The 72,089-nt window shown below is 40.0% G+C and overlaps 1 protein-coding gene and 3 pseudogenes across 1 annotated transcript; 3 read left to right on the plus strand and 1 right to left on the minus strand.

Moving 5' to 3' along the window:
• Positions 1-24,746: 24,746 nt before the first annotated feature.
• LOC123457509 (vomeronasal type-2 receptor 116-like) lies at positions 24,747-36,891 on the plus strand. Its single transcript, XM_045141387.1, has 7 exons — positions 24,747-24,787; positions 25,370-25,494; positions 29,527-29,807; positions 30,195-30,998; positions 31,963-32,190; positions 32,572-32,695; positions 35,981-36,891. Exons 1-7 carry the CDS (start codon positions 24,747-24,749, stop codon positions 36,889-36,891), a joined length of 2,514 nt encoding a protein of 837 aa, XP_044997322.1.
• Positions 36,892-37,446: 555 nt separating this feature from the next.
• On the plus strand, positions 37,447-38,070 carry LOC123457552 (annotated as a pseudogene).
• Positions 38,071-41,728: 3,658 nt separating this feature from the next.
• LOC123457553 lies at positions 41,729-42,021 on the minus strand (annotated as a pseudogene).
• A 22,084-nt stretch (positions 42,022-64,105) lies between these two features.
• Positions 64,106-65,626, plus strand: LOC123457537 (annotated as a pseudogene).
• Positions 65,627-72,089: the final 6,463 nt, after the last annotated feature.

Genomic DNA, 72,089 nt, shown 5'->3' on the forward strand with positions numbered 1-72,089 from the left:
TTTTACTTCCAACAGTCTATGGTTTTAAGGCAAGTCTTTGTCTACGCTCTCTCCCTCTTTTGAAGAGTTGCATCTTTAATATTCTAAGTAGAGATGGTTTTCTTTGGGACTGCCTCATACAATTATTTGTTTTGCATTCCTTCCTCCCTCCCTTCTTTCCTTCCTCTCCCCTGTTTCCCCAAGTCCTTTCCACTGTTGTAGTCAGACTCTCTACTTACAAGTAGAGTATCCTGTCTTCTCTCCTCAAGTGTGTTGGTTTGAATAGAATAAATGGCCCCAATATGTTCAGTTGTTTGTTTGTAGATGGCATCTGCAGTCCCCTGGCTAGAGCCAATGTCACTGGGGGACTCTTAAGGTGTGGATTGTGGGTTTCACCTTTCAATCTAAAGATATGCAAAGTGTGATTGGTGGAGTTCCTGAAGTGTGCTATTTGGATTTTGACTTTTAGGCTTGCACTACTCTCTCTGCTTGATCCTGTGAAGACAGGAGAGCTTCTTCTGTCATTTATGGAACTCCCCCTGGATCTGTAGGCTTCAATAAATATCCCTTCCTCCATAACTGTGCCTGGTCTGGAAGTTCATCTCAGTGAACCTGAAGCTGTCTGCTACAGAACTTGGTACCGGGAGTTAGGTCAGATGAATATAACCATGTGGATGTTGAGGTTTTGGAACCTTTGTTTTGCAGGAATAGGCATGGACTTGGTGCTTGCAACTGAAGATGTCTTCTGGATTGGTAAGCCAAGTTTTATGGACTATACTGATGAGAGTCTGAGAATGCTAAGTGCAGACAGCATTGAACTTCGAGGCTTGGCTTATGAGATTTCTAAGGGGAGGCTGGGGAGATATCTTAGTCATTAAGACACTTGCCTGCAAAGCCAAAGGACCCTGGTTCAATTTTCCAGGACCCACATTAGCCAGATGCACAAAGGGGTGCATGCGTCTGGAGTTTGTTTGCAGTGGATGGAGGCCCTGGCATACCCATTCTCTCTGTGTGTCAAATAAATAAAAATGAAATATGAGATTTCTAAGGGGAAGGAAAGACTGCAGAGGACTTTGTTGGACCTGGGATACTGGCATAAGGGCTGGCTGCTTCATGTTGCCTAGGGCCAGAGAGTTTGATCAAGGTTAAATTTGAAATGGACTGATGTGCTTGGCTAGAGATATTGGACTGAGAGATTTAAGATTTTAAGCTGTAAAACCTCAAGCAAGTTAAAATTACAAGTACTGAGAGTGGTTTCAGGTTACTGAATCTGATATTGTCAAACACATTAGCAATCTTAAAGGAAGATGGTCCAGTTGCTTTACCATGGAAAGGATGCCTGAGGAAAGACTATCATAGAAAGGCAAACACTTTTGGAAAGAGTTGACTGGAGAAGGAACCTGCTTTTCAAGGTTATGATTTATTTTGCCTCTGAATTAAGAATATGGCTGTGTTCTGCACACCTGGTATTGGTTTCAGAAGCATGAAAAATGCGAGGAGTAGTCGTGAATTGCACATGCTTCCAGGAGCTGCCACTGAGATGCGGCATGAGGTAGGTCCTGATGCCATGATAGGCTGAAAAAGCCCTTGTAAAATGTGAGGAGTGGTCATGAATTGCACATGATTCCAGGAACTGCTGCTGAGGTGCAGCATGAAGCAGGGTATGATGCCCTGATAGGGTGAAAGAGCCTTTGGAAGATGGACCATGGTTTGTATGAAGACCTCAAGATGTTTTGGATATACCAGGACTATGCAGGGGCTACCATAGAGTGCACTACTAGCCTGGGATGGAAGTGTTCCCTGGCTACTCTGCCCAGCTGGAAGGGCAGAATTGGAAAGTCTGGAGACTGTTAGTCTCTGGTTATATTGAACTTGAACTGCAGAAGTTTGATGTTTGTTTGATGGTGGTTGAGTTTGCATTGTTTTAGTCTCTCCTTGCTATGACTTATACCAGTTGATAATGTTTACTCTGTGCCTTTATATGTTAGAATTGTTTAACTTGTTTGATTTTACAGGTCTTAATATCTTAAATTGGTCAAGACTGTGGGAACCTTTGAAATTGAACTGAATACAATTTACAATGTGTGATCATTATAAATCTATTGGGGGCCAGGGGAAGAATGTGGTGGTTTGAATAGAATACATGGCCCCAATATATTCAGTTGTTTATTTGTTTGTAGATTGAATCTGCAGTCACCTGGCTAGAGACAATGTCACTGGGTGGCTCTTAAGGTGTGGTGGTGGGTTTCATATTTCTATTTAAAGATATGCAAAGTGTGATTGGTGGAGTTCTTAAAGTGTGATATTTGACTTTTTACTTTTAGGCTTGTGCTTTTCTCCCTGCTTGGTCTTGTGAAGGCAGGCCAGCTTCTTCACCATTTATGGAACTCCCCCTGGATCTGTAGCCTTCAATAAATATCCCTTCCTCCATAACTGTGCCTGGTCTAGAAGTTCATCTCAGTGAGCTTGAAGCTGTCTGCTACACCAAGTCTCATTTTACCTTCCTTATTTGTGATACTGATGCTTACTACAAGTTACAAACAATAGTGTTCAATGTTAATATTGGCATATGAGAAAACAATTTGACTTCTGTTCTCCTGAGCCTCTATAATTTCAATTAATATAATTTTTAAAGGGCTATCCATTTTCCTGAAAAGTTCATTACCACTGCAAACAAATTTCAGTTGCATGTGCCACCTTGTGCATCTGGCTTAAGTGGGTATTGGGGAGTCAAACCTGCATCCTCAGGCCTCACAGTCAAATGTTTAACTACTAACACAACTATCCTGAGTTGTTTGACTTATATTTTTATTAATTCGTTTTGTAATCAGTGAATACATTTAAGTTGGTTCCATTGTTAACTCCTCTCTCTCCTCCCCCTCACACTGACCCCTCGTTGAAGTATATGGGTCATGCATTGTGGAATTAGCCCTCAGTTATGGGTAGGAGGATATATCTCTGTGTATTATGACCTAACGTGTGGCTCAGACATTCTTTGCGCCCCTCTCCACAAATTTCCCTGACCCATGTTGGGTTCATTTTAGGTCTGCTTCAGTAATGAGGTCTTGGGAGCCTCTGTGTTTTTGGATATCTGATTTTGTAGGAGTTAATTGTTCTCTGTGTCAATCTCCTTCACCCTTGTTCTATACCAGGTTCACCAAGAAAGCAGCACTCTTGTTTGTTCCACCAATTATTCTTAGTTTCAACTGGGGCCCTTTTGAGGTATGATGAGGTGGTTGTCTCTGTAGGATCTGTGTCTATATGAAAAAACAATCAGATTCTCCAATGGAAAGCAAAGTTATCACCAGATAGATGGGATAACCCTTATATTCTTTGAGAAAATTTAACAGGTGTAGGCCCCCTTGTAGCCCACAATTGGTGGTAGCTTGATAATGGAAAGTGGTCACATTTTTGGATATCATTCTGACTTGTTTCCCAGCTCCAGATGTGGGTTCCACTCCAGTGAGCAGACCAGTTAGCCAAATCAAGAGCAGTTGGTTTCCCACATGGCTGTGCTCCACTATTGCACTTGTGTGAGCATCAAGACTGGTTATTTGCTGCTAAGTAGGTTAGACCACGAGTTGCTTGGACAGATATTGGTTATTTTCCCCCAGTCACCATGTAGCATCTTGTGGTACTAGACACATTGACTGGGGACTCATTCTCTTCCAGCTTCCAGCCATGTCACTACATGTTACATGTGAACCGCATATGGTGTCTTCAGCAGTAGGGTCTTACCCATAACCTTTGGTGGATCATCAAGTACTCTCAGAGAATTCTGTCATTCTTTTAGGAAACCTTGTAAGTCTCTCTGATCGAAAGCACATTGTGGATGATAGCCACCTGCTGGTAGTGGGAGATACAGGTCAGAGCCCACAAACTGAAGGAAGAAATATATAAATAATATAAAAGAGTTAGAGAGAAGAGGGAGAGAGGGAGAGAGAGAGAGAGAGAGAGAGAGAGAGAGAGAGTCTTCATCATACCCTCTCCAGGGCCTTGTAACTTAGGTGTTTCCTCTAAGGGCCCGGTGAAGGTTCAACCATTTGATCTGCCTTTTAGAATGTAGAATTTGATGGTACCATTGCCGTTTGGGTCCTGAATTGTGTCCCACAACCCTTCCCTTACCCTCCTTTTCCTCTCCTCCCACCCTATTGTCCGAACCTCGGGATGCTTGCTGGGTATGTTGGCATCTTGGGTAGATTCAGGTTAGGTGCTGTAGATGAGTGAGGCTATGTGGCGATTTTCTTTCTGTGATTGGGTAAGTTCACTGAGAATGATCTGTTCCAGGTTTGACCATTTTTCTTCAAATTTTATTGTGTCATTTTTTCTGCTGTGTAGAATTCCATTGTGTAGATATACCACATCTTAGTTATCCATTTGTCTAGCAATGGACATCTGGGTTGATTACAGCTCTTAGCTATTATGAATTGAGCTGGTATGAACATGGTTGAGCAAATCTCTCTGGACGGAGGCTTGAAGATCTTAGGGTACATGCCCAGGAAGGGAATAACTGGGTATGTTGGTAAGTCTATAGTCAGCTTGTGTAGGAGCCTCCATATTGCTTTCCAAAGTGGTTGTACCATCTTACATTACCACAAATGGTGGAGGAGGGTTCTTATTTTCTCTACATCCTTCCACGCATTTAATTTCATTTGATTTTTTGAGGTCTCCTATTCTTAAGTTGCATTTCTCTGATGATTAGAGATGCTGAACATTTTCTTAAGTGTGTGTTTGCCATTTGTATCTCTGTGAACTGCCTGTGCAGCTCTTTGTACCATTTTGTGAGAGGGTTTTTTGACTTTTTATTGTTATATCTTTGAGTTCTTTGTAGATCATAGAGATTAAGCTTTTGACAGTTGGACATTCATCAAATATTTTCTCCCATTCTGTGAGTAATCTAATAGCTTTACTTACTGTATGTTTGTCTGTGAAGAAACTCTTCAGCTTCATGTGATACCATTGGTTGAATGATTAAGATCAATTTTCTTGGTGAATATAAGGGCAAAATTTATCAATTAATTTATCAATTCATCACTTGAAAACATAATTTAATTACACATTTAAAAGAACTTGTAAAATGATGAAGTGAGCTTCATTTAGGATGCAAATGTCATTGTCATGTCAGAACTGTAAATAAAATTCAGCAATAGACTAAAAAATTAAATTACATGATCTTCCCATAAAAGAGAGTTTTTTGCTTTATATCCTTTATCTAATTTCATAACAATATCCTGAAGTTACTAGGAATAGAAAGAAAATATCTCAACATAATGACATCTGTATAAACTAGTCCTTTAACCAACATTACATGTACTAAATGGTGAAAACTGAGAGCATTTTTCTAACATCAGTAATGAGATGTTCATGTCTGTGCTCTCCACTCTTATTGGACATGTTATTGAATCTTAGGAGAAACAATTTGCTAAAATGAAGACATTAGGATAAAATTTAAATTTAAAAATAAGACAATCATTTATAGGGAATCACTTTTAAAAGTTAAAAAAAGAAATTGGGGCTGAATAAAATGGTAATCAATTGCTCATGGCAAAATATCTGTATAAGTTTTGAACGGTATACTCATATGGTATTGAATGACATATTTTCTTTCTGTGTATACATTTGTATGGACAATTCTGGGGAAAATAACTGATGAATGAGGGTGACATGTCTCAGATTAAAGTGCATTTTGGTGTGTCATAGGGTCACTATCTTCTTCACGAGGTATTGAACAAGATTTCTCATTGATTAAGATGTTTGCTACAAGAGAACTAAGATATCCTGAAATTGTTTAATGAAGTATCACAGACCCTTAATGTAGTTCTTACGGGATGTGATAATGAGCAAAATATTTAGTTAAGTGCTTTTCTTGCAGTGAGTGACAATACAGGTGATGAGACTGAACTTTCTGAACTGATAGAACTTGTCCTCTAAAGGGAGCAGTTACAGCTCCAAAATTCATGCCTGTGATATCCTCTTTACTGTCTCCTGATTTGTCAAGGAAATTAGAAAAGGGTAAGGTGATATTGCCAGTTCCTACAGCTGGTATGACACATGGAAGAACACATTGGAGGAAGGAGACAATGAGAAGACACAGAGCAAGGGAGGAGTAATGAAAAGAACATATAAGTTTTGACATTTATTACAATGGAAGGCAAAAACATGATTCAGCATGATTATATAAGGCTTAACTGGCAACTATATAAAACTGTATTGTTCAAGGTTATTGCATAACTGAATTGTGTAACTAAAATACTGTTAAGCAAGAAATAAGGGAGCCTTTCACCACCCAGATCATGAGGCCTTGGGCCAGACTTAGTATCATGGAAGTGGAGAATCAGAGCACTTTACCTATGGATCCCTCATGAGACAAAGGCTTCACAAGCTTGTGTAATGTCGGAGAACACAGATCCTATTGGATGAGCTCATAAAAGCCATCAGTGACACTTGGTTATTTCCAACTGAGATCTGCATGAAGATAACAGAGGAAGGACAGAAATCACTGATGAAAGTGGATAAGAGTTGTGTTTGAGATCCACTTCATTAGTCTGGATAGCTGTGGTGTCTTAATTATTGTGTCCATAACTTCAGGTATTTTTGAACACCTTTAAGATTCCCACTGGCAGGAAGAGCCCTGTGGAAGAAGGTGAGTCAATGGCAATAGAGCTGGAAGTGCTCTCCAGCCCTGATGTGTTCTCTGAGACAGCTTGAACTCTAGTGATCTCTCTCTCTCCCTCTCTCTCTCTCTCTATTTGTCTCTCTTATGTGTGATGAAGTTTTCCAGCTTTCTCTGATATGATGAAGGTTCTCCTGGAATCTGTAAGCCTAAAATAAACCCTTTCATCATATAATCTGATTTTGCTTGGGTGTTTGTCTCAGCATTGAGAAGGTAAGTACAACAGTAGGAGATTTAAGAAAAACAATAATTCATCAGCAACCTCACAACAGAGATGGTATGTGTCTTTCCTCAGTGATATGTGATATTTGACTCTCATGAGGTAGTAAAGGGCCTAATAGATATGAGTCATTTAGGATTTATGGATATCAGAATTTTCATGTGCCTCAGAATTCAGGATAGTTAGTCTTTCAATAATGGGATAACCCAATCACACTTCTAATGGACAACCAAAATTGCCCATAGGTGAGTAATATTTAGATCAAATGATAGCCTCATGTTGAATTGTATGTAATTTTTGTATACATACTAACAATTTGCAGAATACATGGGGTTTAATAGATTCTAGTCCCAGATGTATTTTGGACCATAGCAGACCTCAGGCCACTGGAATCAATGGACAACAATGGGATGACATGGCTATTTTATGGTCCAGGTGAAAGACATTAAACCTAATTAGCAGACTAGCAAATATCCTTCCCACAAATGATGTCATTCACATTTTCCCAGGCAAGAAAGAATTCTTTTTTTTTTTAATATTTTTATTTATTTGTTTGAGAGTGGCAGACAAAGAAAGAGGCAGATAGAGAGAGAGAGAGAGAGAGAGAATGGGCGCGCCAGGGTCTCCAGCCACTGCAAACGAACTCCATACGCGTTCGCCCCCTTGTGCATCTGGCTAACGTGGGTCCTGGGGAATTGAGCCTTGAACCAGGGTCCTTAGGCTTCTCAGGCAAGCGCTTAACCGCTAAGCCATCTCTCCAGCCCAAGAAAGAATTCTTAATGGATACATTTCACCCTTTCTTTCAGTAGCAAGTTACACTCAATGCAGATCTAAAATCTCTGCTCAATGGGCCTATTTCAGTAAATTCAGCCTGATCTAATCTTATGCTCCTTCCTCCATCATCCCACACCCTTAAAATCCATTCCCACAAATATCCCTCATGCTTCTGCCTGTACAAGTTAGAAAACTCATGAAGTTCTTTAGGGGTGTAACTCACCTCCTCCTGTGTCACACTTTCTGTCTCATCTTTAGGGGCCTACCTAGCCTTCCATCTGCTTATAGGCCTAGAGGCAAAGATGGGTGGGAACTGAGAAGCACTTCCTGCTGATTCCTCAGATAAAAAGGGATGAATTCCCTCAGGCAAGGGTGGAGAGGGCAATACATCAGGGTGTGGAGGTGAGGATACAACTGCCGCTAAGGGAGGGCAGGTCATATTTTCATCCAAAACATCTTCAGAATCTAACACTTCAATGTCCTCAGGTTCTTCAGGGTCTTCCCACACATCACCGTCACAAGTCACAGGATCCCACTCTTTTCTAATCAGTGCCCTCACTCTAACTTCTGATAGTTGGTGAGGCTGGGATTTGAGTTTACATTGTAAGTTAGCCAATCTCACAATGAGAGCTTGGGTTTGGTTTTCTGCAATCTGAGCCCTGTTCTGGCTAGAGAGGAGACTCTCCTCCAGGGCACCTTTAGAAACCTTGAGATCATGTATGTGGGCCTTAAGCTTGGAATTTTCCTTTTTGAACTTCTGCTGTTCCCTCACTAGTTTGTCCAGAGATGCTAAAAGCAACCAACCATTCTCATCATTGGTCTTACTTTTCCACAAATATTCAAATGTTTTAAATACAGAGTCACTAAATTCCTTGCTCTTCACAAGACATGACTCAGGGTCACCAAATACATCTATCTCATGGAGTTCTTTAAATAGTGCACACCATAGATTATTAGTTCCCTCCTTATTTCCAGTAAAAGAGCTCTCCTTATCACCAGTAGGGCCTTTAGTAGCATTGAAATTGGAGAGCCAACACCAGATGGCACCAAACCCACTAGAGAAATCCATCCTTACAATTCTGTTTTTCTAGAACCACTTCTGGTACCAAAATCTGTATTCATCAGGGTTCTCTAGAGGAAAAGAACTGCTAGAATGATTTTTTAAAAATTTTTTTGCATTTATTTTTATTTATTTATTTGAGAGAAAAAGACAGAGAGAGAGAGAGAATGGGTGCACCAGGGCCTGCAGACACTGAAAATGAACTCCAGACACGTGTGCCCCCTTGTGCATCTGGCTAACGTGGGACCTGGGGAATCAAGCCTCAAACCAGGATCCTTAGGCTTCACAGGCAAGCACCTAACCGCTAAGCCATCTCCCCATCCCTAGAATGAATAAATAAATAGATTTTAACCGATGTGTAGGCTGTGTACATTACTGGTTGTGGTGATTCTCTGCCATGGCCTTCTAACACTGCAGATCTCTTCTTGAATCATCACCCTGACAAATCAGCTAAGTGAATTTAAGGCATAAAGGTACCATGGGTATGATTGTCAGTCATTTTTCTCTAAGGACACCTGTCTTGCTTTGATTCTTATGTTTCTTCTACAAACTCTCTGTGAGGGTGTGTATGTATAGTACACACTAGGAATGGAGGGGTTACACAGAGTGGGTTAAATATTAATTATTGAATTATTCAGGGGTCAACCCTATCCTGTGCTTCATTTAATCGTCCCAGAGTCCATACTGTTAAAGCTAAGATATTGCCACCCACTGTAGAGATGTCACTGCCCCCATTTATTGGTGATTATATATCATAGAATGAGGGTTTATATGGAACCTGTTCATGTTTTCTTAACTTTATATAATTCGCTCACCATATCCCCTAACTCTTAACCATGCAACCCCACGCCCAACATTCTTCTGCTCCCATAACCTATCAGGCAAATTCTCATCTCCTGTTTCCTCAGTTCTTCTCTCCTGGTCTCAATCTAGTTTTGCACACTTATTCCTGGTTGAGTTCCTTGATTTGAACTCATTTCCAATTGATCCCATTTGGAAACCAATGATGAGTCAGGACATGTGGCATTTGTCTTTGTGATCCTGTGTGATCATGCTTTGAATAATTTTGTTTTTACTCTGTCCATTGTTCTGAAAATTTCATTCTTTCAATCTTCCTTACAACTGGGTAGTAAGAATTCCATAGTATATATGTACCACTTCTTCATTATCCATTCAATAGTTGATGGGCATCCGGGCTGATTCTAGTTCTTAACTATTGTGCATAGTGCAGCCATAAACATAGCTGAGCAAGTACTTCTGAAATTAGCAGCAAAGTCTTTAGGGTATATGCCCAGGGTGATATAGCTGGGTCAAACACTTGATCTACTTTCATGTTTTTCAAGACTTTCTATACTTATTTCCATAATTGTTTTTACCAGTTTTGGCAACCACTACCAGCATGTTAGTGTTACTCTTTTCCCACAGCCGCACCAGCACTTTTTGCCATTAGATGTCTTGAAGAATGCCTTCCTATCAGGGGTTATATGAAGTCTCAGAATTGTTTTGCATTTCTCTGATGATTAAAAACATTCAACATCATTAGTGTATAATGTGTATTTGTCTTTCATTCTTAGAGAGTTATCAGTTCTATTCTCTTCCCTACTTTTGGACTGCATAGTTTGAATGTATGTATCATATACAATGTGTTTAAATACTTTAAAAACATATATATTAAATATTTTGGTCCATCAGAGAAGCCATGGAAAAATGTTTAAAATAGAAATCAGTAAAATGGAAATGATCATTAATAGTACCTAACTTTAGTCATTAAAATGCAGTCACTGGGCTGGAGAGATGGCTTAGCAGTTAAGCGCTTGCCTGTGAAGCCTAAGGACCCCGGTTAAAGGCTCGGTTTCCCAGATCCCACGGTAGCCAGATGCACAAGGGGGCACACGAGTCTGGAGTTCGTTTGCAGAGGCTAGAAGCCCTGGCGCGCCCATTCTCTCTCTCTTCCTCTATTTGTCTTTCTCTCTGTCTGTCGCTCTCAAATAAATAAATAAATAAAATGCAGTCACAATTAATATAGTGTTACATTGTTTCCTAAGTATATGCACAGACATACTTTGAGAGAAATGTTTATCTATCATCTACCTATATCTATCTATCTATCTATTTATCTATCATCTATCTTTCTATCTTATTAATTCCCTATCAAATAATCACTGGCATATTGCTAATCTGGAGCTGTATTTTCCTTCTGCTGATTGTTTCCTTTATTGTACAGAAATTCTTTGATTTCATGCATCTTGACTTGTCCAATCTTATTATTATTTCTTCTGCTATTTAATTTTGTTTAAGCATATACAAACTAATATTTTATGAAGACATAGTTTCAATGACTTTCAGAAGTATTTTCAATGTTTCAGGCCTTCCAGTAAAATCTTTTGTATATTATAATTGTTTTTCATGTACCTGAAGAGCAAGTAATAAAGGTTGATTATATATTATATAATATATATGTTATATATTACTTATATTGCATGTTTATGGCTGCTCTGTCCACAATAGCTAGGAAAAGAAAGGATCATAAAGGCTGTTCTGTAGAAGATAATGGATAATGAAAATGTGAGTGTATATATAGTGGAATTTTACTCAGCAGTAAAGGAATATCAAATTATGAAATTGTATTAAATGGCCCAACTTGGAAAGAAATATGATAAGGAAGGTGACACAAACTCAACAAATTCAACCCATATGTCCATGTCATCTCTCATATGTGGATTCTAACTTATCAAATATATATGTGTGTGTGCGTGTGTGTGTGTGTGAGAGAGAGAGAGAGAGAGAATTGCTTTTGAAAAGCAAAACCAACATGATGAGACAAAACATGCTAAAAATTCTGAGACATGACCAAACCACCCAAATTAATCAGTGGTATATTAGGATATGTGACAAAAGCAAAAAAAAAAATGAGATGAAAGGCAATGATAATATAGAAAATAATTTCATAAAATAGGGATGAAAATTAGAAAACCCAGCATAAGAGATATTTAGGACCTTAAATTAGAAAGTAATTTTTTCCTTGACACATTATTATGACAATTTCCACACTGTAAAGCAAAGAAATAATACTAAAAGATTCAAAATAAAATAGTAACTCACATAGGTTGTGGTGATTGAAAGTTAAATGTCCTCCATCATTCCAAGTGCTTGTTATTCAGCATTTTACTTGGTTTACAGCTTGTGTAGGCTTTGTAAGGTACAGCCTAGCTGAAGGTGGTGTATCACTGAGGGGTGGCCTGAATCGTGAGGGCTTGGCTTATGATGTTCAAGAGGGGGGAAAGTACCTTGTTGAGCATATGGTAGAAGCTAGCTACATTCTGCACAAATCCTGAGTTTTTGAGCAAAGTTGCATTTCAATTTAGTAAACTGATGAGTTTAGAAGAAGTAGAGACAGAGAGAATTGTAAAATATAAAGTTGATGCTGAAAGAAATGGTTAAAACTTTAAAGTTTCAGAGTCAGGTGCTGGTTTTGAGCCAATTAATGTATAATCAGTAATCACCATTGAAGACTGTTCTGCAATGGGACCATGGGGAAAGTCCCTGAGAGTAAAGCACCATCAATCAAGGCTCAAACTAGTAAGGATGCAAACTCTTGTCAGATGATAGAGCCTGAAGAAAGAATGTTAAAAATCTCTTGCTCCTTAGGATCAAGGTTAATGCCTTCTGGTTTTACAAATTTGATAGTGAAGTCTACATGATGCTGGTTCTGAATGCATGATACATGAAGGAAATAGGGTAATGAAGTGCTACCACAGATTCACTGCTTGCTGGAATGTGGCAATAGGAAGCTGGGTCATAGTCCTTGCATAAAGGCCCTACGAGGTCACTCATGGGGTTTGAAAGAAAACTTTAGATTGCAGTGGAGATCCCATGATTTTGGAGATTCCAGGGCTCTGGCATGGCTTCCAAGTAGCCTGCTTGCGCAGGCTCAGGCGGATCTACCTGTAAAGCAGATATCACAGTGAAGGCCACAAGTTGTTTTCTACTAAATAGAACTAATCTTACCAAGATGATGTGCACAACGTGTCAGACCTCGTGCAGCAGCATTCACCTTGTTAGTTAATACAGTAACCAATGTAAAATAGAATTTAGCAATAGATTTTCTTAAGTGGGGGAAAAACTCAAGTATTACATATAAGAAACTTAGCAATGAATCTCAATATCTTGGAAGAATACCATCACAGCTATCCATTTTGCATGGAATGATATTCAGAGTCACTAAACAAGCATAAATTAATTAAACAAAATTAAAGACACAATATAACACATAAATAAGAAGTAGAGAAGATGTGCTGGAACCGCATTGTTTTAAACTGATGACATGAAAGAGGAAAATCCCAGAATACCAAACTTAAATAATATCATTAAAATCCAGAACAACATGCTGGGCTAATGTTAAAGCTTATAATCCTAAACTGTGGAAAATTTAATAAAAATACATTAATTCCTATAAAATTTGAAATGACAAATGATGAAATTAAAGCAATGTGTTATAAACATAACTGCATATACACACACATGTTCATTTATTCACACATACACATTCTTGATTGAATAATATGATGACAAGGGTTTGATTGACGTGTACCCACATTACACCAAATGTACAAAGTAGTCAAGTGGCTGTAAACCCTGCTCTCTTTCTCTATATGCTTGCTTCTTTCTCTGTCAATATGTAAATAGATAAATAAAACATTTAAAAAGTAAATTGTGAAAAATCAAGTTATCTCCTCTGAAACTTGAAATAAAATAAGAATGTGCATCCTCTTCATCCATATTAGTCAGAGTGCAGATGACTTGGTGATAGTTAATTACATTGTAAACTTGTTAGATGTATGAACATATATGGCACTTATAAGGCCAATCTCATACTGTATTAATAAAGGCTCTTGTATTTTTTATTTTATTTAATTTATTTTAATTTTTCAAGGTAGGGTTTCACCCTAGCTCAGGCTGACCTGGAACCTACTATGTAATTTCAGGGTGACCTCAAACTCACAGCAATCCTCCTACTGGTGCCTCCCAAGTGTTGGGATTAAAGGTGTGTGCCACCATGCCCAGCTTGGCTCTTTTCTTTCTTCTTTTTCAAGAAAGTTTTTAATTCTGTATATAAGCTTGTGTCTGCCTGAATAAACCTGAGCCTTGGCCATAACTTTTCTTGGCACCATTCCTTGTGTTCTTGTCTCAGATCCATTCCCACTCCCTCCCTCGGGGTCTGTTTCAACTCTCATGCTGCAGGCTGGCACAAGGCTGGCTTTGATTTCACCGCAGTCCTCCTACACCTGCCTCTCAAGTGCTGGGATTAAAGGCATGCACCACCACACCCAGCTGTTGACTTACATTTTAAGAGACTTATTTGACCTGTTTAGAAAATAATAAGAAAAACTCTTTATACACCTTTGTAAGAATAAGCCCTTGAGTATACTGATAGTCACATGGGTACAATAGTTATGAGCAGATGTACCATATACATATATAGTTTGAAATGAAAAATACAGGGGGTTGGAGATGTAGTTCAGTTGGTAGAGTCTTAGCACGGCATTGCAGGAAGCCTTCAGTTCAATTGGCAGCACTGTATAAACTGGCGGAGGAGGGGAGGCACATACTTGTAATCCCAGAATTTGGGAGGTGGAGGCAGGAGGATCAGAAGACATTCCACTACTTACTGAGTTGGATTGGCTGTTTTATTGAAAGTATATATTAACAGGTAGGATACAGTATCAAGCCGACTTCACTATCAAATTTGTAAAACCAGAGGGGATTAAACTTGATCTTAAGGAGCAAGATAATTTTTAGCATTCTTTCTTCAGGCTCTATCTTCTGAAAAGGATTTGCATCCTTACTAGGTTGAGCCTTTTATTGGTGGTGCTTTACTGCCAGGGAATTTTTTCCATGGTCTCATTGCAGAACAGTGGATCAATCTTCAATGGTGATTATTGATTTAACAATTATACTTTAATTGACCCAAAACAGTGGAATCATATTATGGTCTGTAGTCTTGAACTCAATAAAAAAGAGAAATTCAGCTGAATGCCAGAATTCACCTGTCTCATATTACCCCAGATATAGAAAAACAATTTCACATTTTCTGCCACACTAAGCTTTCCCAACATAGTTATTAGTGTCTCAACTGTAAACTGAAGTGAACATTCTTAAAAAAGTTTCATGTCAGGTATTTGTTCAAAGCATTGTCAACATATCAATTTTGCTTACCTGGAGCATTAAGGCAGAAGAAAAATAGGGTTACATGCAGGTGTTCCTATTTGGGAAGTTAATGAGACCTTTAAGAGATGGACCTACACTAGAGAAGTTTGTTACTCAATGTGGTCCCTAAGGTTTCATACTCTAGTTTTCCTTTGAGTCCTATATGCCAATGTGACTCAGCTTCCCACTCGTGCCTTCCATGTCTTCCCCACTATGATATGAATGGACTGAAGCCCTATTTCATCCATACATTCTTTTGGAACAGTGTTTGATAGCACCAATGAAAAAACATACATGAATGAAAACCAGTTATTAGAAATAAGTGTTTTCATAGTAAATGATGGTGGGAAAAATGGATATCAACACTTGGAAAAACAAAACAAACAAAAAACCAAAAATCATGTTTCTCAACACATGAAAAATAAATTGAAAAAGTGTGAAACATCTTAATATAAGACATGAAACTTTGAATTGAGGAATATGTAGTAAAGAGTTTTCAATACATTTTGTAGAAAAAGACTTTCCTGAAAGAGCTCCAATGATTACAGTAATAATAACAAGAGTGGCTTAATGGGAACAAATGATGTTAAAAGGCATGTGGGAAGAAAGGAAACAGTCAGTACAGAAACCATACATCCTCAGAATGCAGAAAATATTTCTCATGAATTCTTTTGGAAGGTAATAATTTGAAAGACATTATGTGAACAAACAATAATATTTAAAAGTTGAGCCCCAACATTCACATGCATCATTGAACCAATAAGTAGTCAAATATATTGAGCAGAATATAGTAATGCAAGAAAAACATGAGCAAAACTCATGAAAATGTATTCAAAAATTTCTGCTACTAAGAAAATGCAAATCAAAAAGAAATTTGTTTCCTACTCATACATGTCAGAGAGACTATCACCATAAAAAGACGCCACAACACTGACAATCTGGTGCAGCCACTGTGGGAGTGAATAAGAAGTTAACCAAATCTGAAAATAGATGCAGCAGATGAGTACTCTGTGCCAACCTGTGGAAAATATCTAAATTTTCTAAATCAGCATAGCACAGAGACACAAATTTCCCACTTCACTATTCAGAATACTCAAGATTTGGAATCAGTCTGCAAGCCCATTTTCACATGAATGAGTAGTGAAAATTACAAACCTACCTAAATATATACATGCATATGAACATATACATTGGATTTTTATTCAGACTTAAGAAATAAGCTTAGCGAGACAGTAGCAAAGTCCATGACAGAAGGTATTGTCATGTTAAAGACAATAAATCAGATTTGGAACAAAATTATTTTCTCCCATATTTATATTTAAAATTTTATGTATGTACTAATGATAACAAGAATACCCATTTGGGACAAAAAAAATCAGTATAAAAGGAGCTAAGAGAGGGAAGCTACATAAAAATGGTTGATAAAAAAACAAGATGAGAGGACTTCTGGTCAAGATGGCATCCGCCTGACAATCTTTCACAACATGGGGAAAGCAAGGCAAGATCAGGGGGGTATTTAGGGATGGAAAGTCACAGCCGATCTTCAGTGGGAGGATACTGAGAAGCAAAGTAGAGAATCTATTTATTCCCACTCTGAGGTAGCCCACCAGTCCCCCAAACCATCAAGCAATAGTCACAGCCACTGTGTCAGCAGTCATGCCAGCCACCACTGAGTTAGGGGCCAGGCTCATTCCCACAAGGGCAGGCTCTATGGATGCAAGCCAGCTGGCTCCCATTCCTCCCTCCATGGCTTATCTAAACTTTTCTGTCACTGGAATGCCTCCCCATTTTCCCACCCCACCATGTCACTGAACCCCACAGCCCCATATACCACTCCCCTCCCCCACTCCACTGCACCACCAGGCCACATTGTGGCATCACACCTCCCTCATCCCTTAGGACTGATGCCTATCCAGGCTCACACCCTGACCCACCGAACAATGAGACCCTCCACCAGGTTTTCAGGTCCACACCATAACCATGCAGACTCTTCCCACCTGAGCAGACACCCCCTCCTTGACATCAGAGTCCTACTATAGTCAAATATGAAAGGGAAACAATTGCGGATGACACTTCATGGGTAAACTACAGCTTCCTCCTGAATTAAATAAGATTCCCACACTGTGATGGGCAGACCACAGTGCAAAAGGAATAACATGAAAAATCAAATGGAAGTAAACCTACCAAGATTGCTCAGTTCCACAATAGAAGTATCTAATCAAAATATAGAAGAGAAAATTGGATCAGGACCCCACAATGAAGACAGAAGCATTGTGACCTAGCCAAGAAATAGAACTACTTGCAGAAAATCAACGGAGGTCCAACAATTGTATGAATGCTGTCCTTGCTAACTTAGACCTAATAGAATAAAACAGGAAGTCTTCCAAAGAAGTTAAGTGATATGAAGGACAGTCAGAATGAAAAAGGAGCTCAACAACCAGCTGGCAAAGCTCAATGAAGACATATATAATTGCCAGCATTAATTCCAAGAAGCATTAAGAAAGTCAGAAAATGACATGAAAAGGGAACTTGACAGAGGGACAGAGACTATACATAAAAAGGCAGTAGAAAATGCAAACCAAATTGAACAATTCCAAACCTCTATAGAGGCTCTCAAGAGCAGAGTCAATCATATGGAGGAAAAAAACCGCATAACTGGAAGAAAACAGAAGAAACAGTTCATAAATCCAAAAATTTGAATAAGTTCCAAAATTTCTGTAAACAGAACATGAGGTAACTGTGGGATATCCTTAAGTGTACCAATGTTTGGATTATGGTTATACCAGAAGGGTAAGAAATTCAGACCAAAGGCATGGAGAACTTATTCAACAAAATAATCAAAGGAAACTTTTCCACCCTCTCAAAAGAAACTCCCATCAAAGTACAAGAATCTAAGAGAACTCCAAACAGAAATTCTCCAAGACATAATATCATTAAGCTCTAAACATAGACAACAAAGAGAAAGTCCTAAAAGCAGCAAGAGAGAAACAACATATTACATATAAAGGTAATCCCATCAGAATTACTTCAGATTTCTCAATGGAAAGCCCGAGAGACAGAAGGGCCTGGAATGGAACACTGCAAAGTCTAAGAACCTATGGCTTCCAAGCCAAATTATTCTACCCAGCTAAAGTATCCCTCACAATAGGTGGTGACATAATTCTTTCCACTATAAAAGTCAGCTCTACAACTGTATGAACACAAAGCCAAACCTACAGAGAGTACTTCAGGGAATTCTCCACACAGAAGACTCAAACAAACAAACTCAAGTGCCTACAGGAAGCAGATCACAATAACCAAACTCAGTAAGGTGCAAAAACCTACAAATTCAAAGATAACACCAAACCAAATAAACCACCACAATATGGCAGGAATTTCACAAGACCTCAAACTTATTACTATAAACAATAATGGTCTTAATTCAGTCATCAAGAGATAGAAACTTACAGGGTGGATCAGAAAAATAGACCCCTCAATCTGCTGTCTTCAACAAATCTACCTCACCACTACAAACACCTCTTCATGGGGAAGAGGGGAAAAATAATATGCCAAGAAAATGGATATAAGAAAGAAACAAGTGTTGCTATACCAATATAGGATAAAATAGACTTCACTCCAAAAGTAAGCAGGAAAGAAGGCCACTTCCTACTTATCTACAGAATGATCCAAGAAGACCACATCATAATCATCAATCTTTAATAGATAGACCATCCAAAGAGAAAATGAACAGGGAAGTAAGACATATCAACACCACCATAGATCAACTAGACCTAATGGATGTCTACAGAACATTCTACCCAAAATCTACAGAATACACATTCTTAGCAGCCCATGGAACAGTCTTTAAAATAGATTGTATGCTGAGTCATAAAGCCTGCCTCATTATATTTAGCAACATTGACTAATTTTCAGCATGGTATCAGATCACAATGCTGTAATGCTAGAAATTAACAGTAAGAGATGTGCATGGACATGCATTAGCTCTTGGAGACTAAACAACAGAATTTTAAATATGAAATTGGTAATGGATATAATAAAAATAAAATTTCTAGAATAAAATGACATTGAGAACATATACCAAAATTTCTTGGACAAACTGAAGGCAGTCCTTAGGGGAAGATTCGTATCACTAAATGTTTTCTTAACAAAAACAGAGAGATACCAAATAAATAACTAATCATCCACCTACTGGCATTGCAAAAATAAGAATAATCCAACCCAAAAAGCTCCAGACAGAAAGAAATAATCAATATCAGAAAGTAATGAATTGGTAACTAAGAAAATAATTTTTAAAAATTGATGTAACAAAGAGCTGGTTCTTTGAAAAAAAAATAAGAATGATTGATAAACCCCTGGCCACTCTAACCACGTGAAAAAAAAAAAAAGAGATACTTCAAATTAACAAAATGAGAAATGAAAACGGAGAGATCACAGCAGATGTAAGTGAAATGTGATGAACCATCTTGACTTGTTTCCAAAACCTCTACTTCACAAAATTGGATAATCTTGGGGAAATGGATAAATTCTTCAACACATACCACCTACCAAAGCTAAACTCAGAGCAGATTAATCTTGTAAACAAACCTATCACACCAGTTGAGATTGAAAAGGCAATAAAAAATCTCCACAAAAAGAAGAGTCTATGCCAGATGCCTTCTCAGCTGAATTCTATCAAATCTTCATGGAAGAATATATAACAATTTTCCTGAAACTATGCCACAAAATTGGAGAACAGGGAGAGATTCCCAACTCATTTTATGACGCTAGTATCACCATAATACCAAAACCAAGAAGAGATGCTACAAGAAAATAAAACTGTAGGCCTATTTTCCTGATGAACTTAGATCCTGAACAAGACTGGAGAGATGTCTTCGTGGTTAAGGCACATGCCTGTGAAACTTAAGGACCTAGATTTGATTCTGCAGGTCCCACACAAGCCTGTTGCTCATGGTGGAGCATGCATCTGGAGCTTGTTTGCAATATCTAGTGGCCCTGTCATACCCATTCTCACACACTCTCTCCCTCTCTGTCTGTCTCTAATAAAAATATAAATAATAAATCTTTAAAAATCCTGAAAAAAGCCTCACAAATTGAATTCGGCAACACATAAAAAGCATTACCCAACTTGATCAAATAGGGTTTATAACAGGAACACAATGTTGGTTCAACATACAGAAATCTGTATGTTGTAATATGCCATATAATTGCAAAAAATACATGGTCATTTCAATAGATGCAGATAAGGCCTTTGACAAAATACAACATCACTTTGTGATCAAAACGTTGGAGACAAGAGGCATGGTCAGTTTATATCTCAACATAATAAAGGCTGAATATAAAGCTCCTAAAGCTCAAATAATATTAAATGTGTAGAGACTTAGGGAATTGCCATTGAGATCAGGAATAAGAAAGTTGTTCCCACTCTCCCTTCTGCTCTTCATCATAGTACTACATGTCCTAGCACAAGAAATAAGACAGGACAATGAAATAAAAAGGATACAAATTGGAAAGGAAGAAGTTAATTTAACCCTATTTGCAGATGACATGATTCTGTATAAAAGTGGCCCAAGAACCTCCATCTCAAAACTCTTAAAGGTGATTAATTCCTTCAGTAAAGTATCAGGATGTAAAATCAATGCACAAAAATCTGTAACAATCCTTAATGTCAGGGACAAAGACACAGAGAAGGATCATAGTTTCATTCTCAATATCAACAACAACAAAAATACCTTGGAATTACACTAAGCAAAAAAAATGAAAGATTTATATAATTAAAACATAAAAACACTCCAGAGAGGGCTGGAGATATGGTTTAGCAGTTAAGCGCTGGCCTGTGAAGCCTAAGGACCCTGGTTTGAGGCTAGAATCCCCAGGACCCATGTTAGCCAGATGCACAAGTGGGCACATGCATCTGGAGTTCGTTTGCAGTGGCTGGAGGCCCTGTAGTGCCCATTCTCTCTCTCTATCTGCCTCTTTCCCTCTCTGTCTGTCGCTCTCAAGTAAGTAATAAAAATAAAAACTTTAAAAAAAAAAAAACACTCCAGAGAGAAATTCAGGGGGATTTGAGAAAATGGAAAGACCTCCCATGCTCCTGGACAGGCAGAATTAACATTGTGAAAATGGCAATCTTACCAAAAGCAATACACAGATTCAATGCAATCCAAATAAAAATCTGAGCACTTATCCTCACAGAGGTAGAATAAAAATCTCAAAATTCATATGGAATAGCAACATGCCTTGGATATCCAAGCATATCCTCAGTAAACGAAACACCTAGGTAGGCATTATCATACCTGAACTAAAGCTATGTTACAAAGCCATAGTAACAAAAACAAAAAAAAAAAAAAAAAAAAAAACCAGCATGGTATTGGCATAAAAACAGGACTATAGACCAATGGAACAGAGTAGAGGATCCAGGCTTTGATTCAAGTAACTGTAGCTACTTGATCTCTGACAAAGGCCCTAACAATGTATGCTGGAGAAAAGGCAGCATCTTCAACAAATGGCGCTGGACAAACTGGATAAAGAATGAAGGAAAAGGAAACTAGTCCCACACACCTCACCATGCAAAAAATCAAGTCCAAATGGATCAAAGACCTCAATATAAGACCAGAAACTCTTATACTACTGGAAGAAAAAAAAAATGGGAGCAACGTTCCACAATAAAGGAGTGGGGAAAGATTTCCTGAACAAAACCCCAAGATCTCAGGAACTTAAACAATCACTCAGCCACTGTGATATCATGAAGCTGAAGAGTTTCTTCACAGACGAATATGAAATAAGCAGTACCAATAGACTACCCACAAAATGAGAGAAAATTTTTGCTGGCTATACCACTAACAGAGGACAAATTTCTACATTCCATAAAGAACTCAAAATCCTAAACAATAAAAAATCAAACAACCCACTCACAAAGCGAGCCAGAGAACTGACCACGCAGTTCTCAGATGGCAAACACACACTTAAGAAAATGTTTGGTATTCCTAATCATCATGGAAATGATAATTAAAACAACTATGAGATTCCACCTTACCCCAGTAAGGATGGCAAACATTAAAAAATCAAATGAAAACAAATATTGGTGAGGAAGTTAAGAAATAGGAAATCTCATTCACTGTTTGTGGGAATGTAAGATGGTACAACAACTATGGAAAGCAATATGGAAATTCCTAAAAAGGGTGACTATAGAGTTATGAACAGATGCAGCTCCATGCCTCAATTGAGAGATATTTGCTCAACCATGTTTATAGCTGCTCAATTCATAATAGCTAAAAAGTAGAAACAACCCAGATGTCCATCATGTAGCAAATAGATAAACAAGATGTGGTATATATACATGATGGAATTCTACTCAGCAGTTAGAAAACAAATGACACAGTGAAATTTGTAGATAAATGGTAGAACTTGGAACAGATCATTCTCAGCAAACTCACCAAATCACAGAAGACAATCATTGCATAGTCTCACTTACCTGTGGATCCTAACCTGGATCAGCCTGAGATGCTGATGTACCTAATAGGCATCTCAAGAACTGGTCAATGTGGGGGAGGGAAGGTACTGAAGGGGAGGGCAAAAGTGGGGGGAGATACAAAACTGGACTCAAATGGAACTGGTGCCATAAAATCCTATATCCTGGGGACAGACTAAAAGGTTGAACTTTCATCAGGACTTAGAGGGAACACTTGGATCAAAAGGCCCTGGAGAGGATGAGGTGAAGAAGCCTAACCTCAATTATCTCCTGTTTCCCTCTCTTGTTCTGTATCTCTCATTCTTCCTCTTTTACATTTCCTATCTCTTTCTTCCTTGTGTTCCCCTTGGTGCTGGCCTGTAACTACAAGTACTAGGATGTGATTAACAAGAACAATGAGCTGTTGATCAAAAAGACCCAAAATGTTTTCCAAAAGGAGACAACTTTTGTCAGAGCACTTGATTACCCACCAGCGTTCAATGGTAAAACTTTACTGCTGAAGATGCCATAGGCTGTTTGTTGGTATGGAACACCTAGAGACCTGGCTGGAATCTGGAATTGAGCCAACCCCCAGACAGCCTGTCTAGTGCCAGAAGGTGCTACATGAGCTATTGGGGGAATATCCAACCTCTATCTGAGCAACTAGAGTTCTAACCTACTCTAACTCAAACAACTTGACATGATGCTCACCCAAGTGTCACATAGCCAAAGGTGGTTAGCCAACTACTCTTGGATTGGCTAATGGATCCACTCAGTGGAAAGGAGCCTATAGCTGGAACTGGAAAACAAGGCAGAATCATATCCAGAAAACTAGCTTGCTCTCCAATATCAAACTCCCACCCATCTTGGGCTACAAGAGGGCCTACTCCTATGAAATTATCTCTGAACTAACAACTGTTAACCTGTGCTGACTTCACTGTACATTGCAGAATCTGCTTTTCTTTTTCAGATGGATGCATTACCTAAGGAGAGAATCAGCCCACTGCACTTCACCAGGGTCCAAGCTGGAGCCATAGAGGAATTGGAGAAATGAGCAAGAGTGCTGCTTTTTCAGTGAACCTCGTGTCAGCAAAAAGGTGGAAGAGGTAGACGTAGAGGACAGTCAACTCCTACCAAATCAGAGATTCAGGGACACAGAGGCTCTCAAGAGCCCATCACTGAAGCAGACCTAAAAAGAATGCAACATGGCTCAGGGAAATTCACAGAAGAGGGGCAGAAAGATTGTTAGAGTCACAAATTGGGACATTATGAGCAGAGAAGTTGCCTCTTCCCTATAACTGATGGCTACCCCCACAATGCACAACCACAATCCCCATGGCGATAACTGGCATCCCCAATGAGGAAGGTCCTTTTGGAGGGGGGGTACAGGGATGAGGGTAAGGATGGTACCAACCTGTGCTATTTACACACTGAGTATATCCCTAACTAATAAAAAATTAAATATGAAAAATATAAACAAATACCTATGGCATGTAACACAAGGGGAATATTTGGGATAAAGAAGGGATAAGGTGAGAATTGAGTGAGGGAGAAACATAGCTGATGTACAAGGACTATGCTCAAATAGCAATGTCACACATGTTAATATTTCTTATAGAAATCCATCCTGTTGCATGTTGACTTAAAATAAAAGAAGGAAATGATTGTATTAAATACTAATGACAACATGCTCAACATTGTGAACAGGAATTTTATTATCCATCTTCAAGGATGAACTTCCTTCCCCTTCCATGGCTAATTCTCCCTATTTCCTCTGCATCTGCCTCTTCGAATCCTCTATGAGGATTCGTCCCAGAATTAGAACCAGTGAGTAATAATTTTACAATATTAACTAGATTTTAAATAAGGGGAAAATATCAGGACATTTGAGCCTTATTCTGAGTCCCAAGATCTATGTCAACTCACATAAAATGAGTTACCCTAAACTTGTGCCACTTTGTTTGCAGCCCATATTAACAAAAACAAGTTCCTCATCCCACATTCATTTATTAACTGTCCAACTAGAAACTGGAAAGCAACAAGAAAAAGTAATCCCTTACTTATATTGTGGACATATAGAGTTTACACACAAAGCATAAGGTTAAATTCCAGCTAGAATACTCTAATAAGATATTAATAAGCAATGGATAAAAACAATGTTAAAGATGAGAAACTGGGTCATCACAGGGTATTGGTCTGTAGGAACTGAAGAACATGGATGAAGGTCATGATTTAGAACAAAAGCATGAAGCTTAGAGTCTGCATTGATATTGAGAGACTGGGAATTGCTAGACTTGCCATGATTGTTTTCTTTATTGTTTACTCAGACAATGCACAACACAGAGTTGTGGGATAATACAGGTAAGAAACTGCTAATCAGTAGTGCATGGACCACACAGGAAATGCCACAATGTTCGTGGAGGTGAGGTATGTGAGGATTCTCTCCACTGCTTGAACAATGGAGAAAATGATTCTGTACATGTCTTCTTTAGCTATGATGGGCAGGAAACCTTTCTGACCTTTTCACCTCACCTCCTGCTTTGGAAAGTCTGATGAAATCCACTTACATGGTTTTAGGTGTTGTTCATCTGAATGGCTTGTTGACATTAGTCTGTGCCCAGGTGTGCTCAGGATATTATCCCAGTAGCATTCTTGCCTGGACATGCATGAACTCATATCACCTGAGAGCAGAGATGATCTTCACAACATGTTTTCAAATTGTGTTTATGACCTTGGTATAGACCTCAGATGCAGAGCCCCAGGGTTGTGCTCTGTACTCAAGGGAGGGTGTCACAGAGTGGAAAGAAAAATATTAGGAATATATATATTGCCTCTTATCAGCAATAGTAGTAAGTATAGATACACACACATACATGCATATGTGTTGTGTTTATCTACTGGGAGCTGCACACTACATTTGAGCTCAGACTGAGAGCCTTGAGACATGGGGAAGCTGATCAGATTCATTTTTATCTTACTGTTTGTGATGCTTTTTGTCCTGTTCTGCAGTTTGACAGAAACCAGTTGCTTTTGGAGAATAACACAAAACACAGAAAATAATGGAGACATGTGGAAGGACTGTCTTTTTGAAATTCAGACATCACAGAAACCTAGTATTCAAAGAAATTTAAGAAGTGAGCTTCCCCAGTAAGTGCCAGTTGTGTTTCTTAATCTTGTATTTGGAAGTTTTGAATAATGTGTAAGAAGTCTGTATATGATTACACTAACACTTTTTGGATCTCTTGCTCTTTCTTTCCCAAGCATACCAATTGTAAAGGAACCAAAATTTATTTTGTCTTTTAATGAGCAGCATTTTCCCACAGTCAAATGTATCTGAATTTTTTTAATACTCCAATGTACAGAACCGGAATTTGGGGGACACAGTGATTTCATATTAGATCCTCCTTTTCCTGATAAGAAACACCACTGGTATTTGTTCAACATTAAATGGCTGAGACAAAGTATCTCTCCAAGTATCTTCTCATCTTTCATGCATTCCTAAAGTCTGTGGAAAGGGAACAATTTTCTTTGTCTGTCTAACCCTAGACAGACTTTTCTCATAGTTACAAGTCTCTAAGATAATGTGTACATGAGATTCAATGATATTTCCTTCCTTTTGAAATTGGATACAGGAAGAAGAAAGGTGACAACTATTGACTGTTTTCCTCTTTTATTGTGTTGTATTTGGACATAAGAGTATCAAAGATTTGAAATATAATCAGTCAGATATTTGATCAGTATTTGCGCTCACACATCAGTGAAGCATGCAGTTAAGAAAGGACTGTAGAATATCTGTACTCCTGGTAGAATAGGAGATGTCACCCAATGTAATGATTACTTAAGTCCCTGCTGAGATCCTAAACTGACAAGTGTTACTTGTGTTACATGGCAGCCACTACCATATAATAGCAGGATTGGCATGATGAAAACATGTTTTACACTTCTCTTTAATACTTTCTTTTTTTTAAGTTAACACTTCATATTGATACATGAAGTGTTGGTACCATCATTCCCCTTTTCCCTGCCCCTCTTCCACTGAGGACCCTTTTTAGTGGTTTTGCTGGCATACACCATGTAGTTGTGGGTAATGAGTTGAGAGGACAGAAGTCTCATCATGGGGGTAGGCAATGCTCCTAGATATTTTATCCCACTCTGCGGCTCTTACATTCTTTCTGCCCACCCTTCCACAAAATTTCCTGAGACTTGGTCAGTGTGCTTTACTTTTAGTGTGGAAGTCTCAGCATCAGGGATTTCTGCTTTAGCACATTTGGAATATTTTCGGTGTGTCTCCATCATCTGGCTCACGTTGCCAGGCTTTCTTGCTCATCTCACAGATTCCTTGTGTTTTCATTTGGGCCTTAGCCTCTGTGCTTGAGATGGTTCATTAGCTGACATGGAGTCAGGGATCCTTGTACTCTTGGTAGATTTTGGTGGTCCTTTGTTCTAGCTGTTTTCAGAAAAAGGAAAAAAAATTCTCCAACTTAGAGTGAGATCAGAATAGGTGTGTAAGAATTGTTAATTTAGAGAGATTATGGTGGCTGCAGTGTCACTTTTGGCCAAAGAGTAGTGCATGGTTCTCATTGGAGTCTATAATCTTGGTCGCCATAGGATTCGGAATTTTTCCTAACTGTAGCTATGGTTTCCTTTCCACTGAGCAGATTACTTAACCCATCAGAAAACAACCGGTTGCTTACCTATAGTGGGTTCTACTTTTGCACAGCTGTGTACATCTTGTCAGGTTGGTTGCTTGCATATAGGAAAGTCCCCTGCTTTCTCACAGCAATGTTGGATGCTTGCATCCAGAAACTACAGTTGTGCTTTCAGCACTATATGAGTTAATTAACAATCTAGGAACTGACTTCCTTCTAGATTAAACCAGATCTCTCAATGTTCTGCAATATTCTGAGTGGCCATGTGTGTGTGGTTTCTACAGGAATAGGCTCTCATTTCTCCCCTTATATGGATAATCATGCTTTGTGCTTTGACAGAGTTTGTCTTATTTTGGGGAACTCATATGTCTCTTCAGTCAAAAACTTAACATGGTTTGTAACTAATTTCTGGTACTTGGATTTGCCAGCCAGGGCCAAATATATTAGGATAAGCCTTAAGCCAATTCTTCTCAGGGCCCATCTTACCGGACAATCCTTCCATGCTATTACTGAGGGATATAACTTTTAGTCTGGTATCAAGAAGAAAATTTTCTATGGTACAAACACATTTGGATTTGGTTTTGTTTAGATCTCCATTCCCCTGTGCCTTCCCAAGCCCTTCCTCCCCTCCTATCTGGTCCAATTGTCTCTTGTATGTTTTTATTAGAGCTGCCCATTGTGTGTCTGGGAAATCTTGTTCCTTGCATTTGATTTTCCATGTTATTCCTTTTTCACCGTGGTCTGCCCATCACAATGTAGGAATCATATTTAATTTAAGAGAAAGCCATAATTTACCCTTTAAGTGTCTCCAATGATTATTCCCTTTATGTTTGCTTTAATTAAGATTCTAATGGATATGGGGCCTGTCTTCTCAGAGGGACGGAGACCATGAGGCTCAGGTGGGGGGCCCAAGGACCAGATGAAGGGGTTTGCTGGACAGTGGTTCAGGGTATGGGACTGTGTGGTCAGGTATCCGAAGGGGGCCGGGGTCGGGGGAATGGGGACAAAGCAGACTGGTGTTTCAGCTGGGCTGTGGAAGGGAGAGGATGGTATTGTGTGGTGCTTATGAGATGCTGAGGTACGAGGGTATGGGACACAGGGGTCCATTGGGACCTTGTATCAGTGGGTGGGTGGGATTGTCAGGTCTTCTTACAAGGTAGGGCAGGGATATGGGCCTGCTGCAGGTCAGGTGATGTGGGAGGATGGGCAACAGTCCCTGAAGGGTTGCGGAAAGAATGAGGGAAGGATGAACAATAGCTTACTGGTCTGGGTCTGCACATGGAGGGGTGGCCAGTGGGACATTGGTCATTCCTGGGGCTCCCTGGTGGCTGGAAAGCCTAGGGCAGGGGGAATTCTAGCCTGCTGGCCTGAGTAAACTTAGCCAGCCCATGGTTAGTGCAGGGGGGGTCCATTGGTACATGACTGGAACAGCGGCTGGGGCTGCAGCTGAGAAGGGTGCCTGAGGAGTTTGGGAGACTGCTGGGCTACCTGAGGGCGTGGAAATCAGTAGATTCCCTACTCTGTGCCTTCTCACTGGAGGTCTACCAGGATATACACACCCCTAAGAAACCCAGGGAGCCCCAAAAATGTTGCCTTTCCTTCCATGTGAAGTGAGACATCAATAGGCACATAATCATCTTGACCAGAAGTCCTAAAGAGAATGAATTGTAAGAGAACAGAAATAAGTGTTGAATTAATTCCAAGACAAAAGAAACACCAACACACTTAAATAGATATTCCAAAGCAGAATATTGTAATAGAATTCTACAAATGGATAACATACCAGTAAAAAGGAAAGCTGAAATGATTCTGAAAGTAAAAATCATAATAACCCAAATAAAAGTCTCTGTAGAAATCCTCTCCAATGAACTGCATCCTATTAAGAATTAGGAAAGAGGCTTGGGCGGGAGGGGAAGGGGAAGATTACATGTAATTATTATGATGACTTGGTGTTCACCAATTTAGTAAAGTGACATAGAAAAAACAACTTACACTAATTTAAGGTGTCCCCACTGAAACAAGCATTGTCCTCTTCCACACACACAGGTACAATGTGGTCCACCACAAACCTGAAGATGAATATTACACACATATACACACCAAAACACCACAAACTACAGCACTGCTACATTTATTTTTCATTTCTTAAAACTGAATTTTAGGATCAAGATATGAACAGATTTACTGTGTGGTGTAGGTCTACTATCAAGTTGACGGATGACCTACAGCCTTCTCACCAGATTCTTGTGTGCTAAGGATGAAACCAGCTCTTTAGACATGTTTACAACAAAATAAATACATGTATGAACGGTCTGTCATTACATAATTTAAAAATGCATAGTTGTTCCCTATGTCATGTGGTTTCATATCCTCACATAAAAGTGAACGGTAATATGAAAAGTTCAGTAGAAAGCCTCATTTATTGTATGTATTACATGTCCACTCTATTTGCTTTGAAGATTATCCTGCTTGAAGCCTTATCCATAATGATCATTTTGTTTCTTTTTAGTTTGCCAGTCAAAAAATATCAATATATTCTGACACTGATTTTTGTCACCGAGGAGATCAACAAGAATCCCAACCTTTTACCCAACATCTCTTTGAAATTTAATTTCTTTCCTGACAAGTGTGACGATTCATTTAAAATTATAATTTTCTTACGTTGGAGAGCAGTTATATATCGCAAGCTTCCTAATTACAGCTGTAAATTGATGGGATGTGGTATACTACTTACAGGACCAACATGGGCAGCAAGTAGCAAAATTGGGACATTTCTGAAGATCTTTCATCATGCACAGGTGAGACTGTGCTATAAATGCTATAAACTTGTTCCCTTTATTACTTTTCATATGTGCCTAGGGATATTTCAATAGGGTACTTGATTATGCATATATTGTTATGTATACTTTACTGGGATAATAATCTGTAACTTGGTGGTTATCAGCACTTAACTTTTAAAAATTTACACGAGGTATGTGGCAACATGCAAAGGGATTTCCTACAACCCTTAAACTGTTCATTAATTTTCCAGAGTCTTATGGATAGTGAAATATGATCAATAATGAGGTGAACAATCATCTTCCTCACCATTCTTCCCAAGTAATGATTAACACATTTCAGATCTTACATTGAGTTTTCTTCCAATTCCCTTCCTCATGTTTATTTCTATGTTCTGTGTCCTTTAGATTCACTATGGTCCATTTCATCCTATTCTGAGTGACCACTATCAGTATCCTCATCTGTATCAGATTGCCCCCAAGAACACAAGACTGGCTTTTGCCATGGTCTCCTTAATGCTTCATTTCAACTGGACCTGGGTGGGGCTGGCCATCCCTGATGATGACCAAGGTACCCAATTTCTCTCAGACTTGAGAGAAAACATACAAGGAAATGAACTCTGTTTAGCCTTTGTGAATGTGATCTCATTAAACATGGAGTTATACAATACAAGGGCTGAGATATATTATAAACAGATTGTGACATCATTGGCAAATGTTGTTATCATTTATGGGGAAATGAATTCTACACTAGAATTGAGTTTTATAAGATGGGCTTATCTACGCATCCAGAGTATCTGGGTTACCACCTTACAGTTAGATGTCATCACAAATATGAAAGGAGATTTCATGCTTGACTCATTCCTTGGGACTATTGTTTTTTCAACCCACCATCATGAGATTCCCAATTTCAAGAAATTTATCCAAACAATGTGCACTTCCACATATCCCATAGATATTTCACTGCTGAAATCAGAATGGATGAACTTTAATTGTTCAGACAATGAATCTAAATGCCAATCACACAGCATGTGTTTACCTAACACTTCATTAGAATGGTATGCAGATCAAGGATTTGACATGGCCATGAATGAAGAGAATTACAATCTATACAATGCTGTGTATGCTTGGGCATATGCCCTTCATGAAACATTATTTCAACAGGTAGATGCTCAGCCAAGGACACCTCAAAACCTACTTGATTGCCCAAAGGTATGTAGTGTCATCAATATTACCTTCTTAGTGGTTGCACACATATTTTAAAAAACACTGGTATTGGGAGTACTCTTCCAAATTAAAAATATTTGTGTATTGTTTTGTTTCCTAGAAAGTAAATCTAGATGTGTGTTTTTAGTTACTTTTTTTTTGGGGGGGGGGGGCTGGAAATACCTGACAAAAGAAACTTAGTGGAGAATAGTTTCACTCTGGTTCACACTTCAAGTGTACAGTCCATCATGTTGATAACAGCATGGAAGCAAGAGTATGACAAAACTGTGCCCATGGCATACACAGCCTGTCAGCAGAGAGTGATGAGTATATGTGGTCTGCCAATTTTCACTGATTAGAAACCCTTGTCCCGTGGGATAGTGCCACCTGCATTCAGTGTGATTGTTCCAAGTTTGGTTAACTAACCTATAGATTTATTGGAGACATGTTCATCTTGCTCATGTCCATAAAGATTTGAGTGATGTTTTTTATGTGCCCAATGATCCTGATAGCATGCCCAACTGTTCTAAGTATTTGAAACATAATCCCAGGTTTTTGTAATCATGAAGTGTTTGAATATCAAGATGTGAAATTGCTTTTCCCATGCCAAAGTACACTATTTGGGTGATTGACAGGTCACATGAGTTGTTAAAGAATTCTGTATCACTGCAATTACTAAAGACTATAATGCTTTAGTTAATGTTCTTTTGATTTTTGTAAATATAATGGATTTAAAGGCTTATCTCATTAACCTGGCCCAATATTTGGTGATCATTTTAGAAGATTCTCCAAAAACAAATATAAAAATACAGTAATACTGAATCAATCAGTGGAATTTCATTTATTATGCACTATTAGGTACATACAATGAAGTTTTCTTATGAATGATGGGTTGCAAAAAAGAGATATTACATAGAGTATGTCTATATGTGTGTACATACGTAATTGCAAAATGATATATCTCTTTTAGTTTTACCATGCTCTGAAGAACATACAATTTATTAACCCTGTTGGAGACCTAGTGACAGTTAATGAGAATACAAAGATTGATGCAGACTATGATATTCTCCACATGTGGAATTTTCCACGAGGTCTTGGAATAAAGGTCAAAATAGGACAGTTTTCTCCATATATGAATATTGGTCAGCAATTGTATTTGTCTGATAAGACAAAAAAGTGGACAACAGGAAGTAGGCAGGTAGGTTTTCTCTAACTGTAATGCATTCCTCTAAAGTTATTTTTATTTACATAGTTATCTATTTAGTACATAAAGAACAAAAATAATGTGGGGCAATGTGCACCCCCTCCTCATTTGGTCAAGAACAGCTTGTTTAGGGTTTCTTTTCAAGCCTGCTTGATTTCCTTTCTATCTTTTAAAAGCTATTCATAGCAAACAAAACGTTTTATCAAAATCTCCATATGTATGACAACATACAAAGTATTAAATGGAGTTTGACCTTTCAATTTTATTATAGGCTTGGAAAATAAGTTTATTAATGCTGCATTATTTTAACTCATAATTATGAATGAAGTAGATGAAATTCCTACCTGTTACAAACACATTTCTGGTTTTCCTCAGATTCCCTCCTCTGTGTGCAGTGAGACTTGCAGGCCTGGTTTCAGGAAGTTCTGGCAGAAGGGAAAGGCAGCCTGCTGTTTTGTTTGTTTCCCCTGCCCAGCAAATGAGATTTCTAACAATATGGGTAAGTTGATAGTTTAGGGAGTATTGCAGTCAGGCTTGTATTGCTGGTAGAAATCACCCAACCAAGAGCAGCTTGTGTGAAAAAGAGGTTTATTTTGGCTTACAGCTCAAGGGGAAGCTCCACAATGGCAGGAGAAAACGAGGACATGAGCAGAGGGTGGACATCACACCCTGACCAACCTAAGGTGGACAATAGCAACAGGAAAGTGTGCCAAACACTGCCATGAGGATACTGGCTATAACAGTCATAAGCCCACCCCCAACAAGACACAGGCTCCAGCAGACGTTAATTCCCAAATCTCCATCAGCTGGGAACCTAGCATTGAGACACCTAAGTTATGGGGACACCTGCATCAAACCACCACAGGGAGTAATTCTCCAGTTCGATTGTTTCTCCACTCATACTGGGAACCAGTATCTAGTGAGAATATGCAAAGTAGTTCAGAAATAAAAGTTAATTTAAAGAATCTAGACATGGAATATCACAAACATCAAAATCTTGTTTTGAAAAACCAAAATAGTCTGATTAAAATGTCAAAAGTGTTATTTTAGATATGCATCCAAGCATTTAAGGAGGTAATGGGAAATGTTTGATGATCAAATATAAGAATAAAAATAAGCATGTATTTCTAGGATGTCAAGAGTACTAGGTTGAGCACTGAGTGGATGAATAGGTATTATTTAATGTTGCTCTCTAGTTTACACTTGAGAAGAGAAGCAAACATGGAGGTGAGATGTTATAGTAGACCTTAAAGGCTGCAATCAATAAAATCAAAGGGACTTAAGTAATTATATATAAATTGATCTATTAAAGTCTTCAAGGTACTCTCATACCCAGGTCACATTTCCAGTGTACCCGAAATTAAAGTAGGTAGGGAGTGGTGTTGATACATAATGTAAAAGAGGAATGAGTGATTTTAATTTGTTTAGATGTGATTGGATAAAGTCATAAAAAAGAATTTAAAACTATTATTGGAAAGAAAATAAAAACCATGTTTATTCAGATAATACCATACATACAATTCAAATTGTCTTGTTACATAAAAACTATAGAGGTGATGGATGAGATTCATATTAATATGGAAAGTGTTTTATTTTTGTGCATGCTGTCCATGCTACTTGTAGCAAATAAAGTGGAATTGACACCCATATAACCTAGACTAACTATGACATGCCTACACAATAAAATCGTATGCACATAAATTTCAAAAACATAATTAAGAAAAGTAAGATTTGAATTATAAATGTAAAAATACCATATTCCTTAATGAAAATACTGAATATGGGATAGCATATAATGCTTTTTAATCCTATTTTATGATTCAATGTGATCACGATCAAAATTGTGAAACACCATGATAGAAAATACAACTTACAGGTGGGAGGAATTTCTCTCCAATTCACTATTATGCATCATATTCAATATTATCAAAGTTGGAAAAACATTTTGCTCATAATGCTTTCTCAATAATTTCCTGACCAAATTCCGTTAAAACATAGACCAAGGGTTATGGAGGCAGAATTTGGAGAAATAGGTAAATGCTATGTCCTCTCCAGATTAGTACATTAATACCTATGCCAAGGAAATGGGTTTAAGCAATAGTGATATTGGTGTGAATTATATATCGGGATCTTCAATTTCATTTTTATAATATTTATTTATTTGTTCATCTTTGGGGTTTTTTTTTGTTTTGTTTTGTTTTGTTTTTGAGGTAGGTTCTCACTGTAGCTCAGGCTGACATGGAATTCATTATGTAGTCTCAGAGTGGCATTGAACTCACTTTGGTCCTCCTATCTCTGCCTCCCTAGTGATGGGATTAAAGGCATGTGCCACCATGCCTGGAGTATTTCTTAAAAATAAGTTTTGAAACAATTATATGTATGAACTGCCATCTAAGGACAAAGCCATAGGGCATCACCTTGATACAGACAAAGACTTCATAAGATATATAACCATGCTTGGAAGGAACAATCACATTTTATTGTTGAAATTTATGGTCATTGTCAAAAACAAATAAAAGGTTTTCAAAATACATCAAAGAGCCAGGCGTTATGCATGCCTTTAATCCCAGCACTCTGGAGGCAAGGGTGGGAAGATTTCCATGAATTCAAAGACACCCTGAGACTACATAGTGAATTCAAGGTCAGCCTGAGCTAGAGTGAGACCCTACCTCAAAAACAAAACCAAAAACAAAACTCGAGAGCAGCATCAAGAGCAAGAATAAGCGACAGCAAGAGTGCTTCTGGTCAGGACAGTGTCCACCTAATCATGACTCAGCTCTCAGGGTAAGGTCAAGCAACATCTGTGGGAGAGCATGGAGGGGCACCAGAGGAAATCAATGGATTTCCACACTCCCTTGTGGCCCAGTAGACCCTAGTCTCAGCCACTGTCCCTGATCAGGTTCTCTGCTGTGCTCCCTGCAAGCTCCCAAGTCAACAGCAGCATGAGTGCTGTCCCTCCCTCCCTTTATGGATGTTTAAAAGACTGTTTTAAAGGGGCTGGAGAGATGGCTTAGTAGTTAAGTGCTTGCCTGTGAAGCCTAAGGACCCAGGTTCAAGGCTCAATTCCCCAGGTCCCACGTTAGCCAGATGCACAAGGGGGCACACGTGTCTGGAGTTCGTATGCAGAGGCTGGAGGCCCTGGCGCGCCCATTCTCTCTCTCTCCCTCTATCTGTCTTTCTCTCTGTGTCTGTTGCTCTCAAATAAATAAATAAATAAAAATTTTTTTTTTAAAGACTGTAAAGAAGACATATAGCCATGTACCTCTCAGATCTTGGACTGCACTGTTTATACAACTCTGAGTGAGAATTATCATTATTATTTTTTGAGGAAAACCTGTTTCTTTTTATTAAAGAGACTAAGGGCAGGAGAGGGACACAGAGAGAGAATTGGTGTGCCAGGATCTCCAGCCAATGCAGTCAAATTTCAGACACATATGTCAACTTGTGCACATATGTGACTTTCTCATATGTCCCTTTGTGTGTCTGACTGCTGAGGGATCTAGTAAATCAAATGTAAGTCCTTTGGCTTTGCAGACAAGGGCTTATTCACGAACCCACCTCTCCAGCAGTAGAAATCATAAGAAATACTTCATCTAAGCTATGTTTTGCATTCTATTACATTACAACAACATTATTTTATTTTTTAAGACAATCTACCTTGATTTTTGTCAGTAGGAACAAGGAATACAAATATGCTTCGCCTCTAAAACAATTGTTTGTACCGTGCTGTGAGTAAGAAGGAAAGACTGCCACTATCCTGATGATACTTTGCTTTGTCTGCCAGATATGGATCAATGTGTGAAGTGCCCAATCGATCAGTATGCCAACAAAAAGCAAACTCACTATCTCAAAAAAATTGTAACATTTCTGTCTTATGAAGACCCCCTGGGGATGGCTCTGGCTTGCTTGGCCCTGTGCTTCTCTGCACTCACCTCTCTTGTTCTTGGGGTTTTTGTGAAGCACCAAGACACACCGATTGTAAAGGCCAATAATCGAACAAACAGCTACATCCTGCTCATCTCCCTCAAGTTTTGTTTTATCTGTTCATTACTCTTCATTGGATATCCCAAAATAGTCACCTGCATCCTGCAGCAGGTCACATTTGCAGTTCTGTTCACTGTGGCTGTGTCCACTGTCTTGGCCAAAACAATTACTGTGGTTCTGGCCTTCAAGGCCACTGCTCCAGGAAGAAAGATGAGGGGATTGCTCGTATCAGGAGCACCTAACTTCATCATTCCCATCTGTACCTTGATCCAACTTGTTCTCTGTGGACTCTGGCTGGGAACATCCCCTCCCTTTGTGGACACTGATGCACACTCAGAACATGGGCACATCATCATTGTGTGTAATAAAGGCTCAGTCACTGCCTTCTACTGTGTCCTGGGATACCTCGGATCTCTGGCTGTAGGGAGCTTCACTGTAGCTTTCCTGGCCAGAAACCTGCCTGACACATTCAATGAAGCCAAGTTCCTGACCTTCAGCATGCTGGTGTTCTGCAGTGTGTGGCTCACCTTCCTCCCTGTCTACCATAGCACCAAGGGGAAGGCCATGGTGGTAGTGGAGGTCTTCTCTATCTTGTTCTCCAGTGTGGGATTGCTAGGTTGCATCTTTTTCCCCAAGTGTTACATCATTTTATTAAGACCCAGTAGAAATTCTGTTCAGAGGATCAAGAAGAAACAACCAATTTATTGTTAAATTTAATTTATATGTATTCATTTAGTGTATATCACATAAAAACCTTTTCATTATTATAGCAACTAAATATTAGAAAATGATAAAATACTTGTTCATATGTATAACTCTTATTTGTTCTCTAAAGATATTTATCAGGACTTCTAGCAGAGAGAATGGGCACATCAGGGCCTTTAGCCACTGAAAACAAACTCCAGATGCATGTGCCACTTTGTGCATCTTGCTTTACATGGGTACTAAGGAATTGAACCTGGGTCGTTTAGGCTTTGCAGGCAAGTGCCTTAATTACTGAGGCATCTTTCCAGCCCCTAAAAGTATTTTTAAAATTAAATACTTAAGACTTCTGGCCCACTAGGCCTTTTCCGCTGCTTCTCTCCCTGCTTTATCTCTGTACTGGCTGCAGTCCTCCCGTCCTCTGTCCCAGCAGCATCGCACATCCGACCCCAAGGCCCGGTGGCTCTTCCGCGCTCTCCCGCCGGGCGGTAAGGGCCGAGGCCTGCCGCGCGTCGATCCCCGCAGCTCCATGGAGGCCACCGCCGCCGTCTCCGGGATGCCGCGATGCCGCGCTGGGCGGCCGCCGTGGGCCGCTGGGGCTGGAGGCTCCCGGCGCTGCTGCTGGAGATCACCTTCGAGCTGCCCGACAATGCCAAGCAGCGCTTCTAGGAGGACATTGCGCCGGGCACCGCGTGCGCCCTCGAGTTCCAGGTGATTACTGGTGGTCACTATGATGTAGATTGTCGATTGGAAGATCCTGATGGTAAAGTGTTATACAAAGAGATGAAGACACAGTATGATAGTTTCACCTTCACGGCCTCCAAAAATGGGACCTACAGATTTTGCTTCTGCAATGAGTTCTCTACTTTCACACATAAAACAGTGTATTTTGATTTTCCATTTGGGGAGGATCCACCTTGTTTCCCAGTAAAAACCGAGTCAGTGCCCTTACCCAGATGGAATCTGTTTCCATTCACCAAGCTCTGAAGTCTGTTACTGACTATCAGACTCATTTCCGGCTGAGGGAAGCTCAAGGCCAAAGCCGAGCAGAAGATCTAAATACAAGAGTCGCCTATTGTTCAGTTGGGAGAAGCCTTCATTCTTCTGGTGGTTAGCATAGGGCAGGTGTTCCTTCTGAAAAGTTTTTTCTCAGATAAAAGAACCACCACAACTCGTGTAGGATCCTAACGCGTTCTGAGAAAGGATGCAACTTTGCCGCTGAAATTTCGCTATCCTCTAATTTTAGGTACTGAATAACTTGATATTGCCACCTTTTAAAACTCTGCTCTTAAACTTGTTGATGAGAGATGTATAATGTATATGCCCACACTGGAAAGGACACCTTTTTTTAATTTGTGAAGGTGGAGAAACTTTGGAACTTACTTTGGGCTATTCATGTGAAATATTCAATACCAATGATCCACTTTTTTCTTGGTTGTTTCTGTCTACTCTTCATACACTAAATTTTGGTATTATGATTCGTTTTAACCATTTAAAAGTACTTTTCTTATAGGTTGTTGATACTTCTAAAACCTTAAAGTCTGTGTGTGTTATGGAGGAAGAAAACTGCCTTTTAATTGTTTATAGTGTATAAAGTTGTGTTTTTAAGAAAACCAAATGTGATTAACTGTAGCCCAAGCCCTATTCGGCACTGCTTAATTTTGTGTGTGTGGCGGGGGTCTACCATAGAAATGTTAGTTATTATTGATGCAATTTTAATTGATATGTCATGATATAATTTGTTTCTCACTAATTTGGAAAATGTATAATTTTGTGTTTATTCTGATTTATAACTAGCTAGCCATGTTATTTTTATAGAAGTATTACTACAGAAAATAGCATAGTGGAGTTTATACAGACCTTGAAAATCAGAATGTTATAACTAATAGGATAATTAAAAAATAACCATAGGCACTACAATAGGTTGAGTGAGATGGGAAAACACTTAGTGAGTCAGTCGTCTATACTCGTTGGATTTCCAGTGCTTTTACAGAGGGAAAAGATGGTCTGTTTCATTTTAACATTTGATTGACTGGTTCCTGCTTGTATGTGATTTTAATGTCTACAAGTCATTCCCTTTTTAAATTGACAGTTATTCCTGTCACATCGGTGCCACACATTTTATCCTCATGGATATGATGCAATGAGAAGTTGGTTTTGTCTTTTATTGTTTTTGTCTTGTTTGTATAGTCTCTGGTTAGCAGCACTAAAATTACTTAAAAACTTAGAATGGTATGTGTTTCCTATTTGATAAAATCATTGATTTGTAGTTCATCTGTTGAGTGCTAAATTGTTTATACTTTGCATACTGTAGAGTTGATACTATTTGTGTCTTATACCTTGTGTAGATTAAGCTCATTGAGGTGAGAGCTTGTTCCATATATCCCAGAAAAGAATACCAGATGATGGAAAATTGTATACAGACTTAAGGCTGTTTTGGGCTGTTTGAACAGGGAAAGGGGAGGCATGGACTTGCTTTTCTGCCATGCCTTCTTTCTTCACCCAAAAGTGATTGGGACTAAATGGAACACATTATAGAGCCATCAGTATTGATACCATGGGATACTGATTAAATAACAATCCTAGTCACTTAAATATTACCAACTACAAGTTAGCTCTCAGTTCCAAGCTCTTAAAATATACATTTAGTATGTTACTATGTAAGAGCAAAATGTATTCCATTTGTCTTGCTTGCTAATTTCAGATGTCATGGTGTAGCAAGGGGTGAGTGTACTTTGAACACTTTAGGGCTCTTTAAGGCCGAGTAGCTACTCCTTAAACAATGCTTGCAGATGGATTACAAAGAGAAGATTAAGCTGGGCGTGGTGGCACACGCCTTTAATCCCAGCACTCAGGAGGCAGAGGTAAGAGGATCACCGAGAGTTCAAGGCCACCCTGAGAATACATAGTGAATTCCAGGTCAGCCTGAGCTAGAGTGAGACCCTACCTTTAGAAAACCAAAAAGAGAAGATTAAGATTTTTCATGTTTATCTACTTAGGTTCTTGTACTAAAGTCCTGCAGCTTTCTAAGTGTCCCTTGAGGTTGGATGTGAATGTTTAAAGCACCAATATTAATGTGGCTGCTAAGCATGGGCATATGTAACATGTCTTTTTCTGGATGCCAGTGTATTCTATTGTGTTCCAATACTCAACACCATAAATTTTGCCAAATTGGTATAACTAACACACTCATGTAATCTGTGTCTCTCAAAACTTCATGATACTAAAATATTACTGTAAGTAATCTTAATGAAACCATTGAGATATAGTAAATCTTGAAATCACTACTGATCCATTGTCAGAAATAGTACATACTTAATCTAGTCTCAGTGTAACTGGTTCCAGTTTTGACAGCTAATCACTCAACTGGATATGAATATGTAAGAATGCACATCCACACAAAAGCTAAATAAGTTTTTCTTTCTATTCCATCATTAGGAGCTCATCTTTTTTTTCTGTATTCCTTTTGTAGCTTTTACCGCAATTTGAATATCCCACATACTTGTATTTGCTCACACAACTCAAAATACATATTTGAATACCATAAAAAAAGATATTTATCAGCTTCCTTGAACAACCTTCAGGTCAGGGTCCATTTTCATCACACCCACTTAAATCCAATTTCTCAAACTTGCATATGCCTCTGGAGTTCATTTGCAGTAGAAAGAGTAATAATTTTCTCATAATCTGTCAAATGAGTAATTATAATCATTTAGTAAAAAACATGGATAATGTGCTGGGAATTTTGCTCCTATCAATCTTTTTTTTTCAGAAAAGGATTTTTTTTTAATTCAAGTAACTGCAAGTAGGAAAACAGAGGGGGCCCTAGTCTTGAACAAATGGCCACCCCCTTCTCCAACAGAACAAGGGGAGAAGGTGGCCCCTATACCCTTGGGGTCAGTGTGGGGCCACCCTCCTGACAGTGCTGCAGCATCCAGTGGGCTAGGCCCCACCCTCCCTGGGACCTGGGTGGTCAGCAATCCCACCCGCGGTGCCCCAGCCCCGCTTCCCTGTCTGGGGAGGGATTCAGGCAGAGCAGGTGACGAGGATGAACGTCACGCTGGTAGCAGCAATGGTGGATTTCTAAGAATGAACATTGAACAAAAACAACGCAACTGTCCAGAGGTAGTTTGTGAACAGAGGAAAGGATGGAGCCAGAACCTTGGGGGCAGGGTGGAGCAGGAGGGGCGGGGCTAGCTCCTTATTAGTGCCCCACTGGAAGGAAAGCCTAGGTTGGAAGCAGGGAGGTTGGGAGCACCCCAAGCCTGCCAGAGGAAACTTAGGTAAGTGGTGATGGTCACAGCAGTGGGTATCAGGTCTCAGGGAATGGGAAGTGGGAGGGGCTTCAACACATGCCCTGCTGCTCCCCATACCCCAAGAGCTTGTCCTACACCAGGTAGTGGGAGGAACTGGGTGAGAACCCCCCTGACAGTTTTGGTTGGGGCATCCTGGGCCCTGTGCATCCCCCTATTCTGGGAACACCTGCTGCCAGTTCAGCCGAGTGGGCTTGTCAGAATGAGATGGGGCTTGGGACCCCTTTAAGGCAAGGGGAGTGCTCCCAGACACAGAGGCCACAGGAGCTGCGGCTCCCAAGCCAAGGGCCTGAGAGCAGCGTCTCCAAGGGAGGGAGGGCGGGCAGGCTGTGTCTACGAGGACGTTAGCCTGGTCTGGGAAGAGAAGAGGCAAGTGTGTGCATTGGGCAGGAGGGTGCGGGATGGAGGCCCCCCACGCGGCAGCAGAGCCCTGCATCTGGTGAGCGGTAGTGTGCGGTGGGGTGGGCGGGCGGGCCGGAGCCAGCGTCCAGTCCCAGAAGGAAGCGGCTCCTCGCGGCCCCCAGGCCGCACTGCGCGGTCACTGCTCCTCCTCCGAGGACTCCTGCGAGATGCCCTCCTCTTCCTCCTCCGCCAGTTTTTTGGGTCTGCGCCTTGGTTTCCTCCCTGGAGCCGTGGTGGTTTTCTGGGTCATGATAGCGCCCTTGTTTTTGCTCCCTTTGGTCGGCCTTGAGGTCGCTTGGGTGTTGGCTCTCCACTAGGCTCCTTCGGAGGCTGCTTGTGGGCTTACATAGGCCCGCTTCTCAGTACCGTCGTTTTCCTGCTTGGAGGACAAGGGCTGGCTGGATTTGGAGCTCCACTCGCTCATCTTCCTTCTCTACGAAGTGGTAAGGACTGAGTGCTGGGATGCGTGAGCTCGGGCGTGGGCCATCGCTGCCCTGCGCTGCCAGGACTGTGGGGGGCGGTGACGGTGCTGGGCGCTGAGGACTGGCCTGGCTCCGCTGCTGCCGCCGCTGGTACCAAATGCGGATCTGAAACCGGAAGGAGGGGGCAGAGACGCTCAGAGACCCACTGCCCGCTGCCCACAGCCTCCTCCTATCAGTCTTGATAACAGGAAATGTATCTGATACTTTCTTCACATTGTTTATTTAAACTTGCTATAGATCGATGGATAGAACAAATGTCTTTGAGCCTGACTAAAAGGTTGCAGTTGGATTTCCTTTTCCTTAGATGGACAGCAGAGAGACACCACCAAACAGCTGGCAAACATGGTCTGAGCACACACTGCTCTAAAACCACCTTAAGGCTGGACTTAAGATCCCCCCACGGTACTCCCCCAGTGACACCTCCTCCACTGGGCTGCTGGAGACTTAAGTTGCACGCTTAACCTTAATCAAAAATCCCTGAAGGAATTCTGGTTAAGATGGCAGTATAGGTACCACGCTAAAGCAGCCTGGGGGGGGGGGGGGAAGACCAAAAAAACTCAGCAAAATACACACTTTTACTAAAAAGTGAGGTGTATAGGAAATGGAAGCAGCAATGGAGAAGTAGGAGAGATCCAGAGCATCCAGACAGTGCAAAGGCCACCAAAAGTGGCCCCACCAGCTACACCAACCATGGCTGTGGCGCACCAGAAAGCCTCCAGACTAGGCACCAGCCGCAGGAAAAGCCAGATGTGGGGATTTTCCCCTCACACTGGTGCTCGCCGCAGCTCAAGAAATGTGATGTGAGAGCAGCTGTGAGCGACGGAGGAGCAGACCATGATCTAGAAGAACACGTGGAATAGTGATAGAACCAGAGGTGCTGCAGCACCCTCTCCACCCCCACAGCCTGAGCCAAGCTCCAGCGAACAGAGCAGCGTCCTGGACCAGGCCACGCCAACTTGAGCCAACAGTGGGACCCAAGCAGGAGCAGAGTTCTCAGCAACCTCAGCGCTCCAACAATGGTAACATTGTCCACAGCAGCAGCAGATCCAGTAGTGGCGGCAGCAGCAGACGCAGCAGCAGCAGCAGCTTCAGAGGCAGCAGCAGCAGTGGCTCCAGCAGTGGCAGCTACAGCAGCAGCAGCAGAGGCAGCAGCAGTGGTGGGTCCACCAGCAGCTGCTTTCAGCAGCAGCAGCAGCAGCAGCACTGGATCCAGCAGAGGCAGCTTTAGCAGCAGCAGTTCCATCAGCAGGTGTGCTGATGTGCAGGGCCACAGTTGCCAGGCTTGGTTTTCCCTGCAGGAAAAGCCAGTGCCCAGCTCCAGAAATCAGGACAGCAGCCTAACGACCAGGCAGCAACTTGACTGAGAACAAAATCATCCAAGGTAACTAGGATTGCACCCAGGAATAGTCTCACTTGGTCACAAGCTGACTTGGATCCCTCAGCAGACCAAAATCTTAATCTCTATGCTGATAGAGGATCTGGTTGTTATAATAACTACTCTGGCATACATACTTGGAGCTGTTTTTGATTGAATGGGTACAGTGTTTAGTTGACTTTTAGAATCTACCTGTATTTTATTCCACTCAGCCTACTTGAATACTCCAATAGCAGGGAAACTCAACCCCTAAGAGCACCTTTGTAGATACACTGAGAGTCTTAAGAGTCTCACCTAACACCCAAAGTTCCTACCCTGAAAATATACAACATCAAATCAATTGATACAGCTAAGAATACCCAGCTAGCTAGAAAATCCAAGCATTAACTTAATCCAAGATGCAAAAATATATACATTATAACACAAGAAACACTAAAAAGCAAGACAACATAAATACACCTAAAAGTATTAATGCATCAGAAATGACCTCCAGTGAGAACGAGTTAGAGGAAATGCCTAAGAAAGATTTCAAAAGAATGATTGAAAATGTGTTCAAAGAAGTCAGAGAACAAATCAAAGGAGTCAAAGAGGAAATCAAAGGAATCAAAGAAGATGCAGGACATCAATTTCATGAAATAAAGAAGCAATCAATACAAGACATAAGTAAGGAAATAGAAATAATAAAAAAAAACAGTCAGAATTACTAGCAATAAATAACACAGTTAATCAAAACAAAACAAAAAAATCTCAAGATAATCTAACCAGTAGAATGGATGAAGGAAAGGACAGAATACCTAAGCTAGAAGACCAGGTGGCAGATCTAATACCAGCCAACACAGAGAAAGACAAACTTATAGAAAAGTATGAGTGGGAATTTCAAGATATTTGGGACACTATGAAAAGAACAAATATAACAATTCAGGGCATAGTAGAAAAAGAATACCACCCAAAGGCATAGTGGCATCATCAAAAAAAATCATAGAAGAAAATTCCCCCAAATTGGGAAAGAGGTGCCAACACAGATACAGGAAGCCTTTAGAATCCCAGACAGACAAAACCTGGCAAGAACCTCTCTTTGCCATACTATAATCAAACACCCAAACACACAAACCAAAGAAAAAATATTGAAAGCAGTTAGAGAGAAAAATCAAGTTACCTACAAAAGCAAGCCCATCAGGAATACAGCAGATTATTCAACAATAATTTTAAAAGCCAGAAGGGCTTGGCATGATTTATTCCAAGGTCTGAAAGATAAAAACTGTCAACCAAGGTTACTTTATCCTGCAAAGCTATCCATTCAAATATACAGAGAAATAAGGACATTCCATGATAAAAGCAGGTTAAAGGAGTATTTGAAGACAAAACCAGTTCTGCAGAAAATACTTGATAGAATCCTACATGCTGAAGAAAAGAAAAAGCACACATATAAGGAACCTAGAAAAAACAAGCAATACTCAAATACTAGTTAACACAAGAGAGCACAAGTAGAATCGGAACCACAAAAAAAAAAAAGGTAAACATAAGTACACACCTGTCAATAATATCTCTTAATATCAACGGCCTCAATGCCCCAACGAAAAGGCATAGGTTATCATACTGGGTTCAAAACCAGGATCCTACAATTTGTTGTCTCCAAGAAACTCACCATTCTACAAAGGATAGACATTATCTTAGGGTGAAAGGTTGGAAGACGGTGTTTCAAGCAAATGGGCCTAGAAAACAAGCAGGGGTTGCTATCCTAATATCTGACAAGGTAGACTTTAGTCCAATGTTAGTCAAGAAAGATAAGGAAGGTCACTTTATATTGATTAAGGGCAAAGTCCAACAGGAGGACTTTACAATCCTAAACATATATACACCTGATATGGGGGCTCCCAAATTTATCAAACTAACACTATTAGAACTAAGGTCACAGATAACAACAAACACATGGTACAGGGTGACTTTAACACCCCACTGTCATCAATTGACAGGTCATCCCAGGAAAAAATAAACACAGAGGCATCTGGACTAAATGAGGTCATAGAAGGAATGGACATAGCAGATATATACAGGACATTTCATCCAAAGGCTGCAGAATATACATTCTTTTCAGCAGCACATGGAGCATTCTCTAAAATAGATCATATATTAGGACACAAAGCAAATTAAACAAATTCAGGAAAATTGAAATAATTCCTTGCATTCTATCTGACCACAATGGAATTAAACTACAAATCAGGAGCAAGAAAGGCTGTAGAGCATACACAAAATCATGGAAACTAAACAATACACTAATAAATGATGGATAGGTCAATGAAGAAATCAAGAAGGAAATCAAACAATTTATAGAGTCAAACGATAATGAGAACACAATATATCAAAATCTGTGGAACACAATGAAGTTCTAAGAGGTAAATTCATAGCCTTAAGTACCTATATTAACAAATTAGAAAGGGCACAATTAACGACCTAATGCTTCCCCTTACGGCCTTGGGAAAAGAAAACAAGGCAAACCAAAAATCAGTAGGCAGGAAGAAAAATAAAGATTAGGGCAGAAATTAATTATATGGAAACAAAAAAAACAAACAAAAAATCAACAATCCAAAGAATTAAGGAAACAAAGAGGTGGTTCTTTGAAAGGATAAATAAGACTGATAAACCCTTAGCAAATCTGACCAAAAGAAAGATAGAAGAGACACAAATTACTAGAATCAGTGATGAACAAGGTAACATCACAACAGATTCCAGAGAAATTCAAAAATCGTAGGGACATACTATAAAAGCATATACTCCACAAAGTATGAAAATCTGAAAGAAGTGGATGATTTCCTTGATTTATATGACCTACCTAAATTAAATCAAATTGAGATTAATCACTTAAATAGACCTATAACAAACATGGAGATCTGAACTGTTATCAATAATCTCCAAACTAGAAAAAGCCCAGGCCCAGATGGATTCACTGCTGAATTTTACCAGACCTCTAAGGAAGAGCTAACACAATTGCTTCAGCTTTTCCAGGAAATAGAAAAAGAAGGAATGCAACCAAACTCCTTCTATGAGGCCAGCATCACCCTGATACCAAAACCAAGGAAAGATAAAACAAAAAAAGAAATTTACAGGCCAGTCTCCCTCATGAACATAGATGCAAAATTTCTCAACAAAATATTGGCAAACAGAATACAGGAGCATATCAAACAGATCATTCACCCTGACCAAGTAGGCGTTATCCCAGAAATGCAGGGATGGTTCAATATACACAAATCTATAAATGTAATACATTATATAAATGGGTTGAAGGACAAAAATCACATGATCATCTCATTGAATGCAGAGAAAGCATTTGAAGAAATCCAACACCCCTTCATGATAAAAATCTTACAGAGGGGCTGGAGAGATGGCTTAGTGGTTAAGCACTTGCCTGTGAAGCCTAAGGAACCCGGTTCGAGGCTCAGTTCCACAGGTCAAACGTTAGCCAGAAGCACAAGGGGGCGCACGCGTCTGGAGTTCGTTTGCAGTGGCTGGAAGCCCTGGCACGCCCATTCACTCTCTCTCCCTCTATCTGTCTTTCTCTCTGTTGCTCTCAAATAAATAAATTAAAAATTAAAAAAAATCCTACAGAGACTTGGAATAGAAGGAATATATCTCAATATAATAAAAGCTATTTATGACAAGCCTAAAGCTAACATATTACTATATGGGGAAAAATTGAAAACTTTTCCACTAAAATCAGGAACAAGACAAGGGTGTCCACTGTCCCCACTTTTATTTAATATAGTTTTGGAAGTCTTAGCCATAGCAATAAGGCAAGAGACACACATAGAAGGGATACAAATTGGAAAGGAAGAGATCAACTTATCATTATTTACAGATGACATGATTCTATACATAAAGGACTCTAAAGACTCTACTAGCAAACTGTTAGAGCTGATCAAAACCCCCAGCCATGTAGCAGGATACAAAATAAATACACCGAAATCAGTAGCCTTCATATATGCTAACAAAAAAACACACAGAGGATGAAATCAGAGGATCACTCCCATTCACAATTGCATCAAAAAAGAATAATAATAATAGAGTACCGTGGAATAAACCTAACCAAGGGAGTAAAGAATCTCTACAATGAGAACTTTGAAACACTCAAGTGACAAATTGCAGAAGACACTAAAAAGTGGAGAAACATCCCTTGTTCCTGGATTGGAAGAATTAATGTTGTGAAAATGGCAATCTTACCAAAAGCAATCTGCACATTTAGTGCAATCCCTATCAAAATTCCAAAAGCATTCTTCATGGAAATAGAAAAACAATCCAAAAATTCATTTGGACTCAGAAAAAACATCGAATATCTAAAATAATACTGAGCAACAAAAATGAGGCTGGTGGTATCACCATACCTGATTTTATCCTATACTACCCAGCCATAGTAACAAAAACAGCGTGGTACTGGCACAAAAACAGACATGTAGATCAGTGGAACAGAATAGAGGACCCAGATGTAGCTGATATTTGATAAAAAAATGTCCAAAATACTCATTGGAGAAAAGACAGCCTCTTCAGCAAATGGTGTTGGGAAAACTGGATATATATCTGCAGAAGGATGAAAATAGATTCTTCTCTCTCGCCATGCACAAGAATTAAGTCCAAATGGATTAAGGAACTTAACATCAGACCTGAAACTCTGAAACTGCTAGTAGAAAAAGTAGAGGAAACCCTTCAACATATTGGTCTTGGCAAAGACTTTCTGAATACAACCCTAATTGCTTAGGCAATAAAACCAAAGATTAATCACTGGGACCTCATGAAATTACAAAGATTTTGCACCGCAAACGGCAGTGAAAAAAGCAAAGAGGCAACATACAGAATGGGAAAAAAATCTTTGCCAGCTATATAACTGATAGAGGATTAATATCTAGGATATACAAAGAACTCAAAAAGTTAAATAATAAGGAATCAAATAAACCAATCAAAAAATGGGCTATCGAGCTAAATAAAGCATTCTCTACGGCAAAATCCGAATGGCATATAAGCATCTAAAAAAATGTTCTATCAGGGAAATGCAGATTAAAACTACATTGAGATTCCATCTCACTACTGTCATATTGGCCACCATCATGAAAACAAATGATCATAAATGTTGGTGGGGATGTGAAAAAGAGGAACCCTTCTGCACTGTGGTGGGAATGCAATCTGGTCCAGCTATTGTGGAAATCACTGTGGAGGTTCCTAAAACAGCTAAAGATTGATCTACCATATGACCCAGCTATAGCACTCCTAGGCATATATCCGAAGGACTCATGCCATTTCCTTAGAAGTACAGGCTCAACCATGTTTATTGCTGCTCAGTTTATAATAGCTGGGAAATGGAACCAGCCTAGATGTCCCTGATGAGTGGATAAAGAAGATGTGGCACATTTATACAATGGAGTTCTACTCAGCCGTAAAGAAAAATGAAGTTATGAAATTTGCAGAAAAATGGATGGTCCTGGGAAGGATTATACTAAGTGAGGTAACCCAGGCCCAGAAAGCCAAGCGCCACATGTTCTCTCTCATATGTGGATCCTAGCTACAGATGATTGGGCTTCTGCGTGAGAATGAAAATGCTTAGTAGCAGAGGCCAATAAGTTAAAAAGGAAACATAAAGGGAAGAGAAAGGAAGGGAGGATGGTACTTATAGGTTGATATTGTATATATGTAAGTAGAATGATTATGATGGGTAGGTCATATGATGGAGAATGGAATTTCAAAGGGGAAATTGGGTTGAGGGTGGAGGGAGGGAATTACAATGGGATTTTTTTTATAATCATGGAAGATGCTAATGAAAATTAAAAATAAAAGGTTGCAGTTGAGTGCTCAAAGACTATTCAGAGATAAAGGGAGGGCATGAATAAGAGATAGAAGGATATTACCCTATGGAAGAAGCACAGGCCTTACATTAACCTGTTTTCCATATGCATTATGGTTACCAAAGTGTCTGGAATCCAGTGGGAAACTTGAGGAATGATTACTGCATATAATATTGTGCAAACTATTGAAGGTCCTTGTCCACTATGTAAGCAGAAGTGGCTGACAGTAAGAAATGGAAACTTTGAAAGTAAAGTTTTGTTACAATGATATTACATAATACATTTGCAGTTTAGTGAATTGCAGATCACAAAAAATGGGTATTTATGAGAAAACTCAAGTTAAATAAACTCTTTATGGTTATTATGTAAAAGTTTATAAAACATAAGAATTACGACAGCTATTTTTCCATATTTTTGGCTTTTAAGTCATTTTCTTTTATTTTTTATAATTTTTTTATTAATTAATCTTGTACTCAGTGAATAGTCAAGTTGGTACCATTGTTATGCTTTTCTATGTCCTACCCCTCCCCCCAGCTCCTCTGTGCTGAGGTATATAGGTCATGCATTGTGGAGTTAGCCCACAGTTATGGGTAGAAGAAAATGTCTGTGCATATCATGACCCAATGGTGGCTCTGACATTCTTTCTGCCTTCTCTTCCACAAAATTTCCCTGTGCCATGTTGGGTTCATTTTGGGTCTGCTTTAGTGATGGAGGGTTGGGGCCTCTGGGTCTCTGGATATCTGATTTTAGAGCAGGTGATTGTTCTCTGTGTCAATCTCCTTCACCCTTGTGCTGGTACCAAGTTCACCAAGAAAGCAGCACCCTTGCTTGTTTCACCCATTTTTCTTAGTTTCAGCTGAGACCCTACTGAGATATGATGGGTAGTTTGCTTCTTGGCATCTCCATCTTTCTGCAAAAGAGAAGAAGATTCTCCAACATACAGTAAAGTTAGCACCAGACAAATAGGATAGTCCTTATTTTTTTATAGAGAATTTAATAGGTGAAGGCCCTCTTGCAGCCCACAATTGGTGGTAGCTTGATAATGGAGAGTGGGCTCATGTTCGGATATGGTTCTGACTTGCTTTCCAGCTGCAGATATGAGTCACATTCCACTGAATGGATCAGATAGCCAAATCAAGAGCGGTTGGGGACTTCCAGTTAAGATGGTGGCATAGGTACCATGCCAAAGCAGCCTAGGGGGGGAAAAGCCAAAAAAAAAAAAAAAAAAAAACCTCAGCAAAATACACACTGTTACTAAAAAATGATGTGCATAGGAAATTGAAACCACAGCAGAGAAGTAGGAGAGATCCAGAGCATCCAGAGCCCACATAGGCCAGCAGAAGCAGCTCCGGCTGGTCCGCGGATCGCAACAACTGTGGCAGACCACAAGAAAGCTGCCAGTCTTGGCTTGAGCCACAGGAAAAGCCAGCTGCATGGAGTTCCCACTCACACCAGAGCTCTCTGCAAACTCAAGAAACGTGAAAGGAGAGTGGCAGTGAACAATGGAGAAGATCACAAGGTAGAAGAACACGTGGACCAGCTAGAGAACTAGAGCATCATTGACAGCTTCCCCTCCCCCACCGCCAGTATCCAGCTCCACAGAACAGAGCAGCGGTCCAGGGACCCCACCACTCCAACTTTAACCAACACCAGGATCCAAGCAGGAGCAGAGGTAACTGGGATTACACCATGGAAGGGTCTCACCTGGTCACAAGCTGACTTGGAACCTCAACAGATCAGAAATCTTAACCTCCTTAAGGGTGTGGGTGGGGCACCACACACCCTAAGGGACAGTTAGAGGATCAGGTTGTTATAATTCCTACTCGTGGATAAATACTCTGAGAGTCTTGAGAGCCACACCTAACGCCTTAAGCTCCAACACTGAAGTTATGTAATATCAGATTAACTGATAAATCTAAAAATGCCCAGCTAACTAGAAAATCCAATCAGATAATCCAGGATGCAAAAATATATATAACACAAGAAACACCAAAAATCAAGACAATATAAATCCACCAAAAGTTATTAATACAGCAGAAATGACCTCCACTGAGAATGAGTTAGAGGAAATGCCTGAGAAAGATTTCAAAAGAATGATTATAAATATGTTCAAATAAGTCAAAGAGGAAATCAAAGGAATCAAAGAAAACATAGGATACCAATTTAATGAAATAAAGAGGTCAATACTAGACATAAATACGGAAACAAAAATAACAAAGAAAGACCAGTCACAGTTACTAGCAATGAAGAACAGAGTTAATGAAATAAAAAACTCTGTAGAAAATCTCACCAGTAGAATGAATGAAGGAGAGGACAGAATATGTAAGCTAGAAGACCAGGTGGCAGATCTAATACAGTCCAAGAAAGAGAAAGACAAACTAATAGAAAAGCATCAGTGGGAATTTCAAGATATTCAGAACACTATGAAAAGATCAAATATAAGAATTCAGGGCATAGTAGAAGGTGAAGAATTCCACTCCAAAGGCATAGTAGTCTTCAACAAAATCATAGAAGAAAATCTCCCCCAAATTGGGAAAGAGGTGCCAATGCAGATACAGGAAGCCTTTAGAACCCCAGCCAGACAAAACATGGTAAGAACCTCTCCTTGCCATATTACAATCAAACTACCAAACACACAAACCAAAGAAAAAATTTGGAAAGCAGTCAGAGAGAAAAATCAACTTACCTACAAAGGCAAACCTATCAGGATTGCAGCAGATTACTCAACACAAACTTTAAATGTTATTTTAATTAATTAATTTTTTTGACAGAGAAACAGGGGGAGAGAGAGAGAGACAGACAGGGAGAATGGGCATGCCAGGGCTTCCAGCCACTGCAAACAAACTCGAGATGTGTGTGCCCCCTTGGCTAATGTGGGTCCTGGGGAATCTAACTTCAGTCCTTAGGCTTTGCAGGCAAACACCTTAACTGCTAAGCCATCCCTCCAGCCCTTAACACAAACTTTAAAAGCCAGAAGAGCATGAGGTGATGTATTCCAAGTCCTGAAAGATAACACCTGTCAACCAAGGTTACTTTATTCTGCAAAACTATCCATTCAAATAGACGGAGAAATAAGGACATTTCATGACAAAAGCAGGCTAAAGGAGTATTTGAAGACAAAACCAGCTCTACAGAAAATGCTTGAAAGAATCCTCCATGCTGAAGAAAAAGAAAACTACACATTTAAGGAACCGGGAAAAAACAAACAGTACTCAAATACTAGTTAACACAAGAGAGCAAAGGTAAAACTGGAAGACCTACAAAAAATGGCAAAAATAAATACACACCTTTCACTATTATCTCTTAATATCAATGGCCTCAATGCCCCAAACAAAGGGCATAGGTTCACAGACTGGGTTAAAAAGCAGGATCCTTTAATTTGCTGCCTCCAAGAAACCCACCTTTCTACAAAGCATGGACACTATCTTAGGATGAAAGGTTGGAAAACGGTGTTTCAAGCAAATGGACCTAGAAAACAACCAGGAGTTGCTATCTTTGATTTAATTTAGGTAGGTCATATAAATCAAGGAAATCATCCATTTCTTTCAGATTTGTATAATTTGTGGAGTATATGCTTTTATAGTATGTCCCTATGATTTTTTGAATTTCTCTGGAATCTGTTGTGATGTTACCTTGTTCATCACTGATTCTAGTAATTTGTGTCTCTTCTATCTTTCTTTTGGTCAGATTTGCTAAGGGTTTATCAATCTTGTTTATCCTTTCAAAGAACCAACTCTGTTATTAATTCTTTGGATTTTTTTTTCCATTTCATTAATTTCTTCCCTAATCTTTATTTTTCTTCCTGCCTACTGATTTTTGGTTTGCCTTTTTCTTCTTTTTCCAAGGCTTTAAGGGGAAGCATTAGGTCGTTAACTTGTGCCTTTTCTAATTTCTTAATATAGGCACTTAAGGCTATGAATTTACCTCATAGAACTGCCTTCATTGTGTTCAAGAGATTTTGATATATAGTGTTCTCATTGTCATTTGACTCTATAAATTGTTTGATTTCCTTCTTGGTTTTTTCATTGACCTATCCATCATTTATTAGTGTATTGTTTAGTTTCCATGATTTTGTGTATGCTCTACAGCCTTTTTTGCTCCTGATTTGTAGTTTAATTCCATTGTGGTCAGATAGAATGCACGGAATTATTTCAATTTTCCTGAATTTGTTTAATTTGCTTTGTGTCCTAATATATGATCTATTTTAGAGAATGTTCCATGTGCTGCTGAAAAGAATGTATATTCTGCAGCCTTTGGATGAAATGTCCTGTATATATCTGCTGTGTCCATTCCCTCTATGACCTCATTTAGTCCAGATGCCTCTCTGTTTATTTTTTCCTGGGATGACGTGTCAATTGATGAGAGTGGGGTGTTAAAGTCACCCTGTACCACTGTGTTTGTTGTTATCTGTGACATCAGTTCTAGTACCGTTTGCTTGATGAATTTTGGAGCCCCCATGTTAGGTGTATATATGTTTAGGATTGTAATGTCCTCCTGTTGGACTTTGCCCTTAATCAATATAAAGTGACCTTCCTTATCTTTTTCGACTAACATTGGACTAAAGTCTAACTTTTTAGATATTAGGATAGCAATCCCTGGTTGTTTCCTAGGCCCATTTGCTTGAAACACCGTCTTCCAACCTTTCACCCTAAGATAATGTCTATCCTCTGTAGAATGGTGAGTTTCTTGGGGACAAAAAATTGTAGGATCCTGCTTTTTAACCCAGTATGATAACCTATGCCTTTTCGTTGGGGCATTGAGGCCATTGATATTAAGAGATATTATTGACGGGTGTGTACTTATGTTTACCCTTTTTTTTTTTTTTTGTAGTTCCAGTTCTACCTGTGCTGTCTTGTGTTAACTAGTATTTGAGTATTGCTTGTTTTTTCTAGGTTCCTTATATGTGTGCTTTTCCTTTTCTTCAGCATGTAGGATTCTATCAAGTATTTTCTGCAGAACTGGTTTTGTCTTCAAATACTCCTTTAACCTGCTTTTATCATGGAATGTCCTTATTTCTCTGTATATTTGAATGGATAGCTTTGCAGGATAAAGTAACCTTGGTTGACAGTTTTTATCTTTCAGACCTTGGAATAACTCACTCCAAGCCCGTCTGGCTTTTCAAATTTTTGTTGAATAATCTGCTGTAATCCTGATGGGCTTGCTTTTGTAGGTAACTTGATTTTTCTCTCTAACTGCTTTCAATATTTTTTCTTTGGTTTGTGTGTTTGGAAGTTTGAGTATAATGTGGCGAGGAGAGTTTCTTTCTGGGTTTTGTCTGGCTGGGGTTCTAAAGGCTTCCTGTATCTGTATTGGCACCTCTTTCCCAATTTGGAGAAAATTTTCCTGTATGATTTTGTTGAAGATGCCTACTATGCCTCTGGAGTGGAGTTCTTCTCCTTCTACTATGCCCTGAATTCTTATATTGGATCTTTTCATAGTGTCCCGAATATCTTGAAATTCCCACTCATACTTTTCTATAAGTTTGTCTTTCTCTTTGTTGGACTGCATTAGGTCTGCCACCTGATCTTCTAGCTTAGATATTCTGTCCTCTCCCTCATCCATCCTACTGGTGAGATTTTCTACAGAGTTTTTTATTTCATTAACTGTGTTCTTCATTGCTAGTAATTCTGACTGGTTTTTCTTTATTATTTCTATTTCTCTATTTATGTCTTGTATTGCCTTCTTTATTTCATTAAATTGGTGTCCTGCCTCTTCTTTGATTCCTTTGGTTTCCTCTTTGATTTCCTCTTTGATTTCTTCTTTGATTGTTTTAATGTGTTCTTTGACCTCTTTGAACATATTTATAATTATTCTTTTGAACTCTTTCTCAGGCATTTCCTCTAACTCTTTCTCACTGGAGGACATTTCTGATGCATTAATACTTTTAGGTGGATTTATATCGTCTTGCTTTTTAGTGTTTCTTGTGTTATACTGTATATATTTTTGCATCTTGGATTAAGTTAATGCTTGGATTTTCTAGCTAGCTGTGTATTCTTAGCTGTATCAATTGATTTGATGTAATATATTTTCAGGGTAGGACCTTAAGGTATTAGGTGTGGCTCTTAAGACTCTCAGAGTATCTACAAAGATGTTCTTAGGGGTTGAGTTTCCCTGCTATAGGAGTATTCAAGCAGGCTGAGTGGAATAAAATACTGGTAGATTCTAAAATTTAACTAAACACTGTACACATTCCATCAAAAACAGCCCCGAGTATGTATGCAAGAGTAGTTATTATAATGACCAGATCCTCTATCAACAAAGAGGTTTAGATTTCTGGTCTGTTGAGTTATCCAAGTCAGCTTGTGACCAAGTGAGACCCTTCCCTGGTGCAATCCCAGTTACCTTGGGTGATTGTGGTCTCAGTCAAGTTGCTGCCTGGGTCGTCGGGCTGCTGTTCTGATTTCTGGAGCTGGGCACTTGCTTTTCCTACGGGGCAAACTGAGCCGCTGCTGCCGCCTCTGCAGCTGTTGTAGCTGCCACCCCCGGAGCCACCACCGCTGCTGAAGCTGCCGTTGCCGTGTCCACCGCTGCTGCTCCCCCCGAAGCCGCTGCTGCGGGATCTCCCGCCGCTGCCGCTCCTGGGTCCGCTGCTGCTGGGGCCACTGGTACCGGTGCTGGAGCCGCTGAAGTTGCTGACGAATTCTGCTCCTGCTTGGGTCCCGCCGTCAGCCCAAGTTGGCGTGGCCGGTCCCGGGCCGCTGCTGTGTTCGCTGGAGCTCGGTTCAGGCGGCGGGGGAGGGGAGGGAGCCGCGGCTGCTCTGGTTGTATCGCTGTTCCACGTGTGCTTTTACCTCGCAGTCTGCTCCTCCCTCCGTTGCTCGCTGCCGCTCTCCCCTCACGTTTCCCGAGTTGCGGAGAGCGCGGTGTGAGGGGAAAATCCCTCACCTGGCTTGTCCTGCGGCTCGAGCTGAGAGTCTGGTGGTTTTCTGCCGCTCCGCGGCTGCGGCGGGTGGCCGAGCTGCCCCGGAGCCGCTGTTCCTGCCTGTGCAGGCTCTGGATGCTCTGGAACTCTTCTACTTCTCCGCTGCCGCCTCAATTTCCTATACACCTCACTTTTTAGTAAAAGTGTGTATTTTGCTGAGTTTTTTTTGGTCTTTTTTTCCCCCCTAGGCTGCTTTGGCGTGATACCTACGCCGCCATCTTAACTGGAAGTCAAGAGTTGGTTTTTTGAAAGGATAAACAAGATTGATAAACCCTTAGCAAATCTGACCAAAAGAAAGAGAGAAGAGACACGAATTAATAAAATCAGAGATGAAAAAGGTAACATCACAACAGATGCCAGATAAATTCAAAACATCATAGGGACATAATATAAAAGCATATACTCCACAAAGTATGAAAATCTGAAAGAAATGGATGATTTCCTTGATTTGTATGACCAACCTAAATTAAATCAAGATGACATTAATCACTTAAATAGACCTATATCCAGCATGGAGATTTGAACAATTATCAAAAATCTCCCAACTAAAAAAAGCCCAGGCCCAGATGGATTCACTGCTGAATTTTACCAGACCTTCAGGGAAGAACTAATGCCATTGCTTCTTTTAGCTTTTCCATAAAATAGAATAAGAATCCTACCAAATTCCTTCTATGAAGCCAGTATCACCCTGATACCAAAACCAGGCAAAGATAGAACAAACAAAGAAAATTACAGACCAATCTCCCTCATGAACATACATGCAAAATTTCTCAACAAAATATTGGCAAACAGAATACAAGAATATATCAGAAAGATCATTCACCCTGACCAAGTAGACTTTATCCCAGAGATGTAAGGATGGTTCAACATATGTAAGTCGATAAATGTAATACATTATATAAATGGACTTAAGGACAAAAGTAATATGATCATCTCATTAGACGCAGAGAAAGTGTTGGACAAAATCCAAAATCCCTTCATGATAAAAATCCTACAGAGACTGGGAGTAAAAGGAACAGATCTCAATATAATAAAAGCTGTTTATGACAAGCCTACAGCCAACATATTACTAATTGGGGAAAAACTGGAAGCTTTTCCACTAAAATCAGGAACAAGACAAGGGTGTCCACTGTCCCCACTTTTATTTAATATAGTACTGGAATCTTAGCCATAGCAATAAGGCAAGAGATGCACATAAAAAAATACAAATTGGAAAGGAAAATATCAAGTTATCATTATTTGCAGATGACATGATTCTATATATAAAGGACCCTAAAGACTCTACTAGCAAACTGTTAGAGGTGATAAACACCTACAGCCATGTATCAGGATAAAAAATAAATACACAAAATCAGTAGCATTCCTATATGGTAACAACAAACACCCAGACGATGAAATCAGTGTGGAGGTTCCTAAAACAGCTAAAGATTGATCTACCATATGACCCAGCTATAGCACTCCTAGGCATATATCTGAAGGACTCATGCCATTTCCTTAGAAGTTCATGCTCAACCATGTTTAGTGCTGCTCAATTTACAATAGCTGGGAAATGGAACCAGCCTAGATGTCCCACAACTGATGAGTGGATAATGAAGATGTGGCACATTTATACAATGCAGTTCTACTCAGCAGTAAAGAAAAATGAAGTTATGAAATTTGCAGAAAAATGGATGTACCTGGAAAAGATTATACCAAGTGAGGTAACCCAGGCCCAGAAAGCCAAGCGCCACATGTTCTCCCTCATATGTGGATCCTAGTTATAGATGATTGGGTTCCTGTGTGAGAAGGAAAAAGCTCAGTTGCAGAGGCCAGTAAATAAGAAGGAGATATAAAGTGAAAAGAAAAGAAGGGAGGAGGGTACTTAATAGGAGGGCATTGTATATATGTATGTACAATGATTGTGATGGGAGGTAATATGATGGAGAATGGAATTTCAAAGGGGAAAGTATGGGGGGGAGGGAGGGAATTAACATGGGATATTTTTTATATTCATGGAAAATGCTAATAAAAATTTTAAAAAAAGAAAAAGAAAAACACATAAATGGGGTCAAAAACTTCTAAGTGAAGTCAGGGGAAGAGATTGAGTAAGGAAAGGTGGAGGGAGGTCGAATCAAAATCTAAGAGGATATAAATAAGTCATGGAAACCTACTTTTTCTGACAATGGAACACACAGGAGCCATAGATTGTTATTAAAAATTTTCAGTGCCAGGGATGGGATACCTTCCAGTGAGTTGTTGGCCAGGGAGGTCCCTGATGCCCCCAAAATATTATAGGCCATTGCCAAGGCCCTTGGTTTCCCACCAGGAATAGATGGTAAGACCCTATTGCTGAAGACTTCACATACTTGGGCTGCAAGGCCACTGAGAAATCCTGCTGGAACTGAGCTGATATCCACCCCATGTAGACCAGCTGACTGAAAGCTGGAAGAAGCCATTCTACATGTAATTAAATGGGAGAAAGATACCACCAGTGAAGGTACTCAACAGTGGACACTGCAAGCCTTCTAATTGGCCAGCCATCCCAAATGAGCCATCGGGTGCCATAGTGGCACATTTGTCATGGTGGAAACCAACTGCCTTCCAATTGGACTGTAGGTTCGCTCCATGAGGAGAAATACATCCCTGATACTAAAAACTTAAAACAGGGTAGTCATGAGCCCTAGGGGTGTAACATCTGCTGATGACTGGAAAAATGTATATACTATGCTTATCAAACTGCTCAGTAAGCACTTCTCTTAATATTTTTTTAATTTAATTTATTAGTTTTCTTTTCAGTAAATACAGGCAGTTTGGTACCATGGTTTAGGCTCATCTGTGATCTACCTCCTCCCATTGGACCCTCCTTGTTGATGAAAATGGGTCTTGCATTGGGGAATTAGCCCCCAGTTATTGGTATGATAAATGTCTCTGCAAATCATGACCCAACATGTGACTCTGACATTCTCTTAATATTTATACCCTTATATTAACGCTACTCTCACTTTGGGTAGAGAATCTTCTCTTTTCAGACGGCAGTGACGTTGAGATGACTCACCCCCATTAATCTATTCTTCTACTTACATATATACAATACCAACCTATTAAGTACCTTCCTCCCATCCTTTCTCAAGTTTCTCAAATGTTCCTCAAATTTGATCATTGTAGAAGACGTGAATTATATCTATACAATTATCTTCTAACAAATTGATTCAAGATAATATAAACTGCATAAATGAAACTATGAGCAATAAAATTTAAGCAGTATTTTACAAAAAATCTCCCCACACGACAGTGTCTGGGCTACAATATTGCATCATTCCTTCAAAGAACACCTAAAAGTTTGGGCACACAATTTATTACACAAAATGGAAATGTCAGCACACTACCACAATCTTTTTGAGTATGATGAGCATAAAAATGCACACATAAATTACAGGTCAATTTTCATGATGAATATAAGGGCAAAATTTATCAATTATTAATTCATCAGTTGAAAACATAATTTAATAACATATTTAAAGATGTTGTAAAATGATGAAGTGAGCTTCATTTAAGGATGCAAATGTCATTGTCATGTAAGAACTGTAAATAAAATTCAGCAATAGACTAAAAAATTAAATTACATGATCTTCCCATAAAAGAGAGTTTTTTGCTTTATATACTTTACCTAATTTCATAACAATATCCTGAAGTTACTAGGAATAGAAAGAAAATATCTCAACATAATAACATCTGTATAAACTAGTCCTTTAACCAACGTTACATGTACTAAATGGTGAAAACTGAGAGCATCCCTTCTAACATCAGTAATGAGATATTCATGTCTTTGCTCTCTACTCTTATTGGTCATATTATTGAACCTTGGGGAAAACAACTTGCTAAAATGAAGACATTAAGTGAATAAAAATAATGTAAGAATTAATCATATGGTACATATTTGCAGATTGCACTATGATGTCTGCAAAAGAAGCAGTAAAATCTACACAAGAAAATACTCAGATAGGAAAAAGTCTTCCATTACTTTAGGATGATATGAAATCAACCTAAGAAAAGCCATTGTGTGTGAGTGTGTAACTGCTTTCTCCACACTGTAACTTCCACATGTCTCAGAACTGCTCATTGTTGTGAAGCAAATTTCCCCCTCATTGAAAGGTGTAACAACTATTGCCAGCTTTATCTCAAGCAGCTGGGTCGATTCATGAGAGAAGGCCTGGGACAGTCATCAGGTCCCTCCGACCTGGCATTCAAGCGCTCCCTGTGCCAGCTGCATATAAGAAATGCACAAGGTCTCAGTATTTCAGGGAAGATCAAGTTCTTAGTAACTGGTGAAGTTATAATGAGCTCCACTGAGGCAATTTCCTTAGTGTATGCATGCTTTGTAAGTAAACCATCCCCCAAGGCTGAGGAACGGGTATCAGTAGAGTAATCCAGATATAGTGAGCCACACTGAAGTGATGCTTTGTGGTCTCATACTCCCAGACAGTGACAAGGAGCTTTGGGAATGGCCACTGGGAAATCCTCATTCAGGATGAGATGAGACTTCTAGGTGGTGCTGTTGCTGTTGGGTACCCATGCTCTGTAAGTTATCCTCATACCTAGGCAGAGGAAGGAGTATTCTTCACAAAGGAGGTCTCATTAAATGGCTGCTTTAGATGTTCCACATTTTTACAAATATTTCTTCTCCATGTTCTGTAAGTGACCCCCCAGGAAAATCATTGGTTGACTGAATTGGCATTGCTGTATGCCATCAGAGCCCTATTTTGTGTGAAGACATATTTTCTTATCTCCCCAGGGTAAAAGAAACTCAAGAAACTCACAAAATTACCATGACCCAGGCAATTGACTAGACACAGGCTCAGATTACCATGAAACATAGGAGACAAATATCCTTTCCTCACTTTATAATAGTAGAAAAGTAATGGAATGGAGGACAGTCTTCAGGAATCTCCATTAACACATGTGCTGAGAGCCATCATCCAAATAATGCAACTATTTCTGTTGGTACAGCAGCTTTAATTACTCATGATAATACAAACAAAACTTCATCATCATATAACCCCAGTAAACTCACAGATCACAAAGATGGACCTTGAGGAGAACCATAGAAATCTGTCATTATTCCGACGTAAGGTGAATATATACCTCCAAAGAAAGCTCATGCAAAAAAAAAAAAAAAACAAAGTCATTTGCAAAGGGGACAGAAATTTATCTTTAATATATTTGTGTGAAAGAAGTTGAGTAATGGGAGAATAAACACAACTGAGGGCTATGGAGATGGTTCAGTAGTTAAAAGTGTTTGCTTGTAAAGCCTGCAGGCCAGATTTTATTTCACAGAAAGCACAAAATCTTAAATGAACCTTCTGGCACATGCATATGGTGTTCATTTACAGTGGGAAGAGGTTGTGCTGTGCCCATACTATCTATGTCTCTGTCTCACTCTCTTTATAATTCTTTCTCTCTCTCCCCCTCTTTTGCACACACACACACACACACACACACACACACACACACACACAAACACACTTTTAAACTTTATATAACATTTTATAAACTTTTGATGTATTGCTTTCCAGAGAGAAATATTTAATTAAGGTCAATAAGTAAACAATCATTTTGGTCCTATTGCATGGCAGAAACAATAAAAATTATAAGCTATTTATAAAAATAAAACCATCTTTTATAGGGAATCTCTTAAAAGTTAAAAAAGAAATTGGGGCTGAATAAAATGGTAATCAATTGTTCATGGCAAAATATCTGTATAAGTTTTGAATGGTATACTCATATGGTGTTGAATAATACATTTGTATGGACAATTCTGGGGAAAATAATTCATGAATAAGGGTGACATGTCTGACATTAAAGTGCATCTTGGTGTGTCATAGGATCACTATCTTCTTCACGGGGTATTGAACAAGATTTCTCATTGATTAAGATGTTTGCTACAAGAGAAGTAAGACATCCTTAAATTGTTTGATGAAGTAGAGAAAACATCATAGCCCCTGAATGTAGTTCTTATGGGATGTGATAATGAGCAAAATATTTAGTTAAGTGTTTTTCTTGCAGTGAGTGACAATACAGGTGATGAGACTGAGCTTTCTGAACTGATAGAACTTGTCCACTAAAGGGAGCAGTTACAGCTCCAAAATTCATGCCTGTGATATCCTCTTTACTGCCTCCTGGTTTGTCAAGGAAATTAGAAAAGGGTAAGATGATATTGCCAGTTCCTACAGCTGGTATGACACAATGGAAGAACACATTGGAGGAAGGAGACAATGGGAAGACACAGAGCAAGGGAGGAGTTATGAGAAGAACCTATAAGTTTTGACATTTATTACAAAGGAAGACAAAAACATGATTCAGCATGATTATATAAGGCTTAAATGGCAAATATATAAAATTATATTGTTCAAGGTTATTGAACTACTGAATTGTGGAACTGAAATACTGTTAAACAAGAAATAAGGGAGCCTTTCACCACCCAGATCATGAGGCTTTGGGCCAGACTTAGTATCATGGAAGTGGAGAATCAGAGCACTTTACCTATGGATCCCTCATGAGACAAAGGCTTCACAAGCATGTATAATGGGGGAGATCACAGTTCCTATTGGATGAGCTCATACAAGTCATCAGTGACACTTGGTTATTTCCAACTGAGGTCTGCATAAGATAACAGAGGAAGGACAGGAATCACTGATGAAAGTGGGTAAGAGTTGTGTTTGAGACCCACTTCATTAGTCTGGATAGCTGTGGTGTCTTAATTATTGTCTCCATAACTTCATGTATTTTTGAACACCTTTAAGATTCCTACTAAGTTTCTGGCAGTAAGATCCCTGTGGAAGAAGTTGAGTCAATGGGAACAGAGCTGGAAGTGCTCTGCAGCCCTGATGTGTTCTCTGAGACAGCTTGAACTCTAGTGATCTCTCTCTCTCCCTCTCTCTCTCTCTCTTTCACTCTCTTATGTGTGATGAAGTTTTCCAGCTTTCTGTGATATAATGAAGGTTCTCCTGGAATCTGTAAGCCTAAAATAAACCCTTTCATCATATAATCTGCTTTTGCTTGGGTGTTTGTCTCAGCATTGAGAAGTTAAGTACAACAGAAGGAGATTTAAGAAAAACAATAATTCGTCAGCAACCTCACAACAGAGATGGTATGTGTCTTTCCTAAGTGCTATGTGATATTTGACTCTCATGAGGTAGTAAAGGGCCTAATAGATATGAGTTGTTTAGGATTAATGGATATAAGAATTTTGATGTGCCTCAGAATTCAGTATAGTTAAAGTCATTCAATAATGGGATAACCCAATCACACTTCTAATGGACAACCAAAATTGCCCATAGGTGAGTAATATTTAGGTCAAATGATAGCCTCATGTTGCATTGCATGTAATTTTTGTATACATACTAACAATTTGCAGAATACATGGGGTTTAATAGATTCTAGTTCCAGATGTGATTTGGTCCATAGCAGACCTCAGGCCATTGGAATCAATGGACAACAATGGGGTGATATGGCTATATTCTGGTCCAGGCGAAAGACATTAAACTTGATTAGCAGACTAGCAAATATCCTTCCTACAAATGATATTATACACATTTTCCCAGGCAAGAAAGAATTCTTAATGGATACATTTCACCCTTTCTTTCAGTAGCAAGTTACACTCCATGCAGAAGTCACTGTGCTCACCTACAGTGATGAGAATATTGAAGGGAAAATGAGTTAGTGCTGTCCATTCATGCTACCATGCATCAAAAATGGAAAAACGTGGTTATGAGGCGTGGCCTGGGAGGCGCCTGCACGGAAGGCGGTTGGAGGGAGGCCCGATTTCCCCCTTTTGTTTCTGGTTCTCCATTGTGCGAGGCAGCGGCTGTGGCGGCGGCGGCAGCGGCGGCTGGAGCCTCTGATTGGGTTTCGGGTCGGTACTGGAGCCCATCAGCGTGGGCAGCGAACCGGGGGAGCGAGGCACGAGAACACTGCCTGGCAGCCTTCCGGGCTCTCCAGAGAGAATCTCCCTGGGGCAGGAGGCCATGGAGCAGTACACCACAAACAGCAACAGCTCCACCGAGCAGATCGTGGTGCAGGCTGGGCAGATCCAGCAGCAGGTACAAGGACAGCCATTAATGGTGCAAGTCAGTGGAGGCCAGCTGATTACTTCAACTGGCCAGCCCATCGTGGTCCAGGCTGTCCCGGGTGGACAAGGCCAAACCATCATGCAGGTGCCTATGTCTGGGACACAGGGTTTGCAGCAGATCCAGCTGGTCCCGCCAGGGCAGATCCAGATCCAGGGAGGACAGGCCGTGCAAGTGCAAGGGCAGCAGGGCCAGACCCAGCAGATCATCATCCAGCAGCCGCAGACAGCCGCCACTGCCGGCCACACTCAGACACAGCAGCAGATTGCTGTCCAGGGGCAGCAGGTGGCACAGCCTGCTGAAGGGCAGACCATCGTCTACCAGCCAGTTAATGCAGACGGCACGATTCTCCAACAAGTGACAGTCCCTGTTTCAGGCATGATCACCATCCCCGCAGCCAGTCTGGCAGGAGCACAGATTGTTCAGACAGGAGCCAGTACCAACACTAGCAGCAGCGGGCAGGGGACCGTCACTACGACACTGCCAGTGGCAGGCAACGTGGTCAATTCAGGAGGCATGGTCATGATGGTGCCGGGCGCTGGCTCTGTGCCTGCTATCCAGAGGATCCCTTTGCCCGGAGCGGAGTTGCTGGAGGAAGAGCCCCTCTACGTGAAGGCCAAGCAGTACCACCACATTCTGAAGAGGAGGCAGGGCCGGGCTAAGCTGGAGGCCGAAGGGAAGATCCCAAAGGAAAGACGGAAATACCTGCACGAGTCCGGCACCGGCACGCCATGGCCCGGAAGCGCGGGGAAGGCGGGCGGTTCTTCTCTCCCAAGGAGAAGGACGGCGCCCACGTGCAGTTAACAGAGCCAGACCCAGCCCCTGGTTGTGCAGGCCTCTCATCCCAGCTACTCTGGAAAGTGAAGCAGGAGGATCAGCAGTTCAAGGCCATCCGGGGCTATATAGAGACCCGAGCCAAGCTGAGGAAGAAGCCATGACTCAGATCATCCGAGTGTCCTAACCCCAGACGGGTGGGAGAACTTGACCGTTCATATTCCTCACCACTGTTCCTGGAATCGATCCACTTTTCCAATGGGATACTGAACACACTCTGCCCTTCTACAGGACAGAGGCCACTTGGTTTTTAAGAAGTGGCCAGTATTGTAATCACCACGGTGTCTGGCAAATTGAAGTTGCCAGCCTTTGTCTCACCCTTCCATTTAGGACTATTTCAGATTGTCGATGGCAGAGGCCTTTGGGGACTTGGATCAAGCAAGGAGACATGTGCCAGCTAAGCGTTCCTTACATGAGCATTTACGCTGACCGGTGAAGCCAGCCGTCAGCCATTGCAGTGGGAGTGAGCAGCCTTCTCAACCTGAGCTCTGGTTAGGGAGCCACAGCCCTCGTCTTCCCGTGGAGTCTCGACGGTGTCCTCCTGTGGAGTGGGTCTGGGCTGGTAGACTGCAGAGACGCTTCTACTCACAGGCAGCTTCCAGGCACAGCATGCGGTGACAGTGACCCCTGCAGCATAGTCACCTGATCGGTGGTAAGACGATGTCTGCGCAGATGCTGGCTTGAGCCAGGAGAAGTCCAGAGGGATATTTCAGATGGGATAAAATGATTAAAAAAAAAAGTCTTGAATACCAAAAACACATTGCTGGTCTCTTTCTTAGCTTTGACAAGTTGTACTTGTCTCTGTCCCATCACCTGGTCCATAGTCTTTGCTGTGGCTGCTGTTAACAGTTCAGAGAACATGGACCTTGCAGATACCTTTCCCAGTAGAGAACAGAACTCTTCCAGAGCTTGAGTACTGAAGACATTTCTAGTATGTGCTGCCCTATGCAGGGACAGACTAGAGGTTTCCAGTCATGCACTTTGTGACAGCATTGGGGCCTGGAAGGATCCATGTGTCTCTCAGTCCAGAAGGGAGAGGACTCTTCCTGCCCACGCGCTGCCGCAGAGCGCGGCTCCAGCGCAGGGGTTGAAGAACGTCGCTCCCACGGGCACTCAGACCTGTTGTCAAGCCCTGAAAGGAGGCTGAGGTTGAGTCTTTCCCGTTTTCTGGAAAGCACTGTTAGTTAGTCATGCTGTCCCGGGCACAGTCCAGGGCGCTTCCCGCGGAAGATGCGTGAACCTGTGGCACAGTTCTCCCTTGTGGGCTCCTGTCTTTGTAGGCCTTGGGCAGTGAGGTTTCATGACACTGACTGATAGCAGAAATGCCTGCGGGGCCACAGCTCTCAAAATGAGTTGGGCCACAGAAATCTTTGCTAAGCAAGCCTTTTACCACTGAGCCACACCCCCATCCCAAAAAATCTATTTTCTAGACGTTGAGCCCTAAAAGAAAACTAAGACGATATTTCAGAAGAGTTGGCTGCCTTCTCTGCAAACACAGCAAGAAAACAGTCATTCTGAAGATAACAGGTTGGTTGAAATACGGGGCACATGTAAAGATGGATCTTTGATTTCACTCTGAACTCCACTAAGACAAAGAATCTGACCCTGTAAAAAAATCATCACAAGGACAGACCATTGTAACTAAAAACAAACAACTGTGCAAAGTAGCGAGATGTCTTCCTTGTCCGGCAGTCTGGCCTCTGGGGCCAGAGGAGCTGCTCCTTACATAGTGTTCAGATATCAGCAGCCCCAGGTTTTTCAGATCACTAAAAACTCCTAACTGATCTGGTTGGAGATTTCCTCATACCTAATGTCCACTGCTAAGCCAACAATCCTAGTGCTCTCTGTGTGTGTAGTTTTGTATATAGTAATGCCAACCTCGTTGCTGAATGTTACATCTGGAGGAGACACGGGTTCGAGCCTGCTTGTTTGCTTTGGTGTCACCATGGTGACATGGCGTCTATGTGGGGTCATTTTAGCACAACAGCATTGCCTGCAAAGTGGGGGGGCTGACCATGACTCATTTCTTTAACCTCGTTTACTTACTCATTTGCTCTAGTCAGTGACTGTAAGGATAACTTCAAAGGTCCAGAGTGAATGGATGAGCGAATAATTGGTCTAATGCATAGTCATATCACTTGAGTGGTGTTTTTTTGTTTTGTTTTTTTTGCAAGGAATTGTAAGTGTACATATTTTAACTGCATTGTTACACTGCTTTTGTCAGTGTCTTACACTCTTACACCACTGGACCAACAGCCTTTTCTGGCTACAGGGCACCTGATGATGATGTCTTGATTTTCTTTTGGGACTCAACTATATAGGATTCTCCACCCCCCCCCCCACCAGCAGCAGGGGTTACAGGTGATTGATCACTGATGTCATTGCAGTTGTTATTTTTTTAAATAAATTTGTAAAAATACTAAAAAAAAAATGGAAAAAAGTGAAGTAATCTTTTATTTGATAACTTTTACTTATTTTTCATTACCTGTTTGGCTGAAATCAATTAAACCAAGTGGAAATTTCCTCATATGGATTACAATGAACTTTAACATATCTTTTCTGTCCTCTCTAAAATGATTTCATTATGAGCTGTGCAAAGAAAATGCTCAATGCACTTGCTGGGAAATCCTGATGAGTCACATTCAATTTCCCAGTATTAATAGATCTGCAGTTCTGTTCATAGTGGCAAGAGAGCTGGTGCTCTCTTGTTCTGTCCTCCTCACAAATAAATAAATTATTTATATAATGTTTCAGTATACGCTATCTTTTGAGTGTCTTTCATAATGCATTTTGGCTCTGTGCACATTTTATGGTAATTTGTTACCAAGATCTTTTCTTGAATATGAGCATGTGTGAATCAACATGCAAGGCAAGGTTCTGCCACTACTGTTACAGGCCAAGTCTCCTTTGTTCTTCTTCACTGCATGAATAAAATAGACATGAATACCGCAAAGGAAGTAAACTGAAGACTTTATTACATCGACATAGGTTTCAACTAGAACATTGAATGCTCTGAACTCCTACGTGAGATGTGATTAGTTTCCCAACTGTGAATATGTAATGGTAATAGTAACAACTGTGACCTCTAGGTTCTCAGTGGTATCAGTTATCATCCTAGAGTTGGCATATTTGGAAGTTACAGTGATGACTCATGACAGGTCTCAGAATACCCATCAATAGGTGATGTTATACCTTTGGTGAAACCTGGAATACAAGACAAGTGTAGCCTGTTAAAAGTGGGAGCTAGGAACTAGCAGCAGAAAAGTGGATCTGTTTCATTAATCAGGAGCTGGAACTACCAGAAGTTATGTGGGTTCCAATGTAGCAGGTCCTAAAACGACTGGTCACTATATAAGTGCACAAGAACAGTTCTGGATCTGCAGAGTCAGGAAAAGGATGTGCACCCTGAACACAAACAGCTCAGGGAAATCTTGGGAAAAGGGTGCCCATTACTGCCAGCCCAAATGACCAGAAGTGGCCCTTAGGGGAAAGAAGTGGTCTAGCAGTCCCAGTACAAGTAGCTCCAAGAATCTTACACTTAAGTCAGGTCATCTGCACTGGTCACTTTTCACTTCAGCATCTTGGAAGTAAGATAAGAGGACTGACAAGTCTGTACATTGAATTTGTGCACAAGGTTTACATGGTAAGACCCAGGTGGATTGTGTGAGGGAGTGCATGTCTTTAAGGTGAAAATCAAGGGCACATATTAAGAGTCAGACAATCTGGAAAAAAAAATAACATATGGCCATGTCAAAGATGGTGGCTCTCTTTGCCTTGTTTTTTCCTTTTTTGTGGTAATGATTAATTCTAGGGATACTAGCATTGTACAAATCCAATCAGAAAGCAGTTTGATGCGCTCATAATAGGGAGACCACGTTTGTCCCTGTGGACACATCAGGACTGAAAGGTTAATGGTGGAGGACACACATGGGACACAGATGTTGAGGACTTACTCTAACAATGGATTTCATGGCACCTTCTCTCACAAAGACAGCTTGCTAGTAGGGAGGAGGCTTTGAACCCGGTTCCACCTTAATTCCTTTACATATTGGAATGCAGGTTGTGCAAAACCAGAGACATGTAAACAAGCCATTTGGAAACCTGCTACTTAATAGGGCATTTAAAATATGAATTTTATTAGTTTTAATTTAATTTTATTTTAAATATTATTAATTCATTTATTTTTGGAGTTTTGAGGTAGGGTTTCAATCTAGCTCAAGCTGACTTGGAATTCACTATGGAGTGTCAGGGTGGCCTCTAATTTACAATGATCCTCTTACTTCTGCCTCTTGAGTTCTGGGATTAAAGGCATGCACCACCATGCCTTGAATTTTAAAATAAATATTTGTATTATGGGCCATGTTTTGGCTGGATAAAGCTGATTCTAGACACCATAGATTAGTAACTGAAAATTTCTTGGCTGGCAAGTTTACTCAGTGGTTCAGGCTCTTGGTTTCCAAACCTAACCACGCTACATTGATTTCCCAGTACCCACGTAAAGCAAGTGCACAAAGGGTCCCAAACATCTGTATTTAGTTTACAGAAACTAGAGCCTCTTGTGCACCCATTCTCTCACTTTCTCTTTCTTGTTTTTATGATAATATTGCATGCTTAATATTCTAATTTTATTATTCATAAAATAAGTAACAGGTTATTGAGCTAAAGCTTTCAATCACAATTGTACCGTTCTAAGCATTCATATGCAAAAAAATTCTAAAATTCAAGTAATTCATAGCATGTGAATGCTACTTAAGTCAAAATAGTACTACGTCCATTAGAGATTTGTTCAAAAAGTGTCACATCCATCCACTATGTATCACTTATGGCTATTTTCACACTATAGCAGTGGTGTGTCACAGCAGCCTCAGAGACCATGTGAGCATAAAGCTGATTAGTCCCTAATCTTACTCACAAAAGAGAAGTAGACTACCACAAATCTATACACAGGTCTAGAAATCAGCAATGGACAAATGTTTGAATATTTTATATTATTTTTGCATAAATGCGATCAACTCTGGGTGTCACACAAGCTAAAAACAACCAAAAATAAAACTACTACATGGGCAGGGTGGAGGTGCTCACCTTCAATCCCAGCACTTGAGAGGCCGAAGCAGGAGGATTGCTATGAGTTGGAGGCCATGCTTAGAATTCATAGTGAATTCCAGGTCAGGCTGGCTAAAGGAACACCATACTTCAAAATACCAAAGTATAAAAGAAAAAAAAGGACTGTTAATGATCTAGTCCCTTGTCAACTATTATTTACTCCACTCTAAATATGACATTCAAATTTGTATTGTTCAGGAAGACATTCAGGCTTGATATCAGATCATGTTTCATGAGAATAACATGCTGATACATTCCGTCAGGTAAGTCAAAGAAGAAAGTTCCGGCAGGGGTGGGAGGTGGGGGGAAGATAACATAGTAAATCATCGTCTTAGTTTTAACGGGAAGCTAACACTAATGCCATGGCTTTTCTCTTCCACTTGGATTATTCCTCACACCTGGCTGCCTTCCATATGGACAATGAATGGCAATTTGGCAGTCATGGAAGTTCTACAGGCACTCTATGTATTTTCTCTTCTTCAGCACAACAAATGACTGTGATTTAAACAATTGCTATTCTGTTTAAAGGTCCCATGGGCTGAACTCTCTGCTCCTGGGCCAGGATGTATCTCTTCCCTCACATTTGAGTTTTATTTTACGTTACTTTGGGTACTAAGCTAAGAATTCCAAATGTAAATAATTGAGTGGAATTTCAAAGATTTGGCGTAGTACTTTGGATATGATGTCTCACCGCAAATGTCATCACAATAGGGTGTAGCACGTTTAAGGACAGAAAAGAATGGATGAAAGCAGTCTAACATCCAAATGGGGCAAGCAGGGGCTGGAGAGGTGGATTAGCACTTAAGGCCCTTGACTACAAAGCCAAAGGACCCAGGTTCTACTCCCCAGGACCCATTTAAGCCAGATCCACAAGGTGGCACATGCATCTGGGATTAATTTGCAGCAGCTGGAGGCCCTGGTGCACCCATTCTATCCCTCTCTCTATAATCATAATCATCATCATCATCATCATCTATTTTCCTCTCTCTCTCCTATAAATAAAATAAAACAAAGTTTAAAAAAAGGAAAGGGTTAAGCAATGCAGGTGTACTAGGGACCTATTCTTGGTCACACTTCTATAACACTAGAACATTCACAAACCAGTCCCAGATAGTTGAATCCTTGACAGACAAATGACATCTGTTTAGCAACTGATAGCAAAATTTATACTGCTTAAAATGATACACAAGTAATTGATTCCTATGTTTATAAACTTTTAAATGAGGACACCAAAAGTCATTTAATGAAAGGTTTTATAAATACCAAAGTTTTCATGATCTGCAATCCACTAAACTGCAAATGTGTTAAATAATATCATTGTAACAAAAAATTAATTTTCAAATGTAGTAGTTTGCCAATGGCATCATTTTTTTTATCCTCTTACATAATGGAAATGAGCCTTCAATGGTCTGCACAATCTTAGCTTTAGTTATACATCCTCAAGTTTTTAAGGCTATTCCAAACACTTCCATAACCTTAATGTATATTGAAACAAGGTTAATGTACAGACTTTACTTCTTCCAAAGGGTAATATACTTCTATCTCTTACTTATACCCCCACTGTATATCTGAATAGTCTGAGCACTTGACTGCAACCGTTTTAGTCAGGCCCAAAGACATTTGCTCTATTCAGCAATATTCTACAACAGATTTTCATTGAAAAACCTGAAAAATGAATCAGATACATTGCACATGATCAAGACTGATAGGAGCACAATGCATGGTAAATTAGCAGGGGTTGTTTTTTTTTTCTAAATCTTTTTATTACGAATCTGAGTAAGATGGGAGAAAATGATTATTCTTGGTATTGCTACCTAACTACAAAGGCATATGCCACTTTGTGAAA

The sequence above is a fragment of the Jaculus jaculus genome, unplaced genomic scaffold, assembly GCF_020740685.1.
Source record: "Jaculus jaculus isolate mJacJac1 unplaced genomic scaffold, mJacJac1.mat.Y.cur u25, whole genome shotgun sequence".
NCBI lineage: Eukaryota > Metazoa > Chordata > Mammalia > Rodentia > Dipodidae > Jaculus > Jaculus jaculus.

Excerpts from the sequence above, each read along its gene's own strand:
- LOC123457509 (XM_045141387.1), top strand. The coding sequence starts at position 24,747 with ATGGACCACACAGGAAATGCCACAATGTTCGTGGAGGTGAG. Across the intron at positions 25,495-29,526 it reads TATTCAAAGAAATTTAAGAA|TCAAAAAATATCAATATATT; the intron begins GTGAGCTTCCCC and ends TTAGTTTGCCAG. Across the intron at positions 30,999-31,962 it reads ACCTACTTGATTGCCCAAAG|TTTTACCATGCTCTGAAGAA; the intron begins GTATGTAGTGTC and ends TATCTCTTTTAG.